The 71,923-nt window shown below is 43.5% G+C and overlaps 1 long non-coding RNA gene across 9 annotated transcripts; it reads left to right on the top strand.

The window, feature by feature from the left end:
* Positions 1 to 21,566: 21,566 nt before the first annotated feature.
* Positions 21,567 to 70,868, top strand: LOC128626413 (uncharacterized). Of its 9 annotated transcripts, none has more exons than XR_008390364.1 (8): positions 21,567 to 21,683; positions 24,432 to 24,510; positions 27,164 to 27,258; positions 28,609 to 28,756; positions 50,857 to 50,902; positions 57,664 to 57,769; positions 58,088 to 58,210; positions 69,811 to 70,868. It is a non-coding gene; the product is annotated as an uncharacterized LOC128626413 (long non-coding RNA). The 9 variants fall into 9 exon arrangements; XR_008390359.1 differs by lacking the exon at positions 69,811 to 70,868 and adding an exon at positions 22,581 to 22,713 and having other exon boundaries at positions 58,088 to 59,268; XR_008390357.1 differs by lacking the exon at positions 69,811 to 70,868 and adding an exon at positions 22,174 to 22,298 and having other exon boundaries at positions 58,088 to 59,267.
* The last annotated feature ends 1,055 nt before the right edge of the window (positions 70,869 to 71,923 follow it).

Genomic DNA, 71,923 nt, shown 5'->3' with positions numbered 1-71,923 from the left:
ATAGCATAATCAATAAAATATATTAAAAATCAAAAAAGATCAGTGTACAGAGTAGACCATCCAAAAGTGTATTAGGAATTTAATAAATGACGATTAGGACAATTTACTTAAATGAAGAATAGGGAATTTGATAACAATACATACTGATATAATTACTCATGTATCTAGAAGAAAATAAAGATATACCTCATATTCTTCAACAAGATGGAAGATTTAGAAGTTGATAGCCATAGACATAAGAAAAATGCTCAACATCACTAAGCATCAGAGAGATGCAAATTAAAACCACAATAAGATATCACCTCACACCTGCCAGCATGGTTCCATCAATAAATCAACAAACAGCAAGTTTTGGAGAGGTCGTAGAGAAAAGGGAACCCTCGAATAGTAATGGTGGGAATACAGCCTGCTGCAGCCACCGTGGAAAACAGTATGGAGTTTCCTCAAAAAATTAAAAATGGAACTATGTTTTTGACCTAGTGATTCCAATCCCCAAACACCTATTTGAAAGAATGTGTGCACACTGTGTTCATAGCAGCATTCTTTTATAACAGCCAAGATGTGGAAACAGCCCAAGTTCCCATCAGTAGATGAGTGGATAAAAAAAGCTGTGGTACACTAACACAGCAGAATACCAAGCACTTGCAAAAAAGAAGAGAATCTCACCTTTTGCAACAGCATGGAAGGACCTGGAAACTTATGCTAAGTGAAATAAGCCAGTCAGAGAAAGACAAATACTATATGATCTTACTTATGTTTGGGACCTAGTGAATAAAATAAACTAACAAGTAAAATAGAAGCAGAGGCATGGAAACATGGAACAGATTGACAGCTGTCAGAGGTAAGGAGGGGAAGGGGGACTAGAGGAAAGAAGGTGAATGGATTAGCCAAAGAACAGAAATGCATAACCCACAGACACAGACAATAGTGTGGTGATGGCCAGAGGGAAAAGAAGGTGGGGGCTGGGTGTAGATGGGCAAAGTGGAAGGTGTGAGTAATGGGGACATCTATAATAATGTCAACAATAAAAATAAGGTTTTAAAAAGTCATAAGAGAAAAGGTAGTCTTATTTAATAACACATATATTGCTGTAGAAAATCAATACCATGAGCAAAGTCAAAGGCAAGTGATTGGGGCCAAATATGGCAACAGATACTGTAGATAAAGGCATAAATTTACTGATGTACAAAACATTTTTATAAATTGGTAAGAAAAACAAAAGAACCCTAATAGAAAAGTAGTCAAAGTCTTACCACTAGGGAAATTCAGAAAAAAAGAAATCCTATAGTCAATAAGTGTACATAATGCTGCTCATTCTCTCTAGCAGTCAAGGAAAATGAAGATGAAAATAAAATTCACAGTGAGAGTTATAAACAATAAATAAAATGTTTATCTTAAGCCATGTGCTAACTGGCAAAAATTAAAAATACAATGCAAGCTGCTGCAATCCTTTTCATTATTTTTTAAATATATTTTTAATGCTTATGCCATTACAGTTGTCCCATTATCCCCCCTCATTCCCCTCCATCCTGCACACCCCTCCTCCACCATCCCCCCCTTTAATTTATGTCCATGTGTCACAAGTTCTTTAGATTCTATATTTCCCATACTATTCTTGCCCTCCCCATTGTCTATTTTCTACCTACCATCTATGCTACTTATTTTCTGTACCTTCTCCCCCCTTCTCCTCCTCCCACTCCCCTGTTGCTAACCCTCCATGTGATCTTCATTTCTATGGTTCTGCTCCTGATCTAGCTGTCCTCTTAGTTTGCTTTTGTTTTAGGTGTGGTTCTTAATAACTGTGAGATTGCTGTCCTTTCACTGTTCACCTTTTTTATCTTTTTTTTTCTTAGATAAGTCCCTTTAACATTTCACGTAGTAAGGGCTTGGTGATGATGAACTCCCTGAACTTGACCTTATCTGAAAAGCACTTCATGTGCCCTTCCATACTAAATGAAAGCTTTGCTGGATAGAGCAATCTTGGATGTAAGTCTTTGGATTTCATGACTTTGAATACTTCTTTCCAGCCCCTTTCTGCCTGTAAGGTCTCTTTTGAGAAATCAGCTGACAGTCTAATTGGAGCTCCTTTATAGGTGACTGTTATCTCTCATCTCTTGTCTCCTTTTTCGGTGACTGTTATCTCTTATCTGTTATCTAAGGGGCTCTATAGTAGCCCCTTATCTCTTGCTGCTTCTAGAATTCTCTCCTTCATTTTAATCTTGGCTAATGTAATTATGATGTGTCTTGGTGTGTTCCTCTTTGGGTCCACCTTCTTTGGGACTCTCTGAGCTTCCTGGACTTCCTGGAAGTATATTACCTTTGCCAGATTGGCGAAGTTCTCCTTTATTATTTGTTCAAATAAGTTTTCCACTTGTCGCTCTTCCTTTTCCCCTTCTGGTACCCCTATAATTCAGATATTGGAATGTTTAAAGATGTCCTGGAGGTTCCTAAGCCTCTCCTCATTTTTTCTGAATTCTTCTTTCTTCATTCCTTTCTGTTTCATCATTTTTTTCTTCCTTCTGGTACACTTCCTTGATTTTAGTCCCAGTTTTCTTCCCATCACTATTGGTTCCCTGTGCATTTTGCTTCATTTCACTTAGTGTAGCCTTCATTTTATTTATCTAATTTGTTACTAAAATCAACCAGTTCTGTGAGCATCCTGATCACCAGTGTTTTGAACTGTGCATCTGATAGGTTGGCTATCTCTTGGTCACTTTGAAGTATTGGGTCTGGGGCTTTGAGCTGTTCTTCTTCTTGAGCCACAATGTCTTGGTCTATTTGTGCCTGTTATGTATGAGGTGGGGATCCTTAGGTGTTCACCAGGGTGGGGCAACCCAGTAGCTGGGTTCTGACGCTATCTGTGGGGGCAGGGTAGAAAGGGGCAAGGGCGTCTTTTTTGCTCTCTCTTGGATTTTGTCCCCTCTGCCACTTCCCACAAGCAAACTGGGCCCTTCTGGTACTGGTTCCCAGGTGTGTGGGCTTGGGCACCCTCCAGGACCCTGTAAGGGTCCAACAAAGTCTCTATGAGCCTGGGAGCCTCTCCCAGCACCTTGACCCCTGAAAGTTTTTCCCATTGGTGATTTTAAGCTTTAATTCCCATGGCTGGGGCCCTGGGTTGCGTTATCTGTCTCACTGCTCACTCCTTTGCCTGGTTTATCCGGATGCGAATGTGTTACCAAGGTCAGCCATCCACCTTGCACCCTTACTGGGTCTACCCATTGCTACCCCGCACCTGGGATCTGCTAACCGCCACCTGCACACCTGGGTCTGTCTGGCCACTTTTTCCTGCCATCCCCCGCTCCAACAGCCGCTGACTCTGCCCCTCTTACCGGTCTGGATGAACAGTTCATTGTTGTTGGACTTTGGTACAGTTCAATTCTCTGTCTGTTCTGGTTGAGCTTTTCTTTCTACATCTTTGTTGTCTTTAAACTTGGTTGTGTGAGGAGGTATAGTATTTCCACCTACACCTCCATCTTGGCTGGAAGTCCTTTTTCATTATTAGTATTCATTTTAGAGAGAGGAAGGGAAAGATAGAGAAACATTGATGTGAGAGAGAAGCAACAATCAATTGCCTCCCACATGCTCCCTGACCAGGGACTGAACCTGCAATCCCCTAGTATAAGTGTGTTGCTGTCTACATCTTTCTTGAAGTCATCCAGGATTTTCCTCAGATATTTGGGTGTTCCTATGTTGGCTGTATGTATGTTTATAATGTTTATGTCTCCTTGATGGATTCTTCCCTTAAGTATTATGAAGTGTACTTCTGGGTCTCTCTTTATGGCCCTTGTTTGGAGTGTATTTTGTCAGTATAAATATTGCTACCCTGTTTTTTTTTTCCTGTCTGTTCACTTGAAATAATTTTTTCCAAACTTTCACTTTCAGTCTGTGTAGGTGTTTTCTTCTCAGGTGAGTCTCTTATAGGCAGCATATGTGCAGGTCATGTTTTCTTATCCATTCAGCTACCCTATGTCTTTTGATTGGAGTATTTAATCCATTGACATTTAAGATTATCATTGATAGGTACTTATTCATTGCCATTTTACTCCCTTTGTACCTTTGTCTCTCACTGTTTTTCTTCCTCTTCTTAAAGCAGTCCATTTTGCAAATCTAGCAATGTGGGTTTAGTGGAGGTGTATTCTTTTAGACTTGTCTTTTCTGGGAAGCTCCTTATTTCACCTTCCATGTTAATCGAGAGTCTTGCTGGGTAGAGTAGTCTTTGTTGCAGTCTTTTGCTTTTCGTTACTTGGAATATTTCTTGCCAATCCCTTGTGGTTTGTAATGTTTCTGTTGAGAAGTCAGCTGCCAGCCATATTGGGGCTTCCTTGTATGTTACTTCCTTTTTCTCCCTTGCTGCCTTTAGGATTGTCTCTTTGCCTTTGAATTTTGCCATTTTAATTATGATGTGTCCTGCAGCGGGCCTCTTGGGGTTCCTCTTGTTTGGGACCCTGTCTGTTTCCTGGACTTGTATGGTTTTTTTTCTCTCATCAAATTAGGGAAGTTTTCCATCATTATTTTTTCAAACAGGTTTTTGGTTCCTTGCTCCTCTTCTTCTCCTTTGGTATCCCTATTATATGGATATTATTCCACTTCATGTTGTCCTACATTTCCCTCAACCCTCTTCATTTTTTAAGTCATTTTTCCCTTTTATTGTTCTTCTTGGGATTTTTTTTCCTTATCCTCCAGCTCACTGATTCGTACCTCTGCTTCATCAAGCCTGCTTTTGATTCCTTCTACTGTGCTCTTCAAATCAGAAATTATAGTCTTCATTTCCTCTCAGACCTTGTTGATTGTCCTTTTTTATGCTGATATAGTTTGCAGTAAGTTCCTCATAGTTTTCCTATAGTTTTTGGTAATTCACACTGAGCTCATTAATCTTCCTTATAACCACTGTTTTGAACTCACTATCTTATAGTTGACTTGCCTCTATTTCATTTACCGTTCTTTCTGAAGTTGTCTCCTTTCCTTTTGATTGGAAGTTTTTTCTTTGACTTCCCATTATTTGTGGGACTCTTATTGTTTGCTTCTTCTTTTTAAATTGATCTGTTTTAACTTTCTGACTTTGTGGTATGATCTTCTATGGTAGGAGGCCTGTGAGATTCAGTGATGCAGTCCCATTGATCACCTGAACTTGATGCTCTTGGGATGCCCTTATGTTGGTTCTCTAGATATAATTTGCTTTTGATTGTTGTTGGATCTTTCTTGTTAACTGAGGGTCACTGCACCCACCATGCCTTCTGTGTTGTTGTGCAGGTCCCTGCCAGAGCAAAACCACGAAGCTTAGGAAGCAATCCCACAAATATAACTCCATGCACAATCCCACTATCAACAACAAACGAGTTAATATTAATGAGATTAATAAGGGTGTAATGAGATTCAGACTATTGCATGAAAAGAGAGCAGATATGAGATGACCTACTGAAAGAAAAGTAATTTTGAGAGGGTAGAGGGAGGAGCACTAATAAGAGTTGGGGGTTGGAGCAATGGAAAGAAAGAAGGTAAAATTTACCTCATGAATTAAAAAAAGAATGAACAATGAGGAATGGAGTATGAGAAGGAACACATATAATATTAGGTTTAAATAGAAATTAAAATAATATAAAATAAAGTGAGAGAAAATGGAAGGAAAAATAGTAAATAATTACTAAAAATATAGGAGCCAGAGGAAGACCCACCACTGTACTATCAACAACATATGTGAAAAAATTAATATAGGGGGTATGGGAATAAGAGAGAAAAATAGAAAAGTATAAGTGATGTTTAGAGGAAATTTTTGAAATGATAGATGGAGAGGCAGTACTAAGAGTGAGGAACAAACACCAAGTTAAAAGAGGAAAAAAATAAAATTTGGGATGTAAGGAAAAAGATAAAAAGGAGAATAAAGAAAAATACAAGGTCAGGGAGAAAGAGAAAAAAAAGGAAAAAATAGGCTGAGGAAACACTAAAATTTAACACACAAAAAAAGACTAGGAGAGGGTACCAGTAAAATTTGATATATGAAATAGAGCATTAGTAAAGCTCTAGAGGTAAAATTGAAAAGACAATGCAACAACAACTACCCTACCCACAGCCAACTAGCAAAGATGGTTAAAGGTGGAGAGAGAACATAGGTATTTTAAGAGCAGGGCTGTGTAATGAACCTTGACAAGAAAATCGGTTTTGTGTGTCTGGCTGGTGGAGAAATAGTAAGAGTGCAGAATAGAAACAACTTGTAGTGAGAAAGAAAACAAAATTTGAAATGAAAATATTGCAAGGGAAAAGGAAGGTAAAATGGGCCAAAATATGTGCATTAAAATTCATTATAGTATAAAATCTGGTGACTTAATATGTACAGACTTGCTGGACAAAAAAGGAATGTTAAAAAGCTATTCGGGAAAGATAATATCACAAATCACGAAAAAGACTACAGTGGCTTTCATCTCAGTATCCTCTTATATGTCCCATTGTTTTTTCTTTCTGGGTCTGCCTCTGGTGATGTCAGATGTTGACCCCATCTGACCTTAGGCAGCCTGTTCAATGCTTCCAGTGTCTGCTGTGCCTGGCTGTCTCCTTCACTTGTTAATGTGGTCACTCTGTACTCAGCAGTCAGATTTAAGCACCTGAGGGCTGAGCTGAATCCCTCCTGGGGTGGAGGCTATTGTTTCCCCTCAGGCTGCTGCTGCTGCTCCAAGGGGAGAGGTCTGCCTGAGCAGATGGCTGCTGCATATGGGGGTTGGCTCAGCATCGGGATCCTGGTAGCTACTCTCAGTTCTCTCCCCAAGTCCTCCATCCCTAGTCTCTCCTCAAGTCTCTCTAGTCCACTCTGCCCCTGCTTTGCCAGGGACCTACTGCCTCTGGCTATCTCCCTCAGTTGTTAATCTGGTCACTCTGCACTCAGCTGTCAGGCTTAAGCACCACAGGCCCAGGGCAGATACTCTCCTGGGATCTGGGCTATCATAGGGGCTCAGGAGTGGTCTGCCTGAGAACAATGGCTACTGCTCTCTGGGGAATGACTCAGTGCACAGAACCTGGCATCTACTTTCTCAGTTCTCTCTTCCAAGCTTCAGTCCTTAATCTCTTCTCAGGCATCACCAGCCCACTCTGCCTGTGCCTTTGCCAGAGCCCAGGGTAAGTGGCTGGTAGTGCAAATTTGTGTGTTGGCCCTTTAAATGGCTCCTGGGTTTCCAGCTCCCCGCCCTCTCTGCAGCCCTGCCATTTTTTGCTGCTGGTTGTTATCTGTGTATTTTGGGACTCTGGTGCTCTAGGATGGGAATTCTAGGCTAGGTTTTAGACCCCACTCTTGTCAGGGGGATTCAGCCAGCTGCTAAATTATCCCTCCTGTGCTGCCAACCTGTGGGTGCCCAGCCAGCCCTCTTGAGTCTGTACCACACTCCTTCCCAAACGGGTTGTGCCAAAGCTGATTCTTCGATCTATATGAACTTATGGGGCTTCTCTCTGGCTATTGTTCAGGTGTTTGTTCTGGGTGGTTTCTCCACACTTGAGTTGTAGTTCCAGATTGGCCCTGGGGGGAGGTCAGTGTGACTTCCATTCACTCCTCCACTGTCTTCCCTCCCATATATCTATTTTCACTTGTCTTAAGGTCTCTTTTGATTCTTCCTTGGTCTCATTGTTAACCCATTCAATGTTTAGTGACCTGTTATTCAGGCTATGTGTGTCTGTGTGTTTCTCAGTTTTTTCTTGTAGTTGATTTCTAGTTTCATACCATTGTGGTCAGAGAAGATGCTTGACTTATGTTCAGTCTTCTTGAATGTATTGAGAGTGGTTTTGTGTCCTAATCTGTGGTCTACTCTGGAAAATTTTTCATGCACACTTGAAAGAATGTATAGTTTGCTGCTTTGGGGAGAAAAGCTCTGTGAATATCAGTTGTCAATGGTGTTTTAAAAATTTTCTACTATAACTGTATTATTGTCCATCTGTTCTTTATGTTCACAAAGACTTGCTTTACATAGTTAGGTGCTCCTATGGTGTGCACATCAGTATTTCCAAGAGTTATGTCCTCTCGTTGGATTGATCCCTTTATCATTATGTAATATTCTTCTTTATCTCTTATTGTAGCTTTTGTTTAAAGTCCATTTTGTCTGATAGAAGTGTTGCTACCACAGTTTTTTGTTTGACTCCATTTGCATGAAACTTCTTTTCCATCTCTTTTAGTCTGTGTGTGTCTTTCCTTCTGAGAAGGGGCTGTTTTAGACAGCAGGTTCATCTATCCTGCATCTTTTCATTGGAGCACTTACCCATTTACATTGAGAGTGTTTTTTACAGGTATGCATTTATTGCCATTTTATTCTTTATAATTCTACTCCTCTTTTTTTCCTTCCTTCTTCTTACAGAAGTCTCTTTACATTTCTTCTAATACTGGATTGGTAGTAATGAGCTTTTTCTTGTCTGGGAAGCCTCTTATTTCTCCTTCAATTTTAAATGATAGCCTTGCTGGGTAGAGTAGTCTTGGTTTGTAGGTCCCAGATTTTCATCACTTTGAATATTTCTTGCCAGTCCCTTCTGGCCTGCAAAGTTTCTATTGATAAACCAGCTGACAATCATATGGGAGCTTCCTTGTAGATAACTCAGTGCTTTTCTCTTGCTGCTTCTAAGATTATCTCTTTGCACTGACTTGCTAAGAGGACACCTGGGTTTCTGGCAGGAGAATCCCTTCTCTCCCTAGTGGATAAAACCCCTGCCAATTTTGACAGCCCGATGTTAGGTGTGTTTCTCTTCCTGGCTCTGTTTCTCTGGGCTTGGGAGCTGCTAGAGGGTCGAGACCTCTCCCTCCTAAGAGTTTACCTTTATAGGTGAGCTATCCCTCTGCTTTCTCAAGTGCTGTGTGTGGGTGCAGGGCCAGCCCTTTTTGCATCTCAGCCCTTGCTTTCAGTCTCAATGTGGCTTCTTCTGTAAATTGTTGGTTGTAAGACCTAATCAGCTAGTCTTTAGCTGGTTATTCAAGTTGATGGTTCTATAATTTAGTTGTAATTTCTGTTTGCCCCTGGAAGGAAGTGAGTGTAATCTCCCCCTACTCCACCACCACCTTAAATCCTGTTTTTTTTTTTTTTTTAATTAAAGCACTACCATTGAATCATCTCTCAGTTTAGCCATTATGTGCCCTGTGCAAAAGAGGATAATGTGTATATTCAACTTGCTAAAATGTCTGTTTTTCATATCCTACAAATTCAGAACTGTCTAGTCCTGCCATGCCTATTATTTAGTACTATGCCTGGCTCATGATAGGTGCTCAATAAATATTTGTTCGTATAATATACTCCTGAAAGTGTACAAGGTGTGGATGTTTGTGATCATTGTTAATATAGATTTAAACAATTATATTCAACTATAGATTTATATAAGTATGCATTAATATATATAATTATTACTCTATGTGCAATTATTTATAGACTGAAAGCTAATATACATTTAAACAACTTTATTCACAGCATAAGTAGGATAATGTCTGTGTTTTGTTTTTAATTTGGCAGTCTTGAGGTAAATCCCCTAAGAGAATGCAGTTACAGATTGTAAATATGATTTGTGGCAGAATTGAAGTTATAATCTTGGTTTCCCTAGCACTGTGCCTTAACAAGCTGACTCATTAGCTCTGGGGGGCTAACGAGAATCCCTGAAACACACAAGTCCTGTTGCCTTTCCAGTATGCACACACAATGGCATCAGTGTCCTTTGGACATGAGGAAGCACATGTGAGGAGTATGGAAGTCAGGTAAGGCAAGGCCAGAGGGAAACCAAAGCCTTTTCACCTCCATTTCCCTTTTCATGGCAGGAGAAGGACGAGGTGAGGAACTCACCACCTCTGCCCTGGGCCACATCCTACCTCGAGTTAGAACATTCAAATCAGGACCTACCCTCCAAAAAGAGATGAACAGCTTGTTAGTCCCGCTGTTGCTCAGCTTGCAGGACAACAACACTGATGCAGTCAAGGTACTAGTGTCCTCTGTCCTGCCATGCTCAGCTGATTCACCCCTTCCTGCTAGAGGATATAGCCCCTTCCCTTTAGTCCTCTTTCATGAGCCACGTCTGGGGTCTGCATTCATTGTCCACCTCTTTGGTCCCATCCTCTGGGCTGGATCTGAACAATTTTACCCTCTCTCAGGTGCCATCACTCTTATCCTGATATGATTCTGCTTCCTGAAGCTGTTTATGTCCCTTCTCATAGGTAAGGCCCCATGTTTCACCTGATCCCAGCTACTAATCCCAACCAAATCCCTTGGGGCCTACCTGCATGATGTTCCTCTTATCCTCTGGTCTGGCTCTGCAAAGTTACAAGAATGAGGCTTTGAGGATTTCCTTGTTTCTGTCCCACAGGCCTATGTGAAAGCCCTGACTGAATGGACCAAAATGATGGGGTGGTGGCAATTGACACGCATTTTCGAGGATACCAACCCCAGTGACCACTTCCACATGTTGGAAGAAACCTGCACTTGGTGAGTGAGAGTCTCTGAGGAAACCTGAAAATACCTGGTGAGTGAGAGTCTCTGAGGAAGCCAGGTCACAGTATTCATATTAGGGACTCAGTGACAGGCTAGGTGAGTAAAGAGGAGAGGGCTGACAGAAAACATCATTTTTCCTTTCCTTGATTCCCATTCTTTATCATCAGCAAATTCTGACAATGCACATTTAGGATGCCAGCCCCTTAGTCCTCCATAGCATCCCAATCTCTGCCTTCAGAGGCTAAGGACATCATGCCAGGGGAGTAGATGGCAGTGGGATAGAGGCTTCTGCTTAGAGGTGGCAGGAAAAGCTAGAGGCAGGAGTCCTCAGGGCTTTAGATAAGTCATCAGGGCGCTGAAGATCTGTGACTTCAAGAGTTCTTGTTGGAAAGTAAACATGTAAGGGCTAAGTAAGTCAGTTGGGAACTACCATGAATAATTCTAACATTATGAATTTGGGTTCCTTACATAGATAGAGCACTTTAGAGTTTACATAGCACTTCCACATCCATTCTCCCATGGGAGCCTTGTAGCCATGCAAGGGAGGTCTGGCAGGTTTTATTTCAACTTTACAGATGAGAAACCAAAGCTAGTGTCAGGGCCAGTATTCAAACCTGGGTCTCCTGACTCCACATCAGTCATTTCCTCCCCTCTCATGTTGGTATTGGGGAGAATTCTCTTTATGAACTTTCTGCTGAGTCTGCTCTTTGGCTGGGGGTGGGAATGTCTATGTGCAGGTTCCAATGATTTAAGCTGACTGAAGACAGAAAACAATGCTGCTTCTGGACAGGGTGAGAGAGGCATGGCTGCAAGCAGGTCTTTAGTAGAGTCCCTTCCCCAGTCATCACCAATCCTCTTTAACTCCGCAGGTGAGCACACGCAAAACTCAGTTCTTGGGGGACTTACTTCTCCAGAGCTTTGAGTTTTTGAAGAGCTCTCAGCCCTTCCTACGGGCAGCTGCCGTCACCCTCATAGGTAAGGTGGTCCCTCCTGTCAGTTCCTCCCTCCTCTGCAGCAGGAAAGCCCTCCTTGACTTTTTGCTAAAGGGTGAAGCCTGAACCATGGTATGATGAAGCTGGTCACATCTTTTTCCAGCTCTGACCTGTTTAGGGAGGTTGACCTCAAATTTTGTGTCAGTAAGGCCTGGGAAACTCTCTGCCTTCATCCTGGCTGTGTGTGTTTTTACCCACCAGGCACGCTGCTTTGTGAGAAGAGAACTATATACATATACTTGGCAAGGGGAAACTGTTGCTTCAACTGGAACCCGATTGACTTTCCCAAATAGTTTTGTTTTAAACTGTTCCACAATAACAATATGCATCAATGTTAGAAAGCATAAAATATTCAGATGGGCTGAAAGAAGACAATAAATAATGCTAGAACTTCCATCGTTTGGATTTAACCACTACTAGCATCCTCGAATTTTTAAAAACAAATTATGCAAGACACACACAGCACTTTTTAAAAAGTACAAACTTTGGGCCCTGGCAGGGTGGCTAAGTTGGTTGGAGCATTGTCTTGTGCACTAGAAGTTTGCAGGTTTGATTCCTAGTCAGGGTACATACCTGGGTTGTGGCTTCAATCTCAGGTCGTGCTGCACACAATTGGTGCTTCTTATGCTGATGTCTGTCTGTCTCTCTCATTCTCTCTCAGATCAATAAACAAAGATTTCAGTGAGGATTTAAAAAACACAAACATTGCTACACACCTGTATCATGAATGCATGCATTACTCTTCAACTGAGTAATTTTAATTCTATTGCATAGATGCATTTATGAAACCAGCCCTTATTTTTGAATATTGAGACTGTGTCATCTTTTGATTTCATAGGCAGGGACATATTGGTTAACTGTTTGCATGTCATCATGATTATTTTGTTAAGATAAATTTCTTAAAAGTGGAATTGCTGGGCCCAAAAGGTGTGCACAATTTTAAGGACTTTGGTCCTTATTGACAAACTGCATTCTACAAAGTTAGATCATTTGTTATTGTCATCAGTTCTGTATGTGAGCATCCATTTCTCCAGACATTTGCCCACCCTGGGTAGTATGTTTTAAAAATTATTACTGATTTGATGGGTAAAAACAAGAAGCTTGTTGTTTTGATTAATACTTTTCTTTATCAGCAGCAAGGTTAAATACTTTTTGCAGTATATATAGGCAATATGTATTTTATTTGTGCACATGAATTGCCTGTGCCCTCATCTCTCTATGGATGTGGGAGTGGGGGCTGTGGAGGAGAAGAGCTGCTATTCCCATATTTATCAGAAGAGAAGTTTTACCTCACCTTTAAAAGCCCTTTGTTTCCTTCCATCCCTGAACAGCCATACCTGTGTTGTGTATAGGACCTACTACTGCTGACTCTCCACCATTGCTCTCTGTTAATTTTGTTTCTTTGTTGTTTTTTAACTTATTGTTGTTCAGTTACAGTTGTCCTGCCTTTTTCCCCATTGCTGTCCCCTGCCCTGTCCCCACCTGCTCCCATAGTCAGTCCCCACCCCAGTGTCCATACCCATGTGTCTTCTATTTGTTTTCCATTGCTTGCTTCTTCCCCTTCTTCCACCCATCATCCCTGTCTCCCTCTCCCCTCTGGTCATGCCAGTTTGTTCTTTACTTTGAAGTTTCTGCTTCTATTTTGCTTTCTTGCTTGTTTTGTTGATCAGATTCCACTTACAGGTGATATCATATGGTATTTGTCTTTTATCACCTGTCTAACTTCACTTAGCATAATGCTCTCCAGTATCATCCATGGTGCTGCGAAAAGTATGAGTTCCTTCTTTCTTTCTGCTCTGTACTGTTCCATTGTGTAAATGAGTTCTTTGGTCCACTCATTTACTGAAAGGCATGTAGGCTGATTCCAGTGTTTGATTACTGTAAATTTTGCTCTGATAAACACTGGGTTGCACAAGTTCTTTTGGATTGGTGATTCAGGATTTTTAGGGTACAATCCCAGCAGCGGGTTTGCTGGATTAAAAGGCAGTTCCATTTTTAGTTTTCTGAGCAAATTCCATACTGTTTTCCACAGTGGCTGCACCAGTCTGCATTCCCACCAACAATGCACTAGGATTCCTTTTTCTCCACAACCTCACCAGCACTTGTTTGTTGATTTGTAATGATGGCCATTCTCACCAGTGTGAAGTGGTATCTCACTGTGGTTGTATTTGCATCTCTCTAATGGATGGTGATGTTGAACATTTTTTCATGTATTTAGGGACCCTCTGTATGTCCTTGGAGAAGTATCTGTTCAGGTCCTTAGCTCATTTTTAATTGGATTGTTTGTGTTCCTGTTACAGAACAGAGGTCCAAGGTGGGGGCAATATTTGCCCCACGCAGGGATGTCAAAAACTGTTACAGAACAACAGGGCCACCCGTACTCCCCCTCCAGCTCAAAGATGGTATACTAATACCGTCTGGACCACCTACTGGGCTTGTCTATCCACTGCCAGAGGAAAGACATCTCTCAATGCCAGAGATTTGTGAAAAGGAAAGGAAAGGAAAGGTTTATTTAAAGCTATACAGACTTAAAGTAGTGACCCAATGTCCCCATTAAAATATCGAAGTCCTTTAGGATAACCACAGACACCTATCATGCTTCCTTCTCCCCCTGCCCTAATTCGGGGTATGGTAACTCAGGAAAAGAAGCAAATGTCCATGTTTCAGGCTGCTGGCACTGTCAGCTGTGTTGCCATCCAGGCAGGATCTCTAATTACTCCAAAGTCATATGGCACTTTCTCATGGCCTACTGGCAAGAGTTCTTTTGCCCTTTTTCCAGGCAAAGTCTCTCCTGCTTCCCAGGCCACTTGGTCAAAGGGAGCACCCCAAAGCTGTGTGGCCCCCGTCTACCAAAGCTACAGGTGTCTGTACTCTGGTCAAAACCTCATGGTTCTTTCCTTCTCATGGCTATGGAGAGGGTAGGGTCGCCACTCTGGCAAACCCAAGTGGCAATTTTCTGCTAAATCACATGGTGATTCTCCCTACCCCCAGCTGCAGGTGTCCCCACTCTCTCTCCAAAAGCTCGTCTGTGGCTCTCTGCACTGCCACAACCTCATGGTTCCCTCTCCTCTTCTCACATGGCTGTGGGGGTCCCCACTCTTGCCAAAGCCGAGTGGTATTCCTTCCTGCATGAGGGCAGAGAGGAAGTAAAGCACTGGACTTTTGCCCATACTCTTGGAGCCTCAGCTCCTTCAAATGGAGAGTGCAGTTTCCCTCCCTCAGAGTTTGTGCTCCTATAGAATTCCACAGTGACCACTGGAGCTTGTGGGGGTGCTGCAATATGAGGTAACAAGGGAAGAAAAAGAAGTGAGGGATTTCCCCACTCTTTTGGGGCACTGTGAGTTCCCTTTCTGGCTTCTTGAAGTTAATTGGAAGGGCTTCTCTTGGAGTTCTCTGTCCACCCATCATGCCTGCTTCCCAGTTTTGGGCTGCCTTGGTTAAATTTATTCCTAGGTATTTTATTATTGTATTTTATTATTTATTTATTTATTATTTATTTTATTTTATTTTGATGCAATTGTGAATGGGTTAGTCTCATAGTTTCCTTTTCTTATAGATAGTTACTGGTGTATAAAATGCAACTGGTTTCTGAATATTTATTTTGTATCCTGATACTGTACTGAATTCGCTGATCAGTTTTAGATTTTAGATTGAAACCTTACAGTTTTCTATATAGAGTAGCATGTTGCTTGCGAACAATGACAGTTTTATTCCTTCCTTTCTATGTGAATGCCTTTTATTTCTTTTTGCTGTTTGATTGCTGTAGCTAGTACCATGTTGCCTAAGAGTGGTAAGAGTGGACATCCTTGTCTTGTTCCTGATCTTTTAGCTTTTCCCCCATTGAGTTTGATGTTACCTGTGTGTTTGTCATGTTGTATGTTCCCTCTATCCCCACTTAGCTGATAGTTTTTTAATAATTGTTGCTGCATTTTATCAAAATGGTTTTGCATCTAGTCATATAAGCATATGACTTTTTATAGTTTGTGTTGTTTATGTGGTATATTATGTTAATTGATTTGTCAAAAATTTGAATATGCCTTTGGGACCTTGATAGCTTTCCAGCACTTAATTTTCTCTAATAAAATGAATAGTAACAAATGCATTTTCTTTTATATTGTATAAACAGATGTGTCGACATGGAAAAGAGCTCCATAAACATTTCCCAAGTAAAGAATGTATATGATGCTACAAAAGGGGAAATGATCCCTTCAAAGTTGAAGGTAAATTAATATAATCTAATGTCACAGAACAGGAAAAGGTCATTAATAGGTTTCACATTCCACATTATGACTAACCTTTAAGAAACCACTTTTTTGTTGAGTTTCACTGTAGTATTAAAGAAGATTATGCACAAGTATTTTGAAAAGCTAATAAAATATTTTCTTCTTTTCCAACTACATAGCTGTGTATGGCTGTAATTCTTCATATACTTCAGTGAAAACAGCACATTGCACCAGACTGAATGTGGTAACAGGAATGAAAATTGAGCCGTCTCCTATTAAGACATTGAAAAGCCTTGCAGAAGTACAAAACACTGGTTCTTACGAGGGTGATGTTGTCCTCGTCCACCCCCCAGGTGACATGAGGAATTTCTGGGCCGTCCTACCTGGGAGGAGGGAGTGCTAGCAGCACCTGGTGGGGAGAGGCCAGAGATGCTGATGAACACCCTGCAATGCACAGCACAGCCCACAACAAAGAATTACCTGGTCCGAGCTTTCCACAGTGCCAAGGCCAAGAAACCCTGATACAAAATAACGCCACTTACTGTTTGTTTCAAAAATATTGGCATTAGCATGTAATGGGCTTGTTATCTTTAAGGGACTTTCTAGTTTTCTAATTTCATACTTTTAATTATAATTTAGTAACTACTAATAGGTGTAACTCACATAAACAAAAGCCTTTTGGTGTCCTCAATGACTGGTAAGATTAGAAAGGGTTTCTGAGACTAAAAAGTTTCAGAACTCCTGATACAGACAATAGAGTGTATAGATGACAAAACTGCATTTGCTGAGCAGCCCTACACGGCGGCCACTTTAAAGGAGAGAACATTTCATGGCAGGTGTGCCCAAGGGCATGTAGTTTCTTCTCAAGAAAGAGGTCTGGAGTGAGGCAAAGTGAAGGGGTCAGTGCACAGGACAAGAAATACAAGCATTTTCTGTGTCAGGGTTTTTCTGATCACTGTTAGGAATGCCACCATGACTAACATGCAGTCACTATTCCCACCCAGCTTACTGTCTAGAAGGGAAGAGAGACACAGTAACTGAAATTTTAGTTGAAATATAGGTAGGAAGAAGAGAAATAAGGACGGGGTGTGTGAGATCAGTGGGGATGAACCTTCGGTTAGGGATGTCCAGACCGGCAGAGCTCCCTGGAGGAAGGGAGGTCTAAATTAAGTTTCAAGGAATGAGTAGGAATTTGGCCACTGAGAGTGGGCGGGACACTGGAGGAGAAGGCGGTGTTCCAGGTGGTGGGAGCAGCAGAAGCAAAGACACACAGTTGTGACACAGCAGGGTGCACTTGGAGAAGATATGAAAGGGTGTAGAAAAAATGAAAAATATACTAGCTGTGCACACCAGTGAAATAAATGTAATGCCCTCAATAAAATTCAGATGTTTTAAAATGAAGAAATAACAGCTCTGATAACATCAAATTATCGCTATATTTAAAAGGCTGGTTCTTAATTTAGGTATACTGATACAAGAACCTATTTGGGAAACAAAAATAAGACTTTGCTCACTTCTCCTGATACAACGTGAAATGCTCCGGCCACTCCTCCCCTTGGAGACCCTCTCTGTCTTACACTGTCTCTGTCACTGGCTCACAAGGGCTTCCCAGTGTGTTTGACTGGGTCAACAGTTTCTGCTGGGAAAGGAAGGGAAAGCCCAAACCTTCATGGTTCATTAGCAGGAACATGCCCCCCGACCGAGGATTTCACTTGACATTTTCCAGGAAGGATTTACATGGTTAGTTCATGCAAAGACATATGAAGCTGTTTTTCCCTACCAAAGAAGTTGGTCAAGGAAGTTGAATATTTATTTCAAAAGCAGCATATCCACACCACGCTGGAAAAAGAGGTGAGCAGGGGCCCTGCTAGTTATGTAACATAGTAGAGAAGAGGGAAGAGAAAAGGAATGTTTTCTGCTAGTAATCGCTGCCCAACTATTCCCCTCACAGCCATCATCAAAGGTTGAATTGACCCAAAGGACATCCTGGCATTCACCCAGGGTGCCAGGGGCAGCCTGCCCTTTCCAACAGAAGCTTGGTATTCGGCTTCCAAGAGAAGACAGATTGATACTGCTTGCAGTAAAGAGGGCCAGCCAAGGCCCCAGCTTCGGGCCTTGGCTCCCAGAACCCCCTCAGAGGGCCTGTGCAAGCCGGTGTCAGGGCGGCCTGTGGAGGTCAAACCAGGATGGCCATTTAACCAGCACAGTGGGCAACGTTTTCCCAGGCAGTGAGGCCAGTGATGGGGTATATGGTGGTCAGGATAGGGAGCTAGACAGTGAGGGCAGGGCTGGTGGTTCAGTTAGCTGAGGCTGGAGGCAACTCTAGAAACAGGAGAAAGGGCAGGAAGCCCAGAGGCTGTTGAGATTAGAGTCTCTGAGCAGACTGGGGCAAACAGCAAAGGACTGTGGATACTGGCAGTGGGCAAGTGAGCAGGTCAGTCCTTCACAGCTACATGGTTCGGGAGCAGGCAACCTAACTAAAAGGATCTCACCCTCGGAAACCCTGGTTTACACCTCTCTGGCCAGTAGTCCAGTGGCAGAGAGTTACTCCCAGACATTATGAACATCTGCAGGCCAAGGCCCAGGAGGGCAGTGGGTCTGTATGAACCAGAGGGCCTTGGCCTTCCCTCCCTTCTGGGCCAAGGTGCAGGCCTGGACCCAAGCCTTATCCATTGAGTCTCTAATCCCAGTGGTATCACATGGGCACCCCAATACCATGCAACCCTGCTATGCTGCCCTCAAATTTTCCCTCAAATCAATCCTTCATTTTTATGCTACACAGACCTCCCTGTACCATCTCTGACCTTCCCCAAGGGAATAGGTGGCACCACAGGAGGCCATGCTTTGTGGACCCTGTGCTTCACTCACCTACATGCTTTTCCTTCCAGGGACACAGCTTGCAGCTGCATCCATTGTGGGGCCACAGAGTGGGAGCACTGTGGGCAGCTGCCACCTTCCTTCGGCCTGCAGCATCAGTCCACTTTGAAACACTGGTAATGAAAATGCTCAGAGATGATGGAGTACTGCTGCAAAATAAAAGAAGAAGTGAAGGGTATACAGAGTGAAATAAAGAAAAATATACAGGGAACCAACAGTGAAGGGAGGGAGGCCAAAACTGAAATCAATGACTTGGAACAGAAGGAAGAAATAGATTCAACCAGAATAAAATGAAGAAAGAAGAATTCAAAAAAATGAGGAGAAACTTAGGAACCTCTGAGACAATTTTAAATGTGTCAACATCCAAATCATAGGAGTGCCAGGAGGAGAAGAGAAAGAGAGAGAAATTGAAAATTTACTGGAAAAAATACTAAAAGAAAAATTCCACAATCCAGTAAAGGAAATAGACATACAAGTCTAGGAAGCTCTGAAAGTTCCAAACAACATGGACCCAAAGAAGTTCACACCAAGACTCATCATATTTACAATGCCAAAGGTTAAAGATAAAGACAGAATCTTAAAAGCAGCAAGAGAAAAGGAGACAGTCACCTACAAAGGAGTTCCCATCAGACTGTCAGCTGATTTCTCAAAAGAGACCTTACAAGCAAGAAGGGGCTAGAAAGAAGTATTCAAAGTTATGAAAGGCAAGGACCTACATCCAAGATTACTCTATCTAGCAAAGCGTTCATTTAGAATGGAAGGGAAGATAAAGCACTTCTCAGGTAAGGTCAATGTCAAGGAGTTCATCATCACCAAGCCATTACCATATGAAATGTTAAAGGGACTTATCTAAGAAAAAGAAGATCAAAAACTATTAACAGTAAAATGACAACAAACTCACAGCTATCAACAACTGAACCTAAAAAAAATGAACTAAGTAAACTAGAACAGGAACAGGTTCACAGAAATAGAGATCATATGGAGGGTTATCGGCAGATTGGGAACGTGGAGAATGGGGGAAAGGTACAGGGAATAGAAGCATAATTGGTAGGTACAAAATAGGGGAAGTATAAGAATAGTATAGGAAGTGGAAGAGCCATAGTGCTTATATGTATGACCCATGGATATGACTAACGTGGGGGAGTAGAATGCTGGAGGGAATGTATATACTGGGCATAGGGGGATACAAGGGAGAAAAAAAATGAGCAACTGTTGTAACATGATCAAGAAAATATAATTTAAGCCCTGGCCGGTGTGGTTCAGTGTATTGAGTGCCAGGGGCACAATTTTCATTCCCACTCAGGGCACCTTCCTGAGGCCAGGTCCCCAGTGCGAGGTGTGTGAGAGGCAACCACACATTGATGTTTCTCTCTTTCTATTTCTCCCTCCCTTTCCTTCTCTGTAAAAATAAGTGAATAAATTAAATCTAAAAATGAAAGACTTCCCACCCTAAAATGTATGTTAAAAAATATATACTTAAAGAAATAAACGTTGTTAGGAAAAAAAGTGTTTTCACAGCAAAGGAAACCATCAACAAAATGAAAAGAAACCCACTGAATGAGAGAGCATATTCACCAATGATACATCTGAGAAGTAGTTAATATCCAAAATTTATAAAGAAGCCATACAAGTCAACGCCAAAAATATACAATTAAAAAATGGGCAAAGAACCTGAATATACATTTCTCCATAGACATACAGATGGCTAGTAGACACATGAGAAGATGCTCAACATTACTAATCATCAGAGAAATGCAAATTAACCATAATGAGTTATCACTTCATACCTGTAGAATGGCCATCATCAGTTAATGCACAATTGTTGGTGAGGATGTGGAGAAAAGAGAATCCTCGTGCACTATTGGTGGGATTGTAAATTGGTGCAGCCACTGTGGAAAATGGTATGGAGGTTCCTCAAAAATTTTTAAATAGAACTACCTTACAACCCAGCAATTCTACTTCTGGGTATTTATCCAAAGGTTTCCAACACACTAATTTGAAAAGATAATATGCAGCCCATTGCATCATTATTCATGTAGCCATGAAATGGAAGCAACCTAAGTGTCCATCCATAGACGAATGGACACAGGAGAGGTGTGGTACATGTATAATGGGATATTACTCAGCCACAAAAAGGAATGAAATCTTGCCACTTGAGACAATATAGAGGGACCTAGCGGGTATTATTCTCAGTGAAATGAGACAAAGACAAATACTCCATGAATTCACTTCTGTGGGATCTACAAAACAAAATAAAACAAACAAAAGAGAAACTCAGATGCAGAGAACAATTTAATGGTTGCCAGGGTTGCTGGATGGGAGAGGATCTGGGCGATGGGTGAAAAGGTTGTAGAGACTCAGAAGTAGAAATTGCCAGTTATAATTACAACGTGGGTAGGGGGTAAAAATAGTATAAAAAAAAGCGAGTAGTATTTTAATAACTTCATGTGGTATCAGGTGGGTAACAGACTTTTCAGGGTGATCACTTACTTCAAAAGTTATATGAACATCTAATCAGTATGTCGTACTCCTCAAACTAATGTTTTATGTCAACTGTAATTGGAAAAAAAAAAAAAAGACGTCCTAGTTCCTGTACAACCCATGCACAACCCAGTGGAGGTGCGTACCGTCAATCGCGAGGTAAAATAACAGGTTTGTACATATTAAGGCCCGACTATGGCGGGGACCGGTACACAGGATTCTCAGTTTTCGGATACAGCACTCAGGCCCTGCGGCGTTTAGTGACTACCCGACACTTTGCCCACGTCCAGGAACTGCAGAGGGCTTGGTACCTCTAGCGCTAATTAGCGGAAGATCAAACATTCTGCATCGAGCAGGAGCGCAGCGGAGGTCCACCATCCAGAGCAAAGGCTGCGCTCTGAAGAGAGGTTCTGAGAGTCCGTTACGCTCAGCGTCCAGCAATCCCACCGCCCGAAAAAACCCACCCCAGCTCGGAACCCGCCGCGCAAACGCAGTGAGGCAAAGAGAGAAAACGCGCCAGAGGCCGGTGTGAGCACGCGCGTGGCGCGGGGGCGTGGCGGCTATGCGTGATTCTATTGGGGTTGGTGTGGGCTGTGGGAGTCGCGATTTTGAATTCAGCTTCGTTCGCTCTGCTGCCTCACCAGTCTTCTCTCAGTAAACCCGTTCTTCCGGAAAACAAGGTGAGCAGGGTGCGGTGTGGTAACAAAGCTTAGGACGAGGAGAAACGAAGTGAGAAAAGGGCAAACTCCGGGGTGAGCCTAAACCGGAGGCCTGCTAAGCGGGATTGGGGGGCGGGGAGGGCAGTCCAGAGCGGGAAAAATTTTCCGGATGTTTAGGGGCGGGGCTGAGGTGTGATGGACAGGCGGTAAACCAATGCGAAGGGGAATGGGAGGTGCGTTGAGAGTGGGAGCTGCAGTTGAACTGGAGCAGTGCTTAAGAGTCCCAGTAGCTAACGCGCACCAGGGGGTTCAGTAATCCAAGTGAGGTAAGCGCTTTTCATAAAATATCTTGTTTAGTGGTATCTGCAACCTTGTGAGTATGCGCTTTGACCTCTCTTTTACACATGAGGAGACTGAGGGTTAGGGGTGTTAACTGAGGCACAAATACAGCTGGAATCCCAAATTTGGCAGTGTGACCCCAGAGCTCACACTGTTAATGGCTCTTCCCTAGTGTCTACCCTTCAAGGTGGAAAATCAAGGTGGAGTGAGATCCAAGTCGAGAAGATTTGGATGAGTGGAACTGACCACATTGTTGGAGGACGTGCCGTGAAAAGTAGCGGGTTTTTCCTACACAGTGTGAGAGCTCTGAGGATGGATGGGGCTGGCGGTGGACAGAGCAGGGTTGTCGGGGCTGGGCCATGCACCCAGCTGTGGCAGTATTGCGGCTCTGCATACTGTGGCTTTGGATTCACAGTAGGTGAGGCGGCGTTGTCTCCCCAGGTGTGTGAAGTTAAAGCGTTTTAGGAGCTTAGAAGCCAGGTAGTGCATGGAACATACTTGTTTCTGCCTTCTGTGGTTTCTATAAGATAACACCACCATATGCAGCGTAGCTTAAAGCGCAGAATTTTTTTCTTACAGTTTTAGAGGCTGGGAAGTCCAAGACCAAGGTCCCAGCCTATGCAGTCAGCAGCGAGAACCCCCTTCCTCTCTCGCAGAAGGCCTCCTTCTCGTCTGCACAGGGCTGGTGAAGAGAGCTCTCGCCCTTCCTCCTGTAAGAATTAGGACCTCACTATTCATGACTTAATTTTTTATTTTTTAATATATTTTATTAATTATGCCATTACAGTTCTATTCCCCCCTTCATTCCCCTCCACCCTGCACAGCCCCTCCCCCACTATTACCCCCTTTAGTTTATGACCACATGCCTCAAGTTCTTTAGATTCTATATTTCCCATACTATTCTTGCCCTCCCCCCATCTATTTTCTACCTACCATCTATGCTACTTATTTTCTGTACCTTCTCCCCCCTTCTCCTCCTCCCACTCTCCTGTTGCTAACCCTCCATGTTATCTTCATTTCTATAGTTCTGCTCCTGATCTAGCTGTCCTCTTAGTTTGCTTTTGTTTTAGTTGTGATTCTTAATAACTGTGAGTTTGCTGTCCTTTCATTGTTCATCTTTTTTAATCTTCTTTTTCTTAGATAAGTCCCTTTAACATTTCATATAATAAGGGCTTGGTGATGATGAACTCCTTGAATTTGATCTTATCTGAGAAGTACTTTATCTGACCTTCCATTCTAAATGAAAGCTTTGCTGCATAGATCTATCTTGGATGTAGGTCTTTGGATTTTATGACTTGGAATACTTCTTTCCAGCCCCTTCTTGCCTGTAAGGTCTCTTTTGAGAAATCATCTGACAATCTGATGGGAACTCCTTTGTAGGTGACTGTCCCCTTATCTCTTGCTGCTTCTAGGATTCTCTCCTTCATTTTAATCTTGGCTAATGTAATGATGATGTGCCTTGGCATGTTCCTTCTTGGGTCCAACTTCTTTGGGACTCTCTGAGCTTCTTGGATTTCCTGGAAGTCTATTTTCTTTGCCAAATTGGAGAAGTTCTCCTTTATTATTTGTTCAAAGAAGTTTTCCACTCGTGGCTGTTCCTCTTCCCCTTCTGGTACCCCTATAATTCGGATGTTGGAACATTTAAAGATGTCCTGAAGGTTCCTAAGCCTCTCTTCATTTTTTTTTTGAATTCTTGTTTCTTCACTCTTTTCTGTTTGGTCATTGTTTTCCTCCTTCTGGTCCACTCCTTTGATTTGAGTCCCAGTTTCCTTTCCATTACTATTGGTTTCCTGTGCATTTCCCTTCATTTCAATTAGTTTAGCCTTCATATGTTCCTCTAATTTGTGACTAAAATCCACCAGTTCTGTGAGCATCCTGATCACCAGTGTTTTGAACTGTGCATCTGAAAGTTTGGCTATTTCTTGTTCCCTTAGATTTATCAGCTGTGGGGCTCTGAGTTGTTCTTGAGCCATGTTTTGATCTGTTCCTGCCTGTTATGCATCTCAGTTTCCTTTTCCATTTGATGTTAATTATCTCCTAAAAGTCTGGAGTCTCTTGTTGGGGGTTGAGGCTTTAACACATGACTCTGTGGCAGTTCAGTCTGTAACAATAGTTTATACCTAAGTAAATAAGGAATGATCATTGAGGGTTGAAGAACATGAACACTTTAGGACAGTATGTACCTGAGGTTCTTTCACAGTTAATGAGTGTAAAGTTTTCTGTGCTGGTATGTGCTTTAGCACTGGTGAGGCATTCTAGGAAGAACTTGTGTGGGAGGTCACGATTGAGCTCCCTACAACCAACCTAAAGAGGTCAGAAAAAGCAACACCAATCAACCTTAAAAGGTGTACTTAGTGTATCCACTATTCATGGATTTATCTTAACCCTTATTTTTAAATCCTCGCCCGAGGGTATGTTTATTGATTTTAGGGAGAGAAGAAGGGAGAGAGAAGCATTGATTGGTTGCCTCCCATAGGTGACCAGACCAGGCATCAATCCTGCAACCTAGGTATGTACCCTGACCGGGAATCAAACCTCAACCTTTTGGTGCGGGGGACAAAGCTCCGACCAACTGCGCCACCTGGCAGGGGCTAAACTTTTCTTTAACCTCTCCCTTCTTAGCTTTGTGCTGCTTCTGGAATAATGAGATCCATAATTACCACTGACAGTGAATGAAATAATAATAACTGTCTTTCTGTATTGTTTTCTGTTGTCACTCTAAAGTTGTTACTCTAACCAAGTCTCTTCACCCTACCTATCCTGGTGAGAAGGGAGAGTGTGGCGATACAAAGTCAGGGCCGGGACGGTCTGGCAGATGTGCGTTCAAAGCTCAGATTCAGGCAGTTTCTCATTGACTGAGGTCAAATCACTGAACATTTCTGACTGTCAGTTTCTTCATCTGTCAAATGGAGCTAATAAAAATATTGGCCACACAGGGTTGTTGTGAGGTTAAATGAAGACAGTTGGAAACTTAAAGAACTGTCCTGTGGACTAGATATTTAAGTCACGGGGTAGCTCCACCCTTACCCCTTAGGAACAGAAACCTCCACCTACAGCCTCCATGTCAAACTGGCTTTTTATTTATACATCAGATTTTTATTGAATGTTTTCTAGTTGCCAAAGCACCTGTCTCTGAGTGCTAAGGGTAGGGAAAAACAAGATAGACAAGGTCCCTTCTTATATGCTGCTTACAAGGTCTGTCCAGAAGGTACCAAGCCATGTATTATGAAAACTAGAGGCACTTATCGAAGAAGATACAAGGAACATTGTACATAGGACAGTGGCACCTCAGTCCCCTTCAGTGGAGGCACCTTGGGACCTCACACAGTTCTCCCAGTTGCCATCAGCAGCCCTAACATATTTTTCGGTATCTCATCAACAGTCTGAAACCTCTTCCATTTCCAAGGTGATTTTAGTTTTGGGAATAGCCACAAGTTGCAGGGCACCAAATGTGGGCTGTAGGGGGGCTGAATCAGCTGGGCGATGTGATGTGTTGCCCAAAAAAACCTGTATAAGACACAATTCATCAGAAGGAGTGTTGTCCTGATAAGGCTGCCAATCACCAGTTGGCCATAGCTGTGGCCTTCTGAATCATCTGGATAGTTTTTGCTGAGGAATGTTCAAGCTTAGCCCAGAATTTGATGCAGATTCATTGTTCTACTTGCTCAGTCATTTTGCAACAGCCACACAATATACAGTCACTCAATGGCATCTACCAACCCCAGGACTAGTAAAGTAAAATCATCATTCACACATGTGCATTCCAGTCCACTTGCCTTCGCTGCCAGGTTACATCAATTTCATGCAAACAATTCCCATTATGTTAAGAGTGGGTGGACTTTTTCCAGATGGACCTTATATATTCTAGTGGGAAGGACTAAATAAAATAGTGGACTGGCCAAGAAATTCATTTGTTTTTTTCTGTAAGATGGCTCTAGTCATGCTCAGTTGTCTTTAACTACATTCAAGACAACTTTGTTAGATTTTTTTGTGACAGCTTTTACATTGATGTGCCTTAAAAAAAGCATATCAAAATTGGTGAATTTTTGTGTTGGCATTTTAATATTAAGAGCATTTTCAGCATATTATGCTTCATTATGTCAAGAAAGGTAAAAACACAACCGAAGCACAACAAAGATTGGCGTAGTGTATGGAAAAGATACTGTGACTGGTCAAATATGTCACAAGTGGTGTGTGAAGTTTGGTGCTGGAGATTTCTCAGGACAATGTTCCAGGATCAGTTAGACCAGTTGAAGTTGATAGCAATCAAAACGAGGTATTAATTGAGAACAATCAACAATACACAAGCAGGAGAGAGCCAGGCCAACATACTCAAAATACCCAAATCAATAAATTTATTGGTGAAAATGAAATTTGTGTCTTTATTTTATGAGGAAAAAAACGACATGGACTTTTTGGCCAACCCAGTTAGCTGCTAGTGCTAAGAAATTAAACATACCAGGGTATTGAAATAAATGAGTGACTTAAAGTAGAGCAGTGTGTGTGTGTGTGTGTGTGTGTGTGCGCACGCACGCACGTATGCGCACATGGCTGTATTTGGAGAGAGGGTATTTGACCACTAGGATGGTGAAGCAGAGGGAGAGGCTTCTCTGAAGAGCTGAGTGGCCCTAACTCTTGAGGACTCATCCTTCCCTGGTGTGGGGGCTAGGGTGACAGTGGGGAGGGCGGCAAGTGCAAGGCCCAGGAGGATCAGGACCGCCTCGTGCTTTACCCTTGTGTGGGTTGACCAGGGATCTGTCTTAAAAGGTCAGGAGGTACTGATCAGATATTTCTCTTGGGGTTTAAAACTGAGAAACATGAAAAGCATTTTGTGGTAGTGGGAGCTGAAGCTAAAAGGTACAGACAGCTGAAGTGACCATGTTCAGGCTGAAGTTCTGAATGAGCAGAAGCTGTGAGTAAGCAGAGGAGGTCAGTCAGTGGCTCCATCTGGCATGTGAGTGAGCCAGAGAGTGAAAATCCATGGATTTACTGGTTGGTGAGGTTCTGGGAGCTGTTTTGAGATTTGAGTGTGTCAGTAGTTCTAGTGTGCCAGAACTCCCACCCTGGTGGTAGCTTCCATTGTTTTTTCCAGATGGTCTCAATTCTCAATAGGTATCTTTTCAATAAATCTCCCTTTTATGTCTGTTGGTTATCTCCTGCAGCCTGTTAAATTTGACTAAAACAGTCCTCTGGACCTCGGTTTGGATCCCTGGTTTTCCTCTAACTAGCTGAGACTTTGAACAATTATTCCATTTCTGTAAGTATCCAGATGCAACAACTGTATCCTTAAGTGTTTTTCAGATTAAATGAGATAATAGAAGCAAAAGGGCCTGTGGCATGCTTAGCACACAGGTGTTCAAAATTTGTTACACGCCTTTCTCTACCCCTTCACGTGGTAATGGTTATTTGATTACATGCCTCCCTCTCGTTATTGAATTGTCCATGTTTTTTAAAGTCACTGTTCTTGTAGTTCATCCTCCCACCTCTACAGTCATTTGAACTGCCCTTAAACTGTAACTGGAAAAACATTATAGTAACTGCCTTTCAAAACCTCATGTTGAACAGACACTGCTGTTGGTTTTATTGAGGCTAGTTAGGTAACAAAGATGCAAATGGTTTTAGGGTTATTAATGTTTGTACTTGTGAAAGATGGGCCTGCTAAAGAGCTTGGAGCAGTGACTTTCATAGAGAGAGTGTGGGACCAGGATGGAAGAGTCAGTCCTCCAGATGGTGACTAAGGGAAGGAAGTTCCTTAGATGCAAATGCTATCTCAGAAAAGTCAGGTTCAGAGACGACAAAAAGATGGCATAGACATGGAGCGGAAGAGTTTGCCTTAGACCTTGGCCTGGCAGGGGAAAGAGATGCCGTGGTCTCCCTTTGTGGAGCTCTTCCAGCTGGGCGCAGTCCTTGTGAAGAGCGCTCTGCCAGTCCGGAGCCAGACAGAAAGCTGTGGTTCTTAAGGCCCAACCATTTTGTGGAGGCAGCTCTGGTTGGTGCTGGAAATGGAGGAGGGTAGGGTGAACTCAAGCAATTTGAAGATAATCTGTAAAATAGGGATATGTATGTTAATCTGCACCACATAAGAAAAGCTGTAAGGTACTTGTAATTTTCTGCCAGTGTGCCATGATTTTACTTAGAGATCTTTGCAACAGGATAAAGTGAAGCAAATAAATATGACATGCAAATGCTGCCCTGAGGACAACGGAGAGAAGAAAAACTAAAGACGTGATTATAGGCAACACCTCTGATCCCAGAGAAAATCTCCAAGGCTTTCCTAGGGGGCACTACAAGGCTATCCTAGCAGCAAAAGCATCCCAGGAGAAATGACAAGGATTTCCCGTACAGGGGCTTTCCTAGGCTTCCTTCTTCTAGAGCCACTTTTGATGTCACTAGATGGATTCCCCATGGGTTGATACGGCTACATGGGGACATGCACATGATGGAGAGAGCATGGTGTGTGTTTGCAAAAAAAAATGTACAACCTAAGGAGAAGTTCCATAACTGGTCCTGCGACTGTTCTCAGGAATTGTTCTAGTTTTTAAACCAGTTCTTTCTGGCTCATCAGAGAACCACAAGGTGTTTTGTTTTTTTGTTTTTTTCCTCTTAGGATCATGGCTGATAAAACCCAGGAGGTTGGTGGCATCCATTTCCCTTTTCCTTTCACACCCTATTCCATCCAGAAAGACTTCATGGCAGAGCTTTACCAGGTGTTGGAGGCTGGCAAGATTGGGATATTTGAGAGTCCAACCGGCACTGTAAGTATGAATAGTGGGGTCCAAGAGGGCTCTTGGGAGTCCTTGATTACAATTAGTCAGAGGCTTATTTACCCAAGCAGAGATTTTCATGGTTTGAAGTTGGGCAAAGTAGTTCTTTCAGTTTATTTTTCTGAGGAATGCTCACTCCCCTCTATTAAATCATTAAACACACCCCAGGGTCCACGGAAAATTAGCCTGAAGGTGAATGAGAATCTGAATGGTTACGGAAGCACAGCACTGAACCTTTCTGGATTTCTCTGGGCACACAACTGCTTTGATGTTGAGCAACATAGAAATTACTTTGGTTTATTCACATACTGAATACATTGGTTTAATCTCCAGGAACTAGGTTATTGAGTGCTTCAAGGGCCCTTAAGTTTTGCTTCCCGGCCTGCAATGAGGGATTTATTAGATATTGACTGTTGAGGATTGCTAGGGCTGTGGTGATCCGCTCTTGCTTCTCTCTTGTACTTTATTTATTGTCTTTTATAGCAAGTACTATGTGATAGTAGAATGTATGTGTTGATGTGAGGGTCCCTCAACTAGGCTGTGACCTCCTGGAGGATATGACCCTGTGGTCCTCACTTTTGTATCCCTGTTATCTAGAAGAGCTTGGCCTATTAGGTCCCCAGAAGGCTCTTAGTAGGTGTGTGTTGAATGAATAAAAGAAAGTGACCCATTCCTTTTCTCTCACTTGCTGATGGAAGCATGTCATGTTTCTCGAGATGACATGATCTCCTGAGACAGGAGGAGGGCAGACTGGGGTACTGTACTGTCTCATTTTGTTCTTTCATGTATGTTTAGTGAGTAGGAGAGAACAAGTCCTGCCGATGGATAAAGTGCAGGTCAGGAATGCAATGTGCAGGGGGGGTTGTTTTTTTAACTAGTATTTCACTAACATTCATACCTTCCATTTAAACCCAGTGCAGTGTGACTTCTACTACCAACCCACCAAAATGTCTTAAGATCAGTAGTGACTTCCTGCTTCATAGATCTGGATATTGAAAGTCCTTATTTTCACTACTCCACGGTGTTTGACTTTGTTGGACTCCTTTGTTGAAAGCCCTGTAAAAATGGTTATCACAGAATACTACATGTTACTTACAAAGTCAAACTTATTGATTTGGTGGGCAGGTGCTTTTAGTTCTTTTGTCTGTGTCTTAGAAAATACACTTGCTTAGCACATTTCAAAATCGTAAGCTGCATGCTGCTATTTCTTTATTTCTTGATTTTAATCATGGGTGCCTTCCTGTTGTGATGGATAAGACGTAGCTTTCTTCCCATTTCTTTTCCCTCTCTGTCCTGATGTAGTAATCTATTTTTAGTCTCTGCTAAGTCAGTATACTCTGATCATTTTTTTCCTTGAATAATTTTGTTTTTCTAGAGTTAATAACTGCCTTTTAAAAGTTTTTTTTAAAAATATGCTTATGCCAATCGCTCACACATTATCCAGTGTTCTCAATAGAATACAGGTTTCCAGGCCATAGAAAGTTCAGCACCCGTGGATTCAATCAACCTCAGATCAAAAATATTGGGCTGGGGGGGAGCTACCTTGTTGCTGACTTGTACTATGTAGTTAGGCCTACAGTGGTTGCTGAACATGTACAGACTTCAGTATAGCAATTACTTACATAACATTTGCCTCATGTTGTCTATTATAAATCTAGCCTCTTGGTCGCAGGTGCCTCCTATCGCCAGAGTCTGGAGAGAGCTGTGAGGAAGGGAGCTCTCAGCCATGTGCACCACCCCTACCACCACACCCCCACCTTCTTGGTGCTGGCACGTCTGGGGAACTTGGCCTTTGGTGCTGAAGCAGTGGGGTGTTCCCTGTGGCCAGACTAGTTCCAGCATGTGCGCCCAGCTGCAGCCCGAGCTGGACAAATCTGGTTCAATGTCCAGCCACCTTTGGCTGGCATCTGCCATTGCCCCAGGCAACCTCTGCCCACCAGGCCCCAGAGCCAGGCCCCTCCATCTGGGTTTCCTCCCTCACCCCCCCAACCACGCTGATGCCTCCTCATCTGCCCCCCCATATACCCTCGCAGCCCCTCGCCCTCCAGGCCCTGCAGGTGTGGGGAATTGCCCACAGAGGCACGAGTGGCATTGCGAGCTGGCAGCGCAGACAGCAGGGCGGTGGCAGTAGGTCGTGTGCCCCTCCACCCAACCATTCGCTCTCTCCCCCCTTTCTAGGTACCTTGCAGGTCCCATGGCAGAGGTTTAAAGACACTTTGGGGGTGGCCTGTCTGCCCTTGAGGACTTCAGGAGGGCCAGGCCTGTCCTTCTCTGCCTTCCCCCTGGACTCTGCCTCCCCACCTTGAGGTGGGGGAAGCTGGGAAGAAAACAAATCATCTAGACACGATTTAAAGTGTACTGGACGATGCGCACAGGTTATGTGCAAATACTAAGTCATTTTATAGCAAGGACATGAGCATTGACAGAGTTTTATATCTGTGGGGGTCCTGGAAGTAGTGGCCTGTGGATACTGAGGAACAACTGCACAGCATTCCGAAGAAACCTTTCATAAGCCGAAATGGCATAAAGTGAGGAGAATCTTCCACTTTCCAAAAATGTGCTTTAAGCAGATTTGTGTTGTGCCATTTTGCTTTTAGCAAGGACCCAAGTTTGCCTAATGAAGTGGGGGATACCTGTATTCCATACCTAGAATTACCATCTCAGTCTGCTAGAGCTGCCACAGCACAATCCCGTAGACTAGGTGGCTTGAATGACAGGAATTGATTTTCTCATGGTTCTGGGGACTGCAACATTCAAGATTCAGGTTGCATCAGGCTTTGGTTTCTGGAGAGGACTCCCTTCCTGGCTTTCAGACTGCCCCTTGCTAGCTCATTTGGCACAGAGAGAGGGATCTTTGGTGTCTCCTCCCTTTCTATAAGGACACCAGTGGTTCTATCTGATCAGGGTTCTACTTTTACGACCTCATTTAACTGTAGTCACCTCCTTAAAGGCTGCTTTTCCAATATGGCAATAAGGGGGTTAGGGCTCCAACATGAACTGGGGGTGGGGGCGGGGGTGCACATTGAGTCCATAGCAGTAATCAATTTCATTTTACTCTGGAGACTTCTGTGAAATGCTCCATCCATTTGTTCTAGTTTGAATTAGTTGCTCGTTAGACCTACTTCACAGCTGTTGCTTTATTGAAAAAACATCAATTTTATTGAGAGTAATTGACATAAAAAATGTACACCCTTTTAAGTGTACAATATTAGTGACTTTTCTGGTTTTGTAATTTTTTAAAAAATGTTTTTTATTCATTTCTGAGAGTGAGAGGAAGGGGGATAGAGGGGGGGGGAGATATCCACTTGCTGTTCCACTTAGTTTATGCATTCACTGGTTGCTTTCTGTATGTGCCCTGGCCAGGCAAGGAACCTTACAACCTCAGGGTATCTATCGGCACGACCCTCTAACCAACTGAGCTACCCTGCCAGGACCTCAGTGAGTCCTGATAGATGTGAAAACCCATGTCGTCACTACCACCACCACAAATAAGACACAGATCATTTCCCTCACCCTCGAAAGTTTACCTCTTGGAAGTTGCTCCCTGCTGCTGCTTCTCCATTCCCACCTCACCCTGGCCCCAAGCAGTCACTGGTCCACTTTCTGTTTCCACGGATTAATTTTACCTTTCCACCTTTTCCTAAAAATGGAATCACATGGTGTGTGCTCTTTTGTGTCTTTTGGTTTCTTTTACACAGAACAATATTTTTAAGATTTATCCGTGTTGTTATGTGTGTCTCTGTTTTGTGTCGGATTCTCGGTTTCTTCAGTTCTACATCTTGGTTTTCTTCCTTGTTTTGACAGAGAATCTTCCTGACAAGGCTGTATAGGAGGTAAATGTTGAAGACTTGGCTGTTCTGAAAATGTATTAATTCTGCTTGGTTGGTATTAGTAGTTTGGCTGGGTACATAAGTCTAGTTTGAAGGTAATTCTCCCCTCCAAATTGCTCCTTCTCTGTGCTAGTTTCCATGGTGGCTGTTGAGAAGTTCAGTGGCATCGTGCACTCAGTCCTTGGTGACATGACCCCACCTTGCCCTCCAAAGTTTTCAGGATCTTCCCTTTCTCCTTGGTGCTCTGAGATCGCAGGTCAGGGGGCCTGCTGTGTTCTGTGGAATTCCTTGCGTGGGCTGCTTGGTGAGCACTTTCCATCTGGAGGCTTTGCCCCGTCATTCCTGAAACATTTTCTTATGTTTGTTAATAATCTTCCTGATGCCCCCCTTCACTGGTTTTGGACCTCCCGCTTCCCCTGTAATTGTTTTCTTCTAATTGCCTGTCTCTTAGGGCAGCATGGTTTGTTTTTGTTTTGTTTTTGCCTTCAGTTCCATTTCATCGAGACTTTTTTACCTTTATTGCCAAGTCTTTGTTTAGTTTATTTTGGCTGCCATCTCTGAAATATTCAAGAAGTTGTTCTGTAACTTTTTTAAAGTAGCGTCCTGTTCTTGTTTCATGGAAATACTGTCTTTCTGAAGACATCACTTAGGGTAGTTTTTGAGGTTTTCTTCCATTGCATCGTCTTGTCCCGTCCCTCCCACCCCCACCCCAGTTTTGGGTTATGTGTTGTGTTCTGAGGCTTTCCTCAGATGTCTGGCAGTCCATGGCTGTCTTCTGTTGGTGTCCAAGAAAAAGGTGCCGAAGGATGAGGGAAAGGTCTGTGGTGCAGGCTCACTGTGGACCCATAAACTGAGTCTCTCTGTTGGGGCTTCCAGTGTCAGTATTTGTGGAATTCCCTAGAGCCATCCAGCAGTTTTTCCAGAGAAGCCTCTCCTCTGAATTTTTGCCCCGAGGCTCTGAGCCTGACAACCAGTATTCTTGAGCGTGTCCTGGAGAAATGGCTTCAGGTACACTGTCTTCTCTGCCATGCTTCCCTCCATCTGCTGTCTCCAGGGCCATCCTGGCTCAGCTGCACCAGAGAACAAAATTCCTGTTTTCTATGAGGAGTGGGGACGGACTACAGTTGGGGGTGTAATGTTTTTGTTAAATTAAAAAGCAATTTTTAATTATTTATGGTATTAGAATTGTCCCAATGTTTTCCTCTTGTCCCCCCTCCCCCCATATTCAGTCTCCTCACCCTCTCAGACAGGCCCACTTTGTCGTTCCTGTCCACGGGTCATGCATACATGCATGGCTAATCTCTTCACCTTCTTTGAAACAGTCCCCACCTCACACCACCCCTCTTACACCTGTCAGTCTGTTCCATGTTTTTATGCCTCATATTCTGTTTTGCTTGTTACTTTATTTTGTTATTGGATTCCACATGTAAGTGAGATAATATGGTCTTCGTCTTTCACTGACTGTCTTATTTCACTTAGCATAATTGTCTGGAGGTCATCCATGCTGTTGCAAAAGGTGCATGGTACTTCTTTTTTACTGCTGTGTAGTAGTCCATTGTGTAAATACTAAACTATAGAGTTTTTTTTATCCACTCATCTACTGATAGGAAGTAAGGCTGCTTCCAGATCTCAGTATCCTAAGTAATGCTGCTATGAACATGGGCGTATATATTCTTTCTGATTGGTGTTTCAATATATCTTAAGATATATTCCCGGAAGTGGAATTGCTAGGTCAAAAAATAGTTGCATTTTTAATTTTTTGAGGAAATTCCATACTGTTTTCCACAGTGGCTGTACCAGTCTGCAGTCCCACCATCAGTACACTAGGGCTCCCTCTTCTCCACATCCTCGCCAGCACTTGTTTGATGGTTCACTCATGATAGTCATTCTGACAGGTGTGAGGTGATATCTCATTTTGGTTTTAATTTGCATTTCCCTGATGATTAGTGATGTTAAGCATCTTTTCAAATGTCTATGTGCCATCTATATGTTTCTCTTGGAATAGTGTCTTTTCAGGTCCTTTGCCCATTTTTTAATTGAATTGTTTGTCTTCCTGGTGTTGAGTTGTATAAGTTCTTATTGTGGAGATGAAACTCTTGTCTGATGTATCATTGACAGATATGTTCTCCTACACAGTGAGTTCCCTTTCATTTTTTTCTTTTGTCTTTTTAAAGTATTTTTAATTGATTATGCTATTACAGTTGTCCCAGTTTTTTCTCCCCTTTATTCCCTCCTCCCTGCACCACTGCCCACCCCACCCCCCACCATCCAGCATTCCCCCATGCCTTAGTTCATGTCCATGGGTTGTACATGTAAGTTCTTTCGCTTCTCCATTTCCTATACTATTCTCAACACCCCCCGTCTATTTTGCACCTACCATTTATACTTCTTATTCCCTGTACCTCTTCACTCCTTTCTTCCCCTCCCCTTCCCTGCTGATAACCCTCCATGTGGTCTCCATTTCTGTGATTCTGTTCCTGTTCTAGTTGTTTGCTTAGTTTTTGTTTTTGTTGTTTAGGTCCAGCTGTTGATAATTGTGAATTTGTTGTGACTTTACTGTTCACAAGTTTTGATCTTCTTATATTTCTTAGATAAGTCCCTTTAACCTTTTATACAATTAGGACTGATTGATGATGAATTCCTTAGAGTTTATTTTATCTGGGAAGCACTTTATCTGCCCTTCCATTCTAAATGAGAGCTTTGCTGAACAGAGTAATCTTGGGTGAAGGTCCTTCCCTCTCATGACTTGTGGAATACTTCTTTCCAGCCCCTCTTCCCTGGAAGGTTTCTTTTGAGAAATCAGCTGGCAGTATTTTGGGAACTCCTTTGTAGGTAACTCTCTCCTTTCGTCTCACTAGTTTTAAGGTTATGTCCTTATCTTGCATCTTGGGTAATGTAATTATGATGTGTCTTGGTATGTGCTTCCTTGGGTCCAACTTCTTTGGGACTCTCTGAGCTTCTTGGACTTCCTGGAAGTCTGTTTCCTTCCCCTTTGGGGAAATTGTCCTTAATTATTTTTCGAAATAAATTTTCTACTTCTTGTTATTCCTCTTCTTCTTCTGGCACTCCTACAATTCAGATGTTGGAGGGTTTAAAGTTGTCCCAGAGGTTCCTCGGTCTCTCCTCATTTTTTGAATTCTTTTTCATTCTGTGCCAGGTCGATGTTTATTTCTTCCTTTTGTTCCAAATTGTTGATTTGAGTCATGGTTTCCTTCCCTTCACTGTTGGTTCCCTGTATATTTTCCTTTATTTGACTTTGTGTAGCATCATTTCTTCATTTTGCAGCAGAGCTCTGTCATTTCTGTGAGCATCCTGATTACCAATATTTTGAACACTGCATCAGATAGGTTGTCTTATTTTCTGTTCTTAGTTCTTTTTCTGGAGTTTTGATCTTTTCTTTCAGTTGTACCATATTTCTTTGTTTCCACAGGCCTGTTGCATGGTAAGGTGTGGAGCCTTAGGTATTGGCCGAGGCAGGGCAACTCACTTCGCTGTGTTGTGGTGCTGTTTGTCAGGGAGGCATCGGAGAGGGAACAGTGACTCTTGTCTAGCCCTTGCTCCACTTTCTGTCACTTCCCTTGCTTCCCACAAGTGGGTCTTGCCCTTGCAGGTGTTGATTTGTATGTGGGTGGGTTTGTGTATGTTTTAGGACCCCATGGGCCTTTCTAACAGACTCGACTGTGAGACTGGGGGTTTCTCCCTCCAATGCAACCCCCACGGTTTTTACAGCCAGAGGTTTTGAGTCTTTTGTTTCTTGTACTGAACCCTTGGGATTTGTGGTCTCATGTACTCCCCAGAGACACTTCCTGGTATCTCTACATGTGATATGGGACCCCACCCAATCAGCCAGCCCCACCTTACCTGTGTGGTCTACTGCCTTGCCTTGCTGTGTGTCCTCTGTGCCCCCATCTTCACCCTTCCCACCTGTTTGAATAAATGTTTCTTTGACTCCTTGGTTGTTGGAATTCCAAGCAGTTTGATTTTTCTGACAGTTCTGGTTATGCTTTTTTATCGTTGTTGTTATCCTTCTTTTGGTTGTGTGAGGAAGTAAAGTGTTTCTTCCTCTGCCTCCATCTGGGCCAGAACTTCTCATTCTGATGATGGTTTCTTTAGCTATTCAGAAGCTTTCTAATTTGATATCCCATTGGTTTATTTTCTCCTTTGTTTCCCTTGCCCTGGGAGATATTTTAGCAAAACTATTGCTATGCAAGTTATCTGAAATTTTACTGACTATGTTTTCCACTAAGGTTTTTATGGTATCATGAGTTATAGGTAAGCTGTTTATCTGTTTTGAGTTTATTCTTGTGTATGGGGTCAGTTCGTGGTCTAGTTTCATTTTTTTGTATGAACCAGTTAAGTTTATGAAACACTATTTATTGACAAGACTGTCTTTACTCCATTGTCTGCTCTTGTCTCCTTTGTCAAATATTAACTGAATGTAAAGGTATGCGTTTATTTTTGTGCTTTCTGTTCTGTTCCGTTAATCCATGTACCTGTTCTCATGCCACTATTAGGCTGTTTTGATTACAGTGGCTTAGAGAATAGTTCAATACCAGGTATGGTGAAACCTCTTACTTTGTTTTTTCTTAAGATTTCTAAGGCTATTTGGAGTTTATTTTGGTTTCATATAAAGTTTTGAAATATTTGTTCCACCTCTGTGAAATATGCCATTAGTATTTTAATAGGAATTGCATTGAATATATAGATTGCTTTGGGGAGTATGGACATTTTAATGATGTTGTTTCTTTGAATCCATAAGTATGGAATATACGCTTCCACTGATTTGTATCTTCCTCAGTTTCTTTATTGAGTGTCTTGCAGTTTTCTGAGTACAGGTCTTTTATCTCCTTGGTTAAATTTATTCCTAGTTACCTTAATTTGTTTTTGTTGCAGTGATGGTAGTAAATAGGATTGTTTTCTTTTTTTTTTTTCATTTAATTTTTTTAAAGATTGTACTTATTTTTAGAGAGGGGAAGGGAGGGAGAAGGAGAGAGAGAAACTTCCTATTTGTGCTTACCTCTCACACACCCCCTGCTGCGGACTTGGCCTATAACCCTAGCATGTGCCCTAGACTGGGAATCGAACAAGGGAGCCTTTGATTTGCAGGCCAGCACTCAGTCCACAGAGCCATACCAGCCAGGGCAGGATTGTTTTCTTAAATTCTCTTTCTGATAGTTCATTACTGATATATAAAAATGCCATCAATTTTTGAATATTGATTTTGTATCCTGCTACTTAACAAATTCATTAGGTCTGATAATTTGTTGGTAGAGTCTACAGGGTTTTCTATGTACCATATCATGTCGTCTGCAAATAATGTTAGTTTTACTTCCTCCTTTGCAACTCGGATGCTTTTTATTTGTTCTTGTCTGATTGCTATGCTAGGACTTCCAGTACTATGTTGAATAAAAGTGGTAAAAGTAGACATCCATATCTTGTTCCTGATTATAAGGGAAACACTTGTCATTTTTGCCCATCGAGTGTGCTGTTGTTGGCTGTAGGTTCTTCATATATGGCCTTTATTATGTTGAGGTGCGGTCCCTCTATTCCTGCTTTGCTGAGTGTTCTTATCATAAATCAGTGCTGGATTTTATCAGAAGTCTTTTTGGATCTATTGATGTGATCATGTGATTTTTGTATCTTTTATTTTTTTTAATGTGATGTATCATGTTTATTGATTTGTGAATATTATACCAACATTGCGCCCCAGGATAAATACAACTTGATCATGGTGCATGATTTTTTTTTTTAATGTATTGCTGTACCCAGTTTGCTAACATTTTCTTGAGAGTTTTACCATGTGTGTTCATTAGGGATATTGGCCTGTAATTTTCTTTCTTTGTTGTGTCTTTATCTGGCTTTGTAATTAGAACAATACTGGCTTTGCAAAAGATCTTGTAAGTCTTTCCTCCTCTTGAATTCTTTGGAATAGTTTGAGAAGGATAGGTGTTAGTACTTCTTTGAATGATTGGTAAAATTTGCCTTTGAAGTCCTCCGGTCTAGGACTTTTGTTTGCTAGGTTTTTTATTACTGCTTCAGTTGCATCAGTTGTTATCAGTCTCTTCAGGTTTTCTGCTTCTGCCTGATTCAGTTTTGGAAGATTTTATGCTCCTAGAAATGTACCCATTTTTCCCAGGTTGTCCAAATTCTTGGCATACAGTTGTTCATAGTGTTTTCTTACAATCCTCTGTATCTCTGTGATACCAGTTGTTACTTATCCTCTTTCATTTTTTATTTTATATGTTTGGGTCCTCTCTCTTTTTTTCTTGATGAGTCTGGTTAAAGGTTCGTCAATTTTGTTGACCTTTTCAAAGAACCAGTGCCAAGTCCATTGATCTTTCTAATTGTGTTTTAAGTCTCTATGTCATTTATTTTCACTCTGATCTTAATTATTTTTGCTCTGATCTTGATTATTTTCTTCCACTCAGTCTGGGCTCTGTTTGTTGCTGTTTTACTGGGTATTTTAGGTGTAGGATTAGATTGTTTATTTAAGATTTTTCTTCCTTCTTGAGGTAGGCCTATAATGCTATGAACTTCCATCTCAAGACTGCCATCTCTTTGTCCCATAGATTTGGGGTGTTTGTATGTTCATTTTCATTGTTTCCAGGTAATTTTCTATTTCTTTCTTAATGTCATTGATAACCCATTCATTATTCAATAGCATGCGATTTAGCCTCCATGAATTTGAATGTTCTTGAGTTTTTTTAAGTGAAGTTGATTTCTAGTTTCATGCTATTGTGATCCAAGAAAATGCTTGATCTGATTTCAGACCTCTTGAATTTGTTAAGATTTATTTTAATCTTAACACATCTTACCTTGTCCTAATGTGTGATATATCTTTGAGAATGATGCATGTGTACTTGAGAAAAATGTGTAAATATCATTTAAACCCATTCAATCGAGTGTGTCATTAAAAGCTGCTGTTTCCTTGTTGACTATTGTCTGGAAGATCTATCCAATGATGACAGTGGGGTCTTAAAATCCCCTACTGTGACTTTATTGCTGTCGATCTCTTCTTTAAATTCCACCAAAATTTTCTTTATCTATTTAGGTGTTTCTATACTGGGTACATATATGTTTACAAGAGTTATGTCCTCTTGTTGCATCAACCCCTTTAATATTATGTAGTGACTTTTCTGTCTTTTGTTATGGCCTTTGTTTTGAAGTCTTTTTTTCAGACGTTAGTATTGCCGCCCCAACTCTCTTTTTTCTCTCCGTTTGCATGGTATATTTGTTTCCTATCCCTTTCATTTTCAGCCTGTGCAAAAATTTGTTCTGTGGTGCATTTCTCGTAGACAGCATCTTTATGGGTCGTGTTTTCTTATCCATTCAGCTATTCTATGTCTTTTGATTGGAGTATTTAATCCATTTACATTTAAGGTTACTACTGATAGGTACTTATTCATTGCTGTTTTTTTTTCTTTGTACCAATTCTTCTCTCTATTCTTGAAGCGGTCTCTATCACATTTCTTACAAACCTAAACTCCTTTAGGTTTTTTGTTTGTTTGTTTTGGTCTGGGAAACTGCTTATTTCACCGTCAATTTTAAATAATAGCTTTGCTGAATAGAGTAGTCTTGGTTATAGGTCCTTGTTTTCTTTACTTTGAGTACTTTGTGGCAGTCCCTTCTGGCCTGTAGTGTTTCTGTTGAGAAATCAACCGACAGCCTTATGGAAGCTTCCATGTAGGTAACTAACTTTCTTGCTGCACTTAAGATTTTCTCTTTGTACTTCCGCCAAGATGGAGGTTTAGGTGGATGTGCCGTGCCTCCTCACACAACCAAGTTTAGGGACAACTAAATATTAGCATCAGAAAACACAACCAGAACATGGAAAACTGAACTTTTCGGAAGTCCGCTAACAACAAATTCTTCAGCCCGACCGGTAAGGGGCGAAACCGGCGTCGGGTGAGGAGTTACAAAGGAGGGCTCGGTCGCACCGGGGCGCGGAATCCAGACGCGCGAATCCAGTCGCACGGGTTCCATACCCAGGATTGGACCTAGTGAGCGACCGAGCAACCCACCTGGTGAGCGACTGCAGAGGAGACAGTGGGGAGGCGGTGCCGCGTGTTGACTGTGGTTGCCTAATTGCGCGAGGAAGGGAGTGAGTGGTTGGACCTGCCGCGGCGGTGGCGGCGGCGGCGGTGTCGATAGACAGCGGCCGCCATTTCCGCGCTCTGACCACGCCCCCACATACAGCGTCACAACCCAGCGACCTGGGACTCCAAGGCGCCGCATCTCCCACTTAAAGGGCCAGAACAGACCAAAAATGTCGCAGGGAGACCTCAAAGCCCCAGAGATAAATCTAAGTGACGAAGAAATAGCAAAACTCTCAGACGCACAGTTTAAAACACTGGTCATCAGCTTCCTCACAGATCTGGTGCATTATAGCCACTAATTAGAGAAACATATGAAGGCTAAATTAAGGGAAATGAATGGAATTCCACAGGAAACCCATTGCCTTCTAATGAAAGAAAGAGGTGTATTTATTCTTATTTTTATTTTTTGAGAGAGAGAGATAGGAAGATAGAGGGGAGGGGGAGAGAGAGGAAAAAAAACAATCCATTTTTTGCTGGACTTTCTTATGCAATTCATCAGTTGACTCATGTATGCCCTGGCTGGGAATCAAAACCATGACCTGGGTGCACCAGGACAGTGCTCTGACCAACTGATCACCCAATCAGGGACAAAAGAGGTGTATTTCTTACATGTGACACCTTCTCTTTCTCTGAACCTTGAGGCAGACAAGCCCACTCTTCCTTGTGGGTTCTCCCAGCCCTGAATCACTGTATCTTTCCACGTGGCAAGGTTTTCCCTAGTTGATTCTGCCGCTGCTTGAAAACATTTATCTTTCTCCATTTTTATTCACCAACTCTTCTTTTTCTCATGCAGTTGATTTTTAAAACCAGTTTTACTGGGGTCTGATTTACATGGGCTAAACTGACCAACGTTAAGTGTATAGGTCAGTGAGTTTTGATAAATGCACACAGCCATGCAGCCACCACAAGCAGCACAATACAGAGCCTTAGCCTCCCCACCAACAGTTCACTTGTGCCCCTCACAGTCAGCCCCACTAGACCTGCTCCCTGGGCCCTGGCAGCCACTAACCTGCTCTTTCCCACACCTTAGCCTGTTGGAGAACTTCACGGGAGAGAATTATACAGTGTGTATCCCTTGTGTCTGGCTTCTTTCACTCAGGGTAAGCTTTTGAGATTTTCCTATGTCGTTGTGTGTATCAGTAATTTGTTTTTCTTTTTTTAATTCCTGAGTAGTATTTCATTGTTTGGATGTGCCCCAGTGTGCTTATCTGTTCACCAGCTGAAGGACTTTTGGGTTGTGCCTAACCTGTGGCTGCCAAGAATGAGCTACTGCAATATCCTTGTACAAATCGTTGTTTGGAAATATGTTTTTATTTCTCTTTGTGTCCTCATGAGGAGCAGCAGGCTTTGCTAGGTCACATGGTAAGTGTATGTTTAACTTTAGAATGAACTGCTCAACTGTTTTCCGACTCGGCTGCACCATTTTGCATTTCCAGCAGCAGTGCATGAGAGTTACATGTGCTCTGCACCCTTGCCAGTACTGAATAGTCTTTTCACCGTTCTAGTGGGTATGCAGTGAAAATCCTAGCGGTTTTATAATTCTCATTTCCCTCATGAATAATGATGCTGAGCATCTTTGTGTGTACTCATTTGCCATTTCGTATCTTGTCTGCAGTGAAGAGTGTCTTTTACCTACTAAAAAAAATCAGATTGCCTTGTTATTGATTTGTGAGAGGAACATGTGTGTGTGTGCGTGTGCATGGCACAGCGCTAAGCTGAATAATGGCCTCCAGAGAGATGTCCTGGTGCCAGTCCCCAGACTCCATGAGTATATGTGACCTTGGATCTTGAAATGGGGAGATTATGCTAGTGGATCCAATGTAGTCCAGTGGTCTTTGTGAGGGAGGGAGGAGGGTCAGCCTCAGAGGTGGAGATGTGACAATGGAAGCAGAAGTCAGTGTGCCCTGGGGCTGTGAGAGTTTGGAATGTGGAAAGGGTGAGGAAGCGAACTTTCCCTTGAGCTCTGGAAGGAACTGAGTACAGTCGACACCTGGGTTTTCCCCAGTGAGACTGATCTTGGACTTCTGGCCTCAATTACTGTAAACCAGGGGTGTCCAAGCTTTTGGCATCCCTGGGCCACACTGGAAAAAGAGTTGTCTTGGGTGACACAATAAAGATATTGCAACACATAATCACAAAACAATCTCATAATGATTGAAGTAAATTTATGATTGTGTGTGGGTTGCATTTATTCATAGCCCTCCCAAGCCACAAGTGGCCCACACGCCACAGGTTGGACACCCCTGCTGGGAACTCATAAAGCTAAATGACTTTAAGCCATGAAGGTTGTGGTAATATTAGCAGTGTACGGACACTCAGTGTTTATGGAATGATTTGGAGCTAGCTTCTTTGCTTCTAAGTCATGTTGTTTTGTTTCTACCATCTTGTTCTGGGTGGAGGGAGCAAGGTCTTTCAGGTGGTTTGAATGGTACAAGAAAGGCCCCCTGCCAAGCGGGACCTGAGCATCCAGGGCACCGAGGGTAGAGGAGCCTTAGGTGGTGGAGTGTGTTGGAGTTCGGGAGAGGAGATGATTGGGTGGAGAGTACTCGATTTTGGAGGCAGAGGACTTTGGGCTTGAGGTGCTCAGAAAACACTAGGAGGCTGGAGCATTTAGGCTGCTCATCGGAACTGTGGGCATGGGGGGCAGGGGCTGGACCAGGGTGAAATAAGCACGGAGAGAAAAGGCTCTCCAGCCCCTTTCACTCTGAGGAGCTGGCAAACCCAGCCTGCTCTTTGTCATGAACTTAGAGAAGCACTGCACAGTTCTGCAGCCCAAGGTGCTTCTGTGAATGTGGGGAAGGGAGTCAGGGAGGTCACAGCCACCTTCTTCCTTTCGGCCCCTCAGGTTCATTGGATGGCCCAGCCCTCACCTCCTGCAAAGTGGCACTGGCCTCACTGATGACATGAGATGACACTGTCAGACTGGTCAGCACTTTCTCTTTCAGCGTGGCCATGGGGTTTGCTGTGGGGTGGGTGGAGGAAGGGGGAGGGAAGCCCTGGAAAAGGTGGCCAAAGTATACTTTGACCTGGGAGCTGTTTTCTTTGCTGCTTCTGCTCTGGGGGCACAGGTCTCAGTAAGGACGATGGGGGTGGGCAGGCTGCCTGTCCCCTTTACACCACGTCTCTCCCCACGCTGGGAGCTCTGAGGACACTGCTGTCCCTGGGTCTCACGATGCTCCCAGACCTCCGACAACGACTTTCCCATTCTTCTTCCTACTTGTAGTTGGCTTCAGTTCAGACCCAGGCTTCTCCCTGACAGCTCCCCTAACTGAAATCACTTCCTTTCTCTGCCACACATTTTCAGGGCCAGGTGACTGACAGTTTCCTATTTCATGGTGTCTTCTACTGAGATCGCAGACTTCCTGGGGATGGGAGCAATCTTTCTGCACCTGTGCCCTGTCTCACTGAACACACTGTCAACCACTGGGGGGCAGCTATTGCTTTACCGAAGGCAACGTTCATGGGGCCTGTTCAGATTGTTGTTGAGGGAACTCTTCAGGGAAAGGATAAGTGAACAGGAACTAAGTGAGAGGAAAGGAGGACTTCTTCCGAGCTCAAGAGGGATTATTTGCTATTTGAAAAAAATATTCCCTTCCTCGTGTGGTGGATTCCAAAACTGAGGGCGACACTATCTGGCAGCTCTAATTTTCCAGGCTATAAGCAGATGGGCCTCTGGTCCCTAGCCCCTTTTGTTTTCTTCCTGTGCTCCCCTCTCACTTTTTCAAGACATCAGGTGTTGATTGAGTGCCCTGTGTGATAAACACTGAGGACTGACACCAAGGTGAACAGCAGGTGATCTTTGCCTGCAGGTGGCTGTCTTAGGTGCTCTGAGCCTTTAACTGTACACATTACTCCCAAACCTCTGTCTCCTCTCCCAAGCTCCTTCCCCAAATCCATGTCCCATGTCATGCGTTAGATAATTTTCCAGATGTCAAAGTGCACACAGACCTGCAGCCCCAACAGGAGCAGAGATAGTGCTTCTCTTTGTGGGGCTGGGGGGGGGTGGGGGAGGGCAGGGGGGGAGGGTTAGTGCAATATGTCACATGACTTGCTGAAGCCCTGGGAAGGAAGGGACGCAGGGCATCCTAACTGGTGTTGGATTTGGGGAAAAGTCGAGAAACCCAGAGAGCATCAGAGACAACTTCCTACCAGTATGAAGCTGGGTTAAAATCAAGGCAAGTGAGCAGTCAGTTCAGAGTGTTTATATTCAGGGTGGGGCAAAGGTAGGTTTACAGTCGTGAGTATGCAAAACACATTTTTACTCTTGTATTATTGTGGTTAATTCTTGCATTACTCCCCATGCAAATATCTGAAAACCTACTTTGCCCCACCTTGTACAAGAACAAAACCAATGCTTTAGCTTAACAATGGAGGAAGAATTAGTGATCCCGAACTAAAATCAAGGAAAGCAGCAGTAGTAGTGACACGTCAATGACAACAGGCCAGAAGGAGAAACAAGTAAGATCCCATCCAAAGAGTTTACAGTTTGTGGGGGAGGACAGGCTCCCCTCCAAGGATGCGCCCCTCCTTCTGGGGCACTGCCTGGCTCGTGCACCCGGGCTTGCAGGGACACGTGTGGGAGCTGACAAATGTGCCTCGCCAACACCTGCATCGAACTTGTCTTTCCTTATTTACAGTCTTGGGAGTATGTTCACTAAAGCTGGGGGCAGTGAAACGAGGCAGGACTTAGAAGAGAAGAAGCAACAGGAGAGAGCCTGGGCGGGGCTGAGTTGGCTCACTGGCAAGTCAGACTGAAGGGGGCCTTGGACACAGGCTCAGGGAGTTAGCCTGGAATGAGCTGCCACTGCCCACTGCTCCCCTGCAAGTCTCATGGGAACCCCTAGAGTTTAGGAGAAGCTTTGCCCAAGAGGGAAGAAAGGTGTGGGCATGATTCCAGGAGGCAGGCGGCCAATCCAACTTGTCCGTTTCAACAGTTCATCAGGTTCCCCCCTCCTTTTTCTGCATTTCCTTCCACAGCCAGTTTTGAGCTGGGTGGTGGGGCAGGTAAGAGGGGTGGAGGTCTGAGAACAAAAGGACAGGAAAACGTGCTGCCTGTGGTTAGGCCGATTCCTCATGTTGCCAGCAGAGGGCAGAAGATCCTTCCCTCTACCACACTGCAATAATGGTGCTGTCTAGGTTCTGGTCACTTTTTTCAGTGGTCACTGAGGGGCACTTTGTAGCAGGCTCTGTACTGGGCACTGGGGAGTGCCAGGCTGACTGAGCTGTGAGCCCTGGCTCCAGAGGAGCCCATGGTCTGTGAGAGCGAGACAGCCATGGACTCCCAGAGTGCCAAACAGTGGGCTCTTCAGGGGACTGTGGGGGGGGGGGGGGAGGAAGGGCATCCAATGATCCTCATAGGAGAATATGTTTGAACTGGGGCTTGAAAAATGATTTTTATTTTGCAGGGTACACAGCCAGGTATGGTAGCCAGGGCAAGCATGACACTCCGTGGCACAGGGCGGTAGGGAGGGGGCTGGAGACGAGACTTGGGGAGTTGGGGGGATCCTGGAGGGCCGTCCTTGGCTGCCATGCTGAGGAGCTTGGACTGAAACCATGAAGGAAATGGGAGGCCATCGTGGGGGCTTAATTATAAGAATAACACAATCAGATTTCCATCTTTAAGACATTCACTGTTCCAGCTGTGGGGAGGATGGCCAGAGGAGGGATGTGGGAAGGACAGGCCTGAAGGTTGCTGGCCAGCTCAGATTTGCCTGAAGCAAGTAGAGTGAGAGGTGCTGGCGGTCTGAACGAAGGTGGTAGCAGTGGGACCGAGAGGAGGGACTGGACAGGAGATTGAAAGGACAGATTGTGGTCTCTGATGGGATGGAGCAGGGCGAGGGTGGAGATCTCCTGTGTTTCTGGCTTCAGTAGCTGTGGTGGGTACAGGTGGCAGCTGAGAGGATGGAGAGCAGAGGGGCAGGGGAGAAATCTGGGGAGAAGGATTACGAGTCATTGAAAAATATGAGGCATCCTGCCCTGTGCTGCATTTGATTCCCTCCACACCCCACAGTCTAGATCCTTCCTACTCCTCACTGGTTCTGTGAGAGCGGCTTCCTGTGGGATTTCACAGTGTTTAGTCTGCTTCGGTTACAATAGCTTATGGATGCTTTCCTTTAATACATATTTATTGACAGCCTATTATGTGCAGGCACTGGGACAGGTGCCTTCACCCCCAGGGGCTTATATTCTACTACAGAAACATCATTCTCTTGCCTCCAAAACACACTGATCAGGAACTAAGTCCTTGACCTAGGTATGCACCTTGATGGGGAATAGGACCGCAAACTTTTGGTGTATGGGAGGATGCTTCAACAAGCTGAGCCACCTGGCCAGGGCTGTGCAGGTACTTTAAAGAAGTTACAAGAGAGCATTTGTCTCCAGGAGTCATAATGGGGGGAGGGGCTGTCCATTCTTTAGACTAGCAGCTGGTCAGTTACAGATTGAACATTTTAGGCTTGGTAGCTCAGATGGGAATCTTTCTCACACTTGGGAAGCATTCTCAGGAGACACTCTGTGTTGTCTGGCTTCTTCCTAATAGTGCTGTTTGCCTATCTGGTGTTGGAGAGAAAAACAGAAATAGGCTGAGGCCTAGAGTGGAGGTCAGTGTGAACGTGGGAAAGGAACCTGGGTAGTGACCGTGTGAGGATTGGAAACGGATGGATTCAAGGGGCATTTCATAAGTAGAATTCTGTGTCCTGGGAGGACCTGGGTGGTGTGTGAAAGGAGGAGTGAAAGATGACCAAAAGCTCAAGCACTGCCTGGACTCAGTGCTGTGGTCAGTCCAATGTGGGAGGTATTGAACTTGAAGTACTGTGAGAAATGAGAAACTATGAAATACAGGAATGAGGGTTTTCATCTCCAACAAGACCTGGGAGATACAGGTTTTGTTACTCTAAACAATGTTCAATGTTCATGCTGACTCTCCATTTTTCTAACAAGGCTTAAATTTCATCAATTCCCTATATTCATTCTGAACAAGCTAAGCATCTGAACCCCTCGATTGCCCTGGAATTGCACCTTCTCTTCTTTTTTGTTCTGTTGGCTACTGTTGTACTTCCGTCATGACTTTAAGTCCCTCAAATTAGGGGTGATTATTACTGTATTTTAAGAGTTAAGAATTATTTAGACTTGCCAATTTCATTGTTAGGCTCCTACATGAAAACAAATTACATACTCAAATAAGGATAATTCCAGAAGAGTTTAATAAATAAACTAATTAATTAATTACTTATAGTAGCTCTTTCTAATGGGTATACATGGGTTGAGGTTCAGAAAGTCACAAGAGGCAGCTTAATGTCCCAGAGCTAGTAACCACAAGAGTTTTGCACTGCTAGGCCTGAGGATATTTAGGAAGGGAGCTGTCCTGGAAAGCTGAAAGCAGAGATGTGCACCCGGAGTTATTCTGAGAGAAGCAGAGACCTCAGAGATACACACCCGCACCAAGGATCATCATGTCAGGAGAACAGGAGACTCTGTACTCTGACCGCACCATCCTCCCTTACTGCAGTGTCCTACTAGGGCTCTCCATTGGCAAAACCCAATTGCCAGCCAGAGAGCAAGGGAGCTTGTTTGGTGTGGGCCATCCTGGCCAGCCTCCAAGAACTTGGCAGGCGTGGAGAAGGGTGTTAGGGCTGATCTGGAGAGCCAGCAGAGACATTCAGGATACCACGTGTCTGGTTAAGTCTTTAGTACACAATTTCTTGGTTCCTAATTTTCCTTTCCAGAGTTATTTTATTCCTTGCTGAAAGAAGTATATTTGTGTGTCTTTCAATGAGGGCTTATGAATAATACATTTCTCAGTACATCTGAAAATGTCTTTAGTTTGCTCTCACTCTTGAATGTTATAGCTGAGTATAAATTTCGAGATGGATAGATATTTTCCTTCAGAACTTGGAAGCTATTTTTTCCACTGTCTCACCTGCTCTTACTGATGAGAAGTCTGCTGTTGGTCTGGTAGTCTGTCTTGAAGTTGATCTTCTTTGTCGGAACTTTTTATGATTCTCTCACTTTCCTCGGTATTTTATTTTATTGCAGTGTATCTAGATATCAATTTGTTTTTATTCTGTGAGAGACTTGGTTGGCTTTTTCAATCTTAGGATTTATATCTTTCTTTAATTCTGAAACATTCTCAGCCCTTATCACCGTTACCTCCTGCCCAGACTCTATTTCTTTTCTTTTTTTTGAAACTCCCATCAAGCATATATTGGAGGTTTTTTTAATGCTGTCCCTCATCTCTTTAAACACGTATTTTCTTCATCTTTTTTTGCACCACTTGTGTCATTTGCATGTATATTTGTACTTGTGCAGATTGACATTTATAGTATCTCCGCCTTGAGCAGTTGTGACGACCTTCAAGGCAGACCAAGGCCTATGACATTGAGGTGGTAATTTTTTTGAGTCCAGAATTGTTTTCATTGTTGTTCAACTACAGTTGTCCCCATTTCTCCCTGTATCTGTGCTGTATTCTGGTCACTTTAGTCTGTGTTCCAACTCACTTATTCTCTGCTCAGCTAGGCTACTCTGAAATATTTCCACTGGGTTGTTTACTCAGTTGTTTGTTCTTTTCTGCATCTATCTATCTATCTATATAAACATATAGCTACTTATTCATTTACTATAATATCCTGTACTTGCCTTATCTGTCCTTAAAATTTTTGCTGTTAAATAAACACTGCTGTCTATATAATTGGATGAACCAAGTACATAGAGCTCAGTGATTTCTCACTGAGCAGATGTCTCCATCACCAGCATTGAGGTATAAAGTGACATCACCAGCACCCTAGAACTCCCTATTGTGATCCTTTCTGGTCTCTACTCCCTCCCAGGCTAAGCCATGAAACCTTTATGTAAATCACTCCCTTGCTTTTCTGTAAAGTTTTACTACCTAAGTTGGCATTCCTAAACACAGTAGTTTATATTTGACTGTTTTCAGTTTTTTTATAGACATGGTAAAGAAGTATGTATTATTTGGTGTGTGGCTTCTTTCACTCAGTGTATATTTGTTAGATTTGTACATGTTGTTACACAAATTGTCGTTTATTCATTTTCAGTGCTGTATAGTATTCCATCAGATGAGTGATACATACATATATAAACATCTATTTATCTATTATGAAGATGTCAGAAATTTGAGCTGCACTTCAGGGCTATTATGAATAATGGCAGTCTGAACAGGCACTCTGATGTGTGTCTGTTGCTGTAAGCAGGCATTCATTTCTGCCGGGTGTGTACCTAGGAGAAGATCATGAAGTAGATAGTGCCGAATTGTTTTCCATAGTGGCTGTTATTTTACATCCCCACTGGTAGTATGAGAAAGTTTCCTTGTTCCATATCTTTGGAACACATGTCACTATAAACTTTTTAAATGAAGGCATTCTTCTGGGTGTGTAGTGATGTATTTCTGATGCTTTAACTTTCATTTTTCTAATTTCTGCTGATGTTGAGCCAAAGTTTTTAATGTGTTTATGGACCATTTGGATATTCTCCTTTATGAGTTGCTCACAAGTCTCTTACCTGTTTTACTATTTGTGTTCTTCTTGGATTTGCAGGAAATTGTTATATATTTTGGATATGAACCCTTTGTGGATTTCATGGGTGATATTTATCTTTTTTCATGCTGTAGTTTGCCCTTTTTACTCACCTGTTGGTGACTTTTTGATGACTTACAGATTTCCATTGCTCTCCCAACTTTTTATCTGAAAAAATCCAAACCTATAAAAAAAGTTGAAAGAACAATACAATGAGCACCTATTATTCTTCAACTTATATTCACCCATTTGCTGAAATATTTTGCCATATTTGTGCTCTGTCTCTTTTTGTCAATCTGCCTCTTTCTCTCTCTCTCAACCTGTCTCTCTCTCTCTCTCTCTTCACACATACTAACAGATATGAATCATCTCAGAGTGAGTTCAGCTTTATCTTATGGTTCTATCAATATTCCAGCATGTGTCTCCTTTGAAAGAAGTAAAGTGCTGATAACGTCATTATACTCTAGGAACTTGTAACATTCTCATTATAATATAGACTATAGTCAAATTTCCCAAGTACCCTCTAAATGTTTATAGCTTTCTTTCCCTCACCTAAGTTCCAATTGGAGATCATGAATTGCATTCTTCCTTTATCTAAAACAGTGCACCAATTGTTTTTGTCTTTCCTTGTGTTGTAGACTGTTCCACAATCCGGATTTGACTGTTTCCTCTTTATCGATTCAGGTAAACAAATTGGGCAAAAATACTACATGGATGATGTTGTCTGTTCTCCTTTGCATTATCACGAGGCTCATGATACCAGTTAGTTCCATTATCACTGATGCCTGGTTTGATCACTTCATGAAGGTGGTGTCCATCAGCTCTTCCCATGTAAAAGTACCTTTGTTTTCCTTTTGCAGTTAATAAGTAACGAGTATACTGATCGGTAATGGTGAGGCCATGTGAATCTCTTTTTTCATTGATGCTTCTTGCCTGCATCAGTGATTTCATTTGTAGTAGTAATTCTGTCATTTCTTCTACATTTATTAGCTGACATTTTTTGAAGTAGAATCACCCACCCCAACCTTCATGTATTTTTAGTTATAATTTGGACCCGTGGGTGCTTTTTTCATTCAAGGGGCCTTAATCCATTACCTTCATTGTTGTTTTTGATGTTCAGGTTGTTCCCCACTTGGCCAGTGGGAGAACCTTTTAAGCTGGACCCTCTGTTCTTTTAATGTATACCCATTAGTTTATGAGCACTTCCTGTTTCTGGCATAAAAAGATGCTCACATCGAACCTTTCCTACTCCCAACCAGTAATCAGCTATTTTTCCAAGGAATTCTTTCTTTTTAAAAGAGTGTGGCATGAATGATATATGGAAGAAAGTAGGATTTGGGTAGTAGGTGTGCTCTTTGCTACTGGAGTGTCATTGCTTTCAGGCCTTTTCTTTGAACGGAGATACCTGAAATGATGAATTCTTACTTATACTTCCAATTCAGATTGGAACATTGTAGGGTTCCCATTACGTATTTGCATTTCCCATCTTCCAAGGTAAGTATCCACTGTCTCAAAAAGCATCACTATATTTAGGACAATATACAGAATACTTGCAGTATTCCTACTCCAATAACACTGCCAATTACAAACTTATTATGAAATCCAGAGCTTCTGGACAGGTATTTTTACCTTTAGAAACATCATCACTCTGACTTCTGCTCAAGATGGCAGCATAGGTAAACACAGCTTGTGGCCTTACACAACCACATCAAAATTACAACTATAAAATAGAACAACTATCACTCAGAACCATCCGAAGTCAAGTTGAGTGGAACTCGGACGCTACAGAATTCAAGAAACCACATCCATCCTGGCTGGCAGGAGGAACAGAGACACAAAAGGGTCTGTCCCACATCCACATGGCATGGATGAAAACTTGAGAGGGATATCTCAGACATGAGGAGTCCAAGCAGGTCTCCCATGCCAGGGGTCCAGTACCAGGAAGAAAAGTCCCCATAACTTCTGGCTGCAAATACCAGCAGGCTTTGATCTGGTGGAAGAAACTTCTTGAGTCCCAAGCATTTCACCTTAAAGAACCCACAGACAGACTTCCTGTAACATCCTCCCTGTGACGTCCAGCACCAGGGTAGCAGCTTGAAAGGCACACCTGGCCTACAGAAAGAAATTGAAGGCCAGTTTCTGGCTTCAAGGCAAGCACTAGGGGACAGCTTTTCCCAGACAGACAGGCAGGCAGAGGCCATTGTCTTTTTTGTGATCCCTGCCCCAGCAGAACAACAGAGGCAACAGACGGGTTCTATATGTGGGACTCCATCAACCTGGCTAACACTGTTTGCCCCACCCTGATATCACTGAGTCTCACCCAACTTACGGGTCCACCCAAACTGCTAATCTATGACTTTTCCACATGAATAGCTGGTCTTGGCTCCTGCTTCACAACTCCCTCAATCCTGTCAAGCAAACAACAGCTGGCTTCAGTAGGCCCCCAGCCTCTGTACCACTTTCTCAGTGGCCCCAGACCAAGTATTAGCAGCAGCCAGCCTGGATTCATAGCTTGGTTTCAGTTGGGCATCTTCAAGACCAGCACAAGTGAAAGTCTACTCAGATTGCTTTATAGTTCAGGCGGGGTGACTCCAGGCAGAACACAGGTTGGGACTGACCTTCACGTGCAGCACCCAGAAAACTGCAGAGCCCGTCTACCCAGTGCACAGCTACAGACCATGTAGGAGCACCACCACCTTGCCCCTGCACAGCAGATCCTCCACAGAATACAGAGATTGGTGGTCAGTGGTCATAACCAATCCTTGCTGCTCACTGGCCTGGGTGAAACTCTCTCATTGACCTACTAACAGCAATCAAGGCTCAACTACAAGAAGAGAGTGTACCCCAGCCCACATGAAGGGCACACCCTAAGTACTCAGCTTAAATGGTAGCGAAGGCTGTGCCACTGTGCCCCCAGGACACCTACTACATTAGGTCATGCTACAAAGACAGGGAGCCACTGAAGCCCTACCTCATATGTAGAAACAAACACAGGCAGGCTGCCAAAATGAGCGCACAAGGAAACATGGCCCAAATGAAAAAACGATCAAAACTCCAGAAAAAGAACTAAACAAAATGCAGCTAAGCAATCTATCAGATGCAGACTTCAAAACACTGGTTGTAAGGATGCTCAAGGAACTAGTGAGGACCTCAACAGCATAAGAAAGATTCCGTCAGAAATGAAGGATCCACTAAGTGAAGTAAAGAACAACTTACAGGGAAACAACAGTAGATTGGATGACACCAAGAATCAAGTCAATGATTTGGAACATAAGCAGGATAAAATTAAAAACAACCAGATCAGAAGAAGAAATACAAGAATCTAAAAAATGAGGGTAGTGGAAGCAGCCTCTGGGACAACTTGAAGAGGTCCAAAGTTTGCATCATAGGTGTGCTAGAAGGGAAAGAGAAAGAACAAGAAATTGGAAACCTCTGTGAGAAAATAATGTCAGAAAACTTCTCTGCTTTGGTGAAAAGAATAGACATGCAAGTCCAAAAAGCACAGAGACTCCCAAATAAGGCAATGCAAAGAGGCCCACACGAAGACACATCATAGTTAAAATACCAAAGGTTAAAGATAAAGAGAGAATCTTAAAAGAAGCAGGAGAAAAGCAGTTAGCTACCTACAGGGAGGTCCCATAGGACTTTCAGCTGATTTCTGAAAAGAAACTTTAGCGGCTAGAAGAGATTAAGAGAAAGTATACAAAGTCATGAAAAGCAGGGACCTCCCACCGACATTGCTCTAACCAGAAAAGCTATCATTTAGAATAGAAGGGCAGATAAAAAGCTTCCCAGATAAGTAAAAACTAAAGGAGTTCATCATGACCAAAACATTATTACATGGAATATTAAAGGGACTCTGAAAAAAAAAGACATCAAAACTATAAGCAATAGGGGAATGGGTGAGAATGTGAGGGGATTAAGAAGTACAAGTAGGTAGTAACAGAATAGGCATGGGGATGTAAAGTACAGTATAGGAAGTGGAGTAGCCAAATTAGTGTTAAGCATGACCCATGGATATGAACAATGAAGTGCTGATTGCCTGAGGGAGTGGCTGTGGCTGGAGGGCGAGATATTGGGACAACTGTAGTAAAATAACCAATCAAATAGAATTAAAATTTCATAAAGAATATAGCACACTAATGGTATATAGTTAGAATGTCACGTTTTCAATTACTTAAATTATGTTTTTCTATCTAGCTATATAATCAGGTTTGTTTGCAGTAAGATTCATTTATATGTATTGTATTTAGATTTAGGGTTTCCTGGGTTTGATCCCCTAAGATTTTGTTTATATTCAAATATGTGAAGCACTTTTGTGATTGAAAAGTGAGAACTTTATGATGAGGTAAAGCCAGAGGAGTCTTAATCCTGTCATTATCCCTTCTTTATTCTTCCCTCACACCACAATGTTAACCATTTTCATTAGTTTCTTGGTTGTCCTTTTGTGTTTTTTGCCTCCAAAATTAAACAAAACTATCCATCTCTATAGAGGAATATATGTGTACACCCAAATGTACATTTTTTCTTATTTTTTACTCAAAACGTAACATAATTCCTCAGCTTTTCATAGGGATCTTTTCTGTACATTAGCTGCATAATATCCCACTGGGGATTGTGCCGTACCTCATTCATCCAGTTTTTAATCCATAGTCATTTAGGTTGTTTCCAATATTTTGCTGTTACAGTGATACTAAAATGAGTAAATTTGCCCACATATTGTTTCATATTTGTGGAGGAGAATTTTCAGGGTAAATTCTAGAAGTGAAAGGTTGCTAAAGAAAGAGTGAATGCACATGTGATGTTGTTAGATGTTAGGATAATTCACTCTGGGGGGCCAAGCCTTTCTGCACTCTTACCAGTCACGTGTAGCACAGCTTGCTTTCCCCAGGCTTTCATGCTTTTTAACATTTTGTCAGTCAGGAAAGGAGAACTGGAATCTTGGTGTGTTAAACTAGTTTCTTTTTTATACAACTTCTAATGCATTGTTATCTTTTGCTGTTGGATTTAGATTGGTTTGTTTGTTTTTTAGAGGGGAAGGGAGGAAAAGAGAGAGGGAGAAACAACAATGTGAGAGAGAAACATTGATCTCTGTCCTCTTGAACATGATCTGACCAGGGACCCAGTTTGCAACCTGGCACGTGCCATGATCAAGAATTGAACCAGCCACCTTTTGCTTCATGGGATGAAGCCCAACCAACTGAGCCTCACCAGTCAGGGCTTTAGTTTTTTATTTTTTTTAAGCAATTTTCACATCTATAGTCATGAGCAAGATTGGCTTTCGCTTTCCTTTCTTGAACTGTCTTTTGAAAGTTTTAGTATAAAGATGATGCTAAGGTCAGTAAATGGGTTGAGGAACATAGCCTTCCCTCCTTATCTATTTTCTGAAAGTGTTTGTGTATAATTGGCATTATTGTTTTCTTAAATGTTCAGTAGAATTTATTATTGAAGTTGTCCAGGCCTGGTGCTTGTTTGTAGGAATGGTATTTATTAATCATTGATTCAGTATATTTTGTAGTAGTAGGACTATTCAGATTTTTCCACTCCTGTCCATTTTAATAGATCATCCTCTTTTCTAGGAATTTGTCTAACTTATCTCAAGTCTGCAAATTTGTTCTGAGGAAATTGTAACTATTTTTTTTAATTTAAACAAGCTTAATTTTTATTTTAAAAAATTATTTTATTATTGTGCATGTACAGTTGTCTGCATTTACACTCCACCACTTTTGCCCCCAACCCCACTATCCCTACCTCCCTCCCTGTTCCACCCCAACTTGGTTTTGTCCATGTGTCCTTTATAGTTGTTCCTGAAAATCCTTCTCCCTTCCCCCTCCCCTTTATCCCCTCCCACCTCCCCTCTGGTTACTGTCAGATTGTTCTTATAGCCATAATTGTTCTTATAATAATTTCAATGTCTCTGGTTATGCTTGTTTGTTGGTTTTCTTGATTAGATTCTACTTGAAGGTGACATCATATGGTATTTGCCTTTCACTGCTTGGCTTGTTCCACTTAGCATAATACTGTCCAGTTCCATCCATGCGGTTGTGAAGGGTAGGAGCTTCTTCTTTCTTTCTGCTGCATAGCATTCCATTGTGTAAATGCGGCAAAGCTTTTTGATCCATTCATGTACTGATGGGCACCTAGGATACTTTCAGAACTTGACTATTGTAAATTGTGTTGCTGTGAACATTGGAGTTCATGGGTTCTTCTGAATTGGTGTTTCAGGATTTTTAGGGTATAATCCCAGCAGTGGAATTGCCAGGTGAAAAGGTAGTTCCATGTTTAGTTTTCTGAGGAAACATACTGTTTTCCACAGTGGCTGCACCAGTCTGCATTCTCACCAGCAGTGCGCTAGGGTTCCCTTTTCTCCACATCCTCGCCAACACTTGTATTTTGTTGATTTGTTCCTGATGGCCATTCTGACTGGCGTGGAGTGGTATCTCACTGTGGTTTTAATTTGCATCTCTCTGATGGCTAGTGATGCTGGGCATCTTTTGATATGTATTGGGGCCTTTTTGTTTTTGTTGATGTTTGTCCTCCTTAGAAAAGTGTCTATTCAGGTCCTTTGCCCACTTTTAAATTGGATTGTTTATCTTCCTGGAGTGGAGTTGTGTGAGTTCTTTCTATATTTTGGAGATGAAAACCTGTCTGAGGTATCGTAGGCAAATATGTTTTCCATGGATTCCACTTAGGATGCACTTTCCATATGAGGACTTTTTTTTTGAATTCTGGAAATTTTCAATTATTTTTATTAACTTTTCTCCATTCTTCTAGAACTTTTCTCAGTCTATCTGCCATGTCTACTCATTGTTCTTTTATTAAAATTTATTTTACTTTTCTGCATTGCAGACGAGGTGAATTCCTCAGAACTATTCTTTAATTCATTAATTCTCTCTTTAAGTGTGTTCAGTCTTAACTATGTATTTGTTAAGATTTGAAAATTTAATGCTGATATTTTTTATTTCCAAGTTTTCTACTTGGTTCTTCTTCATATATTTCTATAAATTATAGTTTCATTCTGTTTGTTTTTAGTTTGTAGTTTAAAGTGTTCAGGTTCATAGTCCTGCTGACCACCACCCCCGCCCCCAACTCCCTTCCAAACATGGGAAGCACTTATTCTCTCAACAGAACGGATGTGAGTCAGAGGGCAGGATGAGATCCTAAAACTTGGTACCTGATAGCACATGTCTCTTGTTTGAGGAATCTCATATTATACTAATTTTGCATGTGAAGAAATAGACTCTCCAGAAGTGACATGAATGGGCAGAGGATACATTGTTAGTGAGAGGCAAAGAAATATTCAGAGCCAAACTTGTCTCTTCTGGTTTTTCACTATTTTGTGCGTGATTTCATCACTCCATGTTAACTACTTTTCAAGAAATACAGACCCACCTCTAACAAGAGAGAAACAGCTTCTCCCTGCTCACCCTCTTTATTCCTTACAGAGATGTTTAGACGTAAGGTGGCTCCCCAAAGCCTGCCAAGAACAAAAAATATACTGTAAGCTCAAACATCAGGGACTTGATGGAAGCAATCCAACATGCTGATCAGGTGAGGACATCTCTGACATCTTCCTGACTCTAGCCAAAGTAGAACCACCTCCACAGTAGCAGCTGCTTAAGTGTATTGCTATTGTGTCAGGAGAATGGGAAGAATTTCCAGTCGGCAGAGCACTGCAGCTCCAGGTCAAGTTCCCACGTCCTTATTCTGACCCATATGTTCTCCACCTGCCTCAACCCTGGGTCCAGCTTGAATCCTCACTCTAGAGTCACCCTTCCTCTTCCTTTCTCAACCAGGATCATTATTCTCCTTTTTAAAAACCTCCATCCTACAACCTTCCTTTCTTATTGAGTCCCCTCTCTCCTACAGGTCCCAGAAGAAGAAATATTTTACATACTCCCATTATTGAACATCAATATCATCCATGGGAATGTAAAATATAACGAGTGTCTGGACTTGGTAGACGTCATTGTCAATTACCTGAGCAAAATGGTGAGGAGCCCATGCCTCTGGGTTGAGGTTTTTGGGGGGAAGAAAGGATCACAGGTCTAAACCCAGAAGTTCCTTTCTGGTGAACTGAGTGGTATATGAGATATAAGTACCTAAAGTTTCTATACAATTTACTAGAACCTATATCTGATATCACAAATGTGTCTCAAGACTGTGATGTAGAAGATAAAGTAAAGAAGTAGAGGGTAGTGTGGGAGAAATGGGATGCAGAGGCCGGGAAGTATTAGGCTTTTGGCTCCAAAGCCTGATCTTGTTCTTCCACTGTGTTCTAAACCTGCTCCTGGGATAACTTAGGCAGTCACCCTTGTTACTGCAACTCAACTAATCACTTCAATCTATTTACTAAGTGACTTAAATCCACCCACGTGTCTGCTAGCCCACCTTGGGACTGTATATTCATAACCTCTACCCATTCATCTATCCACATACCCATGTACATAATTTTTCTGACACCAGGTAAATCTGGTTTCTGATTTTATTGGTTAACTGCCTACATACAAGGTGTCTTCCAGTTTTTCGGCCTTCCTTGGCATGCCTGCTTTCTGATCAAGACCCCTGACCTATCAGGGACTTTTCAAACTGGCTTCCACCATCTAACCACGTTTCTGATGGTTCACTTGCAGCCACAGGGAAATCTCTGTGCTCTGGATATGCCAACTCCCTTTCCTACCAAACACACAAGCCAGAGACTTTGCAGAGAATTTGCCCTTGTCCTCCATCATGGGAAAGTTGTATGTTGAATGAAGTGGTGGGATTAAGAAATTTAGCATCTGCCCTTTAGATAGAGGAGAGCCACTTATCAACCAAAGTCAATTCTCAGCAGCCCCAGGACTCGTGTTGGATATTAACTTTGGTACAGTTAAGTCGTTCTCTTTCCAGAAGCCAAGACCAAAACTGGAGAGGTTTTGCATTATCACCTTAAAAGGTGTGGGGGCTAAGAACCCACAACTGGTCTACAGGAAGCTGTGGGATAGAGAATACGATCACTGTCTGCCTCCAAAGAGCCTCCTAATTGTGGTTGGGGATCTCTGCTGCTCCCGAGGTACTGCTGCCTGTGGTGGAAGAGTTAGTCTGAGAAGAAAGAAAATGGGGGGAGTAGGCAGTAGGGTGCTGCATGGAGTTTAGAGGTTAGCTTTATCCTCCAGTCATGGGTGTGTGTGTACAGGGGATGGGAGCTAACTAGGATCCCTGTAGGGCTGATGGGAACTCAGAAGGCAGTTCCTGGAGACTAGGAATGGCACAGGAGGGCACATTAGGGCATGGGACACTGTGGGGCTGGAGGTTACACTTGGGCATAAAGATGGAAGGCACCGTTCGAGAGTGCTGGGTAGGGGCAAAAGAGAAGTGAGAAGTGCTTTGCTTGGGGGATCCTGAAGTTTTTAATTTGATTAGAGGTTTGGGGGGGGGTAATAGTGTAGTAAGTGTTAGGGCTGGAATTAGATAAAAGTAGCCAAAAGGAACCCAAGGCAGGCTCCAGACTGTCTCAGCAAGGAAGATAGAAAGTACAGAAAGTACAAAGATTGCTGAACAAGATAAACCGCCTTGTGCATGACCTTGTCCTTGCAGAAAACTATCCATTGTTGCAAGCAGAGAACATAGCCATGTGTGTTCTCTCGGGATAGCCAATTGCTAACAGCTACGTCTGCTTCTGTATTTGCTTGCTTGCTCACCCCAATAAAAACTCCAGGCTGTAAGCGCCAGGCGCGACTCTCATCTGCAGCCATTTTGGCACCGTGTCTCCAGAGACACCCCGAGAGTTTGCCCCTGCGCAGGTAAAACTTTGAAACTTTGGCCAATAAAGTTCCATCTTAAACTCCTGAAGCCTTCCGACATTTGCTCACATTGGGGTATGTTACATAAGATGAGGCAGAGAATCATTATACGATCTCCAACTGGTGGCTGCTGGTGACAGCACTGGCTCTCTTACCCTTTCCACCCACCTCCTTCAGTCACAAATTGTGAAAAAAAAATTAGGTTGCCAGGCAACTGACAGTACATGTCATTTCTTTACCACTTGGAATTGAGTGTAGAGATGAGTTGGGAGAAGTCAGCTGGCCTTGTAGGCATTATGTTCAAAATGACAAGGCTTATGGGTTGGGCTGCATAGCACGCTTAGGGGACACAGTAACAGAATCTGGAAATGTGTCTCTCACCTAACCAGGCCAAACGTTCTCACTTCAGAACAGTGAGCAGAGCTTCAGGCAGCACAGCTCCTGTTTCCCTTAAGGGTCCTTGGAAGGGAGTGTGTGTGTGTAGGGTGTGTGCTAACATCCAGCATTGCCCTCTATTTTCCCCAGCAGCCCTGTGAGGTGGTCATGTTAGAAAGTGTAGTCCTATTTAGCAGCTGAGGAAGCTGAAAGGAGGATAAATTCAGTAATTTGTTCTGGGTTGTCCAGACTCTCTGGAGGCAGAGATGGGATCAGGACCCAAGGCTCCTGTCCCCTAATCAATAAGGTTTTCCACAGTAAGGCTGGGAGTCTCCTCTCCCTGAGACAGGGCCATTTTTCTTGTACTCTCCCTCCCAGGTTCTGCTCTCTTAATCGGGCGCATATGGCAACGCCTTGTGTTATTTTTGAAGATGGCCCACAGTGGGAAGGACATGTTGGCGATGTGTCATGGTGAGGATCAGGAGTGTTCAAGGAAGGCTTTGATAGAATCAGGGAGGGAGTGTAGCAGGAGACCTGCTTTGACAAGCCCAGACAAGTGAGAAGGACAGGGTCCCTTTGCTGAGCCACTAAAATAAGGAGGGATGAGCAACTAAGTAACTAAGAAGTAAGAACAAAAGAACATTGTATGACCCTATCGGCAGCCCTGCTCTCTCAGCAGCCCTGCTTTCTTGCTTCTGTAAACCTGCTTCTGCCACGTAGGCTTAGTAAAATCGCTTCCACATGCCACACTATAAGAACAAGCTTCTGCCTGAGGTCAGGACCCAGAATTTGGAGACTGCCGCCTCTGGGTCTGCATGCATAAATAAAGTTTCACGCCCGGAAGTGGCTGAGTTGTTTCCTGTAACATTTTGGTTCCCTGACCGGGCGGGAAACACTCAGAGGAGCAGGCCTTTTTTTGCCCACGGTGAGGGCAGCGGGGGGAGTGACCGAGAGGGAGCCCGGCAGCCGAAGGGAAGCACGCCCCCTGGTGATTTCGGGTCCCAGACACCCCAGGCTCCGTGGAAGTCATCCTCCGGACCGCTCTTCAACCCGGGCAGGTGGGGTGCACACTGGAACTATCCAAACCTGAGAAGGTGCCAACCCGTAAGTGCCCCGGGGACCAGAGCCCGAGACCAGGCCCACCCCTTGTGGTGGAAGGAGAGACCGATCACCTCTCAGGCCGGCAATTAGCCGTAAGTCCTCTGGAGGCCAATTGGCCATCTGGAAGGGGAAATGTATGCCCATCTGGGCAGTCCTACTCGGTCGGGGCTGTATAAACTCTCGGATGTTTGTCTGTGTGTTTGTATGTGAGTGACTGTATAAAGGATATGAAAGTTTTAAACCTGGAGTAAAGGAAATTTCAACTACTTGTTTTCTGGTTTCCTGGGAAAAGGGCAAATTTCTCACATGTGGTTCTGTTTCTGATCAGAAACCTGTATTGTAAGACCTAGGAAAGGTCACCTGTAGCCGGTTGGGATGCCTTTGCCACCCAGGACCCAGGAAGGGTCAGTTGGGGCTGATGAGTGCTTCAGCCGGAGGCAAAGCAGCATGTCTCTGCCATGAGACCGGGTCTGAAAGAGCATGTCTCTGCAAGGCACCAGTGGACACATTGGTGCAAGAGAGTGCCTCTACCTGTGTATTGTTTCGGAACTCTGTTTTGGATTTTGCTCTGTATCTGCTCTGAAAAGGAAAAGAAAAAGCCCACTGGAGGACCAGGCACCTACAGTCCTCAGCCTAGCTGTGTTAGACCCAGACCAGACTGCCACAGGGCTTCAGAAATTCTTCCACTTCCCTCAGAGAGGCCCTGGCCAGAGATCTAAAATCATTCACCAAGAAGGAGACTGACCCAGTATTACTGCGGTGTGTAGATGACCTCCTTTCAGCCACACCAACCCAAGACTGGTGCTGGGAGGGCCCTTCCCAGCTGTTAGAACTGCTAACCAAGACAGGGTACCTCTGCTGCCCTAACCTGGCTGTGCTCTGCGCCTCTTTCTAAAAGTCGCACAGGACTTTTAGAAACTTTCATATGCCCGATCACTCCCGGATCCCACTCTAGCCCACAAAAGGCTGCACCACCTCCCCCATCACAGGTTTTCAGGCTTAAGTGGATTAGAGCCAGGAAGTGCTTCTCCCCAAGGTAAGAATAGCTGGGGGGGGGGTGCATTACTCCCTCTTTGTTGCAGCCCTCCCAAGACTTTCCATGATGGCCTCCCAAGTCATCGTGTCTGGCTTAGGTGGCCCCTCCTCTGAGGGGTCGTAATGGTCTCTGACTATCCAACCATACACTGGGGGCAGGGGAGTAAGCAGAGGCAGCATTTGCTACCAGAGACAAGCTTTGTCTCCTTGTGGCTCGCATTCTGGAGGTTGCTCACTCATCCTTAGCTGTCACAACTCCTGAAACCAGGCAGAGCAGTTCACAGCACCACTGATTAGCTGTGTGACCTTGAGCAACTCACTTTTCTTCTCTAAGACAGAGATTCTTTAGCTGTTACCTGTGAGACTAACCTGCATGATTCCTGAAGTTCCTTTCTCTCTCACTTTTGTGGGTTTATGAGACTCAGCTGGGGTGCAGCAATCTTTGGCACAGCAAGTCTGCTGATCCCCAAGTTTCTCTTCTCCTCATTGGTGCTGAGAGAGGTAACTCAGTAGGATGCTCTTTTGCCAGACCCAGGGCCAGGTCTTACAACCTGTATTTCAGTTCTGGCCTTGCTGTAGGTTAGCAGTGAACTTGGACAAGTTACTTACCCTCTATCAGTCTTTGTTTCCTTTCCCAGAAGATACATCAATTCACATGCGATGCTCTGCAGTCAAGGACTCTTACATTCAGCTTATGAACACAGAGCTAAGCCCTGGGTAACTAAGAGACCCAAGGGAGGCACATGAAATGGACACTGACCCTTGATTCCTGTTAGGTCCCCTCACTAGTGATTTTTTGGGTAGCAGTGCCAGGTTACTGAAACCACTGAGCCCGATTCTCTTCATGATGACATAGGGCTCTTTGATCTACTTAATTAGATTTCCTGCAAAGTCTTGCCCTATAGAATGAGTAATGGCTTCTTCCTTCTGTCCTTCCACTCTGGGTCATGCGCCCTGCACCCTTCTGCTGCATCATTCTGTTCAGAGTGTTTTCTTCTTACAATTTCATACAAGATAATTTGTAGGGCAAAGTACTAGCATGGCTCTCTGTGGAGTGAGGGATGTCTCTTGCTTTTACACTGTGCTCCTTACTGTATAGAAGGGAGTCAGCTTAATTCTGGATTGGTCTAAAGGGTCATTGCAGAGAGACATTATGGGTCAAGAGATGATTGGTAGATATTCCGTGAGCTTGCTTGTTTGCAACCTCAGCCTCACCTTTCACAAGTGTCTATGCCCCCTGACAGCCCAGACAATCAGGGTGCATCCTGAACAGTGCCTGCCCTCCTGCACATGGTTGTCATTACCCGAGGCATCGGCCACACAGAAGGAAGGCGCTGCAGTTCAGAGCTCAGAATTACAATGCTTGGGCTCTGTGGGACCACAGAGAAAATTTAGCATAAGCCTATGTTTTCGGGGTGAGTGAATTAAAGCAGCTGAGGGAGGGACTGAGCCATGGTACTTCAAGATTGGGCTCCTTGATCCTCTTGGTTACATTGCCCCCTGGGATACATTGCCACTAGGTTATGTGGAAGGCTGGTTCTAAAGGACTTTGGGAGGCCCGATATCCAGGTCATGTAAGTCTACAGACTGAAAGTTATACTGCCCAAGAGTGAAGGTATGGGAAATAAACTAAGCCTTGGGGAACTAAGAGACCCAAGGCAAGTGACACTTACGGCTCTGAGACTGATTCTCAGTACCCTCTGGGTCCCCCCATTCTTACTTTTCCTGAGTTGCAGTGCCAGGTTACTGATGCCATGCAGCCAGATATCTTTCAGAATGAGGTCAGGCTCTTTGATCCACTTAGTCAGATTGCCTGATAAATTTTGTTGTGGGCCCAGCACCATTATGCTGCACTGCTCTGCTCTGCTCTGTATTCTTTCTTCATTGTAATTTCATGCAAGGTGCTTTGTAGCACAAAGACTCGAGAGATCAGTGTGGAGGGAGGGACATCTCTTGCTCTCACATTTATGCCAATAGTGTCCTGAAGGGTGCCGAACGAAGTCTGGACAGATTTCAGTGGGACATTCCGGAAGGTCATTTTGGCTCCATGAGTTACCAGTAGATATTCTGTGAGCTTGTTTGTTTACAATCCCAGCTGCACCTTTCACCGACGTTTATGCTACCTGATATCCACAACAATGAGGGCCATCCTGAACAAAGCTGACACTCCTGCACACGGTTGTCATTAACTGAGGAATAGGCCACCCTGATGGGAGACACTGCAATTATAAGCTCAGAATTACCATGCTAATGAGTCACCTACCAAATACTCAGACTTTCTGAAGAGTACTGAGGTCATCCCACCAGAGTCACCAGAAAATGGTGACTCTGAGAAGTTTTTAGAAAAGGAAAATGGGAGAATGGATATTGGTGGACAGTACCACAGGGGGTATTAGAGTTAATACCATTTTGTAGATGAAACTGCAGCAGAGGGAAGTGAGGCACAGAGCATGGAGTCGTACAGTATAAAGAACTGGTCAGTAATTGTTGGGAACCTTACACCTGGCTTCTAGCTAAAAACATTGCATTGATTACAGGAACCTGTGCGCTCCACAAAGCCAATCGGCTACAGGTACATGAGGTGTCCACGAGTACCAGTTGCACCCAAGTAATCAATAAGCGGGCCCTTCTTTGTCTCAAGCTAGCCAATAGCAAGCAACCTAATCTCCTTCCTCTCCCTCCCCCCCCATATATATACCCAGTTCGGAAAAATAAAGTTTGCAGCTTGATCAGAATCTTTTGTCTTGCTGCCATTCTTCGCGCCTCTTGTCCCCCCAACTCATTTGTTCTAGGTAGGTGGTCGAGCCCCAGTTGACTGCTCCGCGGGCCGGAGCAAGTAATAACTGTTCTGCGGTAGAGGCATCCAGGGTTCAAATCTAGTTTTAGAATGAGTTTTAAAAATAAAATGGATTCAAAGTCATCTCAACAATACTGTCATTTCGTGGCAATCCGATGTGCCTATTTGAGTGACAGAGGGTTAGGGTTAGTGCTGTTTCGCTGTATGCCCGCCTTTCGGACTCTAAACCAAAACCTGATTATTCCATGGAAATGTGTCAGGAGGCCTGGGGATTCTGTGCAAGCTTTGCAGAGGTGGGGAGAAAAGATGGAAAGTTAGGTGCTGTGTGATTCAACCACCCTACTCCTCCCATTTGTCCTTTGACACTTTGCCTGAAGATTCAAGGAAATGTGTCCACAGCAGTTGCCGTCACTCAGGTTTATTCCCTAGCCCCGCCCCCCAAACTAGGGTGGAAGCCACCTTGTTTTAGGTTAAAACAAATTTTATTTATAAATGGTATGCTTATTGCCAACAATCAGTAACCTAGGGGAGATAAATAAAAGGAACATACTATATATTTAAAAGAAAAAGTACCTATTTGGGTTGCCATCCAGTCAGACAAAAGGTGGGAGAGACTCCAGTGGAGTCAAGAGCTGACATCAGGGTAACAAACTGGGAAAGGTAGACAGGTCCCGATTCTAAGGGGCCTTTGGACTTTTTAGGACCGTAGGGTATTTCACCCTCCCTTGCGGCACATTGACCTTAGAAGGCCCAGGACCCAACTTTTTTGTTGTTTTTTAAACAGGTTCTGCTTTCTTCTAGCTTTGTTATTGGATTCATTGATATGTGCCTCAATAGCGCTGACACCGTCCTGTATGTCATCCTGAGGGTCATTCCTCAGACTTTCAATAGCTGAAACCAGAAAGGAGGTGACTCAGATTCTCACTCTCCGAGGACTGTTTAACCAAACCCCCTTATTCTCCACCCACCTGGCATGCCAGATTATATTATAACTTCATTTAGAAGACTTGTTGTGGGCGCCACAAGCCCCCCCTGGCCCGGGGGGCCAGGACCAGCCGGCATAGCCACTGCCCGTGGAGACTTGCCGCAAGCCCCCCTTGGCAAAGCCGGGGGGCCAGGGCCAGCTGCCAAGGCCGCTATGAGAGTTGAATTATTTTGTAACTCATGTCTGTGGCTGATATAACCTTCTACATTTAAGAAAACTTGAGGATACATCTAATAAAATACTATGAGAAAAATTGCACGTGGCTTGAAAGGAAAAAACTTGCCACTCTGTAGGCAGAAGTTTTCTAAAGGATGGGCCTCGGGCAGAGAGCACAACAACATGCCCTGGTGGCCAAGGAAGGAGGACTGCAACTGCTGCTGGGGAGGGTAGGAGGCTGCAGTGCACCAGGCTCTGGTGATCTCTCCTCAAGTCTGGGTGTTGCCAGTGTGTGGGGGTGACTTTGCCCACAAGTCCCCTCATCTGCCACAGATGAAAAAGTAATACTACCAAGACATGATCTGCTTGGGGAAGAGAGGTGGCCAATCTCTCAGAGGACAAACCCCAAGAGCCACTTCCTCAAAGGCTTCTACTGGGTTGTAATACACAGGAATACAGGCGATAAGGATCAAACAGTAGATAAAAATTCCAGGAAATCTGAGAGCTTAGTCTGAGTCAGTGTCTCTCAGGGAAGGGGGTTGCAGAAAATTTGGGAGGCATACTCATCTCCTGCTTGGATCCTTATATGAATGAAAGCACTCATAGCAAAGCAGGTTTCACAGGACTTTTAGAAACTTTCATATGCCCGATCACCCCGGATCCCACTCTAGCCCACAAAAGGCTGCACCACCTCCCCCATCACAGGTTTTCAGGCTTAAGTGGATTAGAGCCAGGAAGTGCTTCTCCCCAAGGTAAGATAGCTGGGGGGGGGGAGTGCATCACTCCCTCTTTGTTGCAGCCCTCCCAAGTCTTTCCATGATGGCCTCCCAAGTCATCGTGTCTGGCTTAGGTGGCCCCTCCTCTGAGGGGTCGTAATGGTCTCTGACTATCCAACCATACACTGGGGGCAGGGGAGTAAGCAGAGGCAGCATTTGCTACCAGAGACAAGCTTTGTCTCCTTGTGGCTCGCATTCTGGAGGTTGCTCACTCATCCTTAGCTGTCACAACTCCTGAAACCAGGCAGAGCAGTTCACAACACCACTGATTAGCTGTGTGACCTTGAGCAACTCACTTTTCTTCTCTAAGACAGAGATTCTTTAGCTGTTACCTGTGAGACTAAACTGCATGATTCCTGAAGTTCCTTTCTCTCTCACTTTCGTGGGTTTATGAGACTCAGCTGGGGTGCAGCAATCTTTGGCACAGCAAGTCTGCTGATCCCCAAGTTTCTCTTCTCCTCATTGGTGCTGAGAGAGGTAACTCAGTAGGATGCTCTTTTGCCAGACCCAGGGCCAGGTCTCCATCACAGATTCGCAGCCTCTGCGAGTGGGCTCTGCTCACCTGCTACACCAGGGGCCTTGGGGGTCTCCGGGGCCTCCTTAGCTCTGGAGACTGGAGCCAGAGCCTTGGGGCTGCCAGTGCAGGTGGGCGGAACCAGAGTCGGGGTGCTGCCATTTTGAGTAAAATGGATGAGCCACCTGAGTGCTCCACCATGGAGGACACAGCATTCATGGGTGTTGCCATCTTGGACAACCCCACGTGCATGGGTGCCACCATCTTAGAACTGGCTAAGGCTTCTTTTCAGATTATGAGCTGTATGCTGCTGCTGTGTGGACACTGCAGCAGTCAGGTTCTCTGTGTAACTGGTTCTGATAGGAATGGCTCTGGTTTTGAAGGTCATGAACTGAGGTCAAAGGCTGACTATCTGATTTATAGGGTGTTTGCAAGGTCTAAGCTTCAGAAAGGTGCAAAATGTCCCTGTGAATCTAGGACTTTAGTAGAAGATGCCTGTAGTGCTAGGGACTTTTAGCAGCCAGATACTGAGTTCAAGTGCAGTCCTTCCCAGTGTGGAAAAGGAACAGGGATTAAAAGTGAATTATGGATAAATCTGGACAGGTAAAAAGGCTATAGAAGGTTTGTGAATATTGCAGAAAGTCTGTGGGAAGTTATAAAAATAAATGGGAATGTGAAAGTTTTGGAAAGAAATTGTGTGGTGTTAGTAATAGAAGGTATAAGGCATGGAGATGCATCTTGATGGGTATTAGAAGGAGAAAGATTTCCCTTCAAGCTTTGTGTTTTTCTCCCTACCTGATCCCTCCGGAATTTGGCATTCTGAAGGTATCCATGATGACGTAAGGTTTCTTTGCATAAAACCAATAAGACCAGTCATTAATAGTGGTTTTGTTAACCAGGACTTTGACTGGAATGTCACGCCTGAAGGAGGCATGTATGGGTTCTGGTCATTACCAGAAAGCTCAGAGGAACTGGGATTGACCTGTAAAGCTAACGAAAGCCCATGAGAAAAGCCTGGTACTTTGGTTGGTTGTGCGGTTCGAGCCAGGCTTTCCATGGAAAAAACGAAGGTTGCTTTGCTGAAAGATGGCTAAGAAGGAACATGTAGGCACAATGGAGACTCAAGGATTTGAGTGAAATGGCTGGTACAGGTGAAGCCAGGTGGCAGATGTGTGGCTCTGCTTCTGTGCCCTGACGGGTGGACTGAGAACTCAATCTAAGGGTTCCCTGTGTGAGTTCCAGCAAAGTGGACTTAAGGATCATAAGTGATCCAGGCTGCTCTTGGTGTGTTTATGCAAATTAATAGTCAAAATCGAAAGTGGGACCCAAACTAGTCCCTGTAATAACAGTAAGGGTGATCTTAAGGAGAAAAACTGCGGTGCAAGGAAAATCACAATGCTCAGTATTAGACATCAGAATGGTGCAGCTAACTGTCTTGAAAGTTTATTTTCATTTAAGAGTCGAAACTAGGTTTGTGATGTCACCAAAGATGTACAATTTACAGGTGCAAAGGAACTGTCAAATTGCCACTGTTAAATGTCATTGCAGGAAGGACCTTGCAATGGAATGTCTTCCCAAAAAACAGTCTCACAGGCGCAGAGACTGGTTTGGGGATTATTGTGTAAATTAACCTGTGTGTTCTTATGTTTTCATAGGGCGTATGCCTATGACCTGCTTATGCCTATAGATGATTAGTTACGATATAGGCCTCACTTAAGGAGCCCATCTTCGTCACCCCCCCCCCACTGAGACTCAATGGTGTGATTAAACTAAGTAGTTAGGTTAATAAAGGTTTGAGGTGGTCTGTGGACTTCACTTTAGAACTGATTTTCCCTTTTCTGTCTTGATAGCTTGGACAAAAAGGGCTCAGAAATCTGAAAGAAGGGAAATCCTAATGTATTCCCCTCAGCCCGAGTAAAGTATAGTGGGCCACAAGAGTCTTGGATAGGTGTAGCATGCCTTGTACACTTTCCTCCAGATAAGCCATTCTTTACTGAAGTCCCTGCCTTTGTCATTTAATAGTTATGATTTCATTGTGTTTCCAATTTCTTGCCTAATGTGTCACCTCCAGATTATGACCTGACCAGAAGGCCAGTGGTCCAGTAATGCCAGCCTTTGGACACCAAACCTGCGACTTCCTAGTGACAACCAACTGACCAGGACCCTGTAAGATCCTTCCCTTTGCAAGAAGGACTCCCTCCATGCCACCCCGCCTCTTCTTTCAGGGTACCCCTGACCCCAAGGGGAGGTGGGACAATGTCCATGTCCAGCCTGAAGTAGTTACAAGAAGATGAGACCTTCATCATTGTCCTTTTTATGATTCCAGAAGGAGAAAAGAATCTCAGAACCCCTTCCTAATAGTAAATCACAGGAGGAGAAAAATGATGAGGAGAGAAACCTCATTAATGCTCTGAATCCAGGGAAAGGGGGGACCTGTACGTTCCTAGGAGAGAAATGTTGCTACTATGTAAATCAGTCAGAGATCATACCAAAGAAAGTTAAAGAAATCAGAGAGAATATAAACTACCGCACCAAGGAAACAAAAAGTTAGAATTAGAGAAATTTGGAACTAAATCCCCAGGCCTGGCTCCAGTAGACACTACCCTTCCTTGGGCCGCTAATCATACCTTTCTTAGGCTTAAGCTTCGGCCCCTGTATATTACAGGCTGTAGTCCAGAATCTAGAAGCTACAGTAACTCACAGAACAACTGCCAAGATCCTGTCCCTCCAGAGACATCATTATCATAAGATGCCCCAAGATATATAGGCCAGGCTTGTAGTGATGCTAGATCAGTTAACAGTACTGTCAAGCATCAAAAGGGGGAGATGCAGCAGGAAACCTGCTTAGACAAGCCCAAACAAGTCAGAAGGACACGGTCCCCTTGCTGAGCCACTAAGATAAGGAGGGGTGAGCAACTAAGTAACTAAGAGGTAAGAACAAAGGGACATTATATGACCCTATCAGCAGCCCTGCTTTCTTCTGTAAACCTGCTTCTGCCACGTAGGCTTAGTAAAATTGCTTCCACATGCCACACTATAAAAACAAGCTTCTGACTGAGGTCAGGACCCAGAATTTGGAGACTGCCACCTCTGGGTCTGTATACGTAAATAAAGTTCCACTCCCTACACCCGAAAGTGGCTGAGTTGTTTTCTGTAACAGGAGAAGGGAAGGTCACAAAGAATCTGGGTCCCTCTGCATGTGAATCCAGAAGGCTGTGGAAGGGGCAGAGGATGGCTGAGAGCAGGCCTGCTGTGAGTAGATGCTCTTCTCCATATGACCTTTCTTGGCCTGCTTTGGGGCAGGGGCCCCAAAAGCTAGATAGAGATGCTGTTGGTGTTCACAGCCTTTCTCTTTCACTCTCCCTGTCCATGCTGGGTCGACTAAGTATGGCCTGAAAGGAAAGGCCGTTGGAGAGGTGGTGGATGTCTTGGTCTTTCTCAGCACAGCACCTTGGAAGCCCTTTCAGGGCCGAGAAGGAGAGGACAGTACTTAAAGGTGTATATGCTTCCCCTTGTGGGAAGAGAAAGGTGATAAGACTCTAACTTCCTGCTCCCCTTACAGCAATCATTGGATTGGTCACCTGTGCCCGGGAACATCTGTGCACTGGGCATGAGAAAGTGATGGCCATCTTTGAAAACGAGTTGGCCTTCAGGGCCAAATGCACTTTCCTGATTATCGGGAACTGATGGTCTTTGAAGAACAAGAACAAGGTGGGAGTTGGAGATAGCAGGGGTTGGGGGGATGGGCTGAAGGAGTAAGACTTGAGCCAAAGTTAGAGCACCACAGTGTTTGTCCACTTGCCAGTGGAAGGCTGACTCCCCAGGCTCTTCCAGGAGAGCAGGGCGGTTCTCCTCAGGCTCCTTTAACATTCTTCAGGAAAGGGTAGGGTCAAAGTATACTTCATTGTCCATTCACTTAACTGTTAAATGTGCAGTTTACATCTCCTGATCACTCTTATTGGCCAGGCCCTGTGTAGGCCTTGGTAATAAGAAAATGAATACGGCAAAACCCCTGAGAGCTTGTCCTGCCTTCATCCCTTTGCTGAGGCAAGTTTGTTGTGTCTCCTTGAACACAGGTGACCGAGCAAGTTCTGGTGGTATTTGGCCATGTGTTTTACCTCATGTCACCATCTGCACTCAGGAACCAAGGGAACCGCTTAACCCGATGGTTAAAGACTTTGGTA

The sequence above is a fragment of the Artibeus jamaicensis genome, unplaced genomic scaffold (assembly GCF_021234435.1).
Source record: "Artibeus jamaicensis isolate MK-2021 breed Jamaican fruit bat unplaced genomic scaffold, CSHL_Jam_final scaffold_584, whole genome shotgun sequence".
Classification (NCBI taxonomy): domain Eukaryota; kingdom Metazoa; phylum Chordata; class Mammalia; order Chiroptera; family Phyllostomidae; genus Artibeus; species Artibeus jamaicensis.
The sequence above is the reverse complement of the archived record's forward strand: the minus strand, read 5'-3'. Positions and strand labels throughout refer to the sequence as shown.